Below are 72,089 nucleotides of genomic sequence, written 5' to 3' on the forward strand. Positions count from 1 at the left end.
CTTCTAAAAGCAGGGTTCTCAAAAGAATTTATTATCTGCATATTCCCATCCCGCATTTCTCTAGTTTAAAGTCATTCTGATGAGTGTAGCAAGGCGTCTACCAAATTTGTGTTTTCCTGTTTTCGTAAGATGCAACCCATCTCTAGCAAGAAGTCTATCATACAGGTAATTCACTCCATGGTCAAGGAGCCCAAAACGTTGCTCACGGCATCATCGATGTAGCCAGTTGTTCACCTGTAGAATCCCATTTAATCTCCTTGGTCCAAGTCCATCCATCCTTGTACTTGATCTTGTGTTTGTAAGGCAGGTGACTGTAAAAGAGTGATCTGTCAATTACTGACAGGAGTTGAGTGGAGAATAGCGAAGAGAGGCAGCAGAGTTATAAATGCAGTGCCCATCCATTGCACTTGCAGCTCATTTGCATAACAATTCAAAAATAAATTTCTCTAAAAGATAAACTTAAACCCAGATTTAGTAATAAATAAAATAAAGATATAGATTTCATCAGCCATACGTCAACTTTACTTAGATGATATTACTTTGGGATATAAAAACCTTATGATAGGTTCCCTTTGGCAAAGGGTGGGATTCATATTGCTAACAAAATTACCCTACTTGACTCATGGAACACTTTCAGTCTAGTGATTCATGGAGAAATGATTCCTTTCCTGATATTCATAAACCAAGCCACTAGAGTTGAGCGACTTTTGTTTTTTTAGGGTCGAGTTTCGTTTCATGAAACCCGACTTTTCAAAAAGTCGGGTCGAGCAAAATCGGCCGACTATAGGGAAAAGTCGGGGGTCCGACCGAAACAAGAAACCCAATGTAAGTCAATGGGGAATTAAAGTCGGCAGTGAGAGGAGGACAGGAAACACACCTACAGTGCCCATTTGAATGCCAAAAGCATCAATTCTTATTACTTAAGCTTGTCAACCTTAATTTACTTCATAATACTAGATATGCACTGAAAAATGGGGGTTATTTGGCTACAGTTGTGGGGGGGTAGGGCTGGCTCCAGGTTTTCGTGGGCCCAGGGCCAAAGAGCCCCTCTTTAACACATACCACAACTCATGATGCTCCGATACGGCAGAGAAATAGCAGTATAGTACAATGAAAAATACTTCACTTCTTACATCTCATGACTGATATCCATTTTAAATTCTCCAATACCTCCAAAAACGGACAGTATATAACTCCATACAGTATTATGGCCAGCGCTTAGTGCGCTATACAGAGTAATGAGGCCCATATATTTCTCCATATAGAATCATTGATCCCATATAATGTTTCAAACCATATATGATGAGCTCCACATAATGCTATAGTATATGTTGGTCCCAATGGATGAAGCTCCACTGTCTTTTGGGCCCAAATAATGCTCCATATATAATGGGCCCCATTTCTACTGCTCTAGTGTATAATCGGCCCTGTAAATGCTGCTCCAGTGTCTGATGTCCACCTTTGGAATGCTCCAGTGTATGTTGGGCCCCATATATCATTCACCAGAGTATAGTGCTCCCCAAAAATTGCTGTCCCAACATTGAAAACAATTACATAAGTCTCCTTGCTAGGGAATCCCTGCACTACTCTGAACTCCTTGACGTCCCCATCTTCCATCTCACTGCACTTGGCTGTTTAGGCCCTCCCACCGGCAGAGACACTTTTGCGTACTATGTGGTGCTCTGTGCCAGTGCCATCGCCCATGAGTATGCCCCCCCCACCTGCTCAAGGAACCTGCACTTTCATCTGCACCTTCCTCTTTGTCACCGAGTAAGGTGGTATAGTATGTGGGAAGGAGAACCTGAGTTTCCTCTGGGTCAGATTCTGGCAGTGTAGAGTGCGAAGGGAATGTAGTGGTCTGGGTCAATGTACCAGTAGCATCATCCAGCAGTAGCTGGGCCTCAGTGCACTTGTGGCATCCCCAAGAGTACAGTCGCCAGTGTGGCATTACCTTCCTCTTAGGGAGTGTGTTGTCAAGCTTGGGAGCAACGAAGGATCTTTCTAGCAGTGAAACCAACACACAACACATTTCCCACTCCAGGCTAGCAGGGAGACCTCTGAACCTGACTGCTGAGGAGCTGCTCTCTGTGGTCGGGAGGAGGTAAGTTAGGGCACTCTGTGCAGGGAAGGGGCAGCAGAAACCGGGGGAAGTAGCAGCTATAAATGCTCTGTACCCAACTAAGGCTCGGAGGCCCCAGCATCGACATGTGGGAGCCAGAAGGAAAAGGCTACAGCTGTCTGCCATACAAGTAAAGTATGAGGAACATCTGTTAGACAGGAGGCGCTTCAGTGAACCACGGTCCTGTGAGTGCTTCCCCCACATGCGCTAGAAAGGAGACATTCAGGAAGGTACATGTTGGCGGAGTGTTGGAAGGGAGCTTTCCATTTTGGTCCCGGAGGTTGGCTGATGTCCTGACCCGGAGGACACAGCACGGAGACAGGCATCTGTGTAACCTGCAGACTGTGAGTAAAGCTTTGGAACTGCATGCTCTGGTGTCCTACAGTTATTTCAGCACCACTACATCTGGGTACCAGCACCTAGACTGCCTGTGCCTTTCCCCTATCACTACATCTACACTTCCCTGGGACTCCAGCTCCACCTGTGGGGAGCTTCACCATCTTTGCTGCACAACACCATCAGTCCCAGAGGATCTGCATGTAGCGTTGGCCTAACATCTATGTTGCCGAACACCATAGGTGGCGTCAAACTATCTATATAAACTCTTTACCATTATACCACGCCATTTACATGGGCGCCCAGGGCCACCGTCCGAGTCACAGCTGCTGTGACAGATCCCACTGACACCGGCCCAGTACCGAGTACCCCACAGCCCTGGGAGGGCGACCCATATGCCAACTGCTGATCGGGCGGCGTTATTCCCACGAACCTCCAAACAGCGTCCATGAAGGCAAAGTTTTTGGTTTCCGGGGGCAGTATGATTGCAAAGCTGAACCTTAAAGGAATGTCCAAAAGGGCACCACCAGGAGTGGAGCCTGTGGCTTAATTGGACTCCACCCGGGAAACCACAACCATGCCACCTAAAGAAAAGATGCACACTTTGAAAGCTTTGTCGATTCTGTGTGTGGTGTGGTATGTGTGTTTGTAGTTGTGCTAGCGATTTCTCAGCTTTATTCCGTTAACAACCGAGACTCCGGCATGCCCCCGCAGTACGCGTCAAGCTTACTAGAGGGATAAGCGAGGCTCTGGCACGTGAGATCGAGCAATAACAGGTCTAGCATTCCCGTACATGTCCAGGGCTGCATGCACGCTACACTGAAAGGACCAGCTTTTGTCGCTTACAGGTGCAGATAACCTGCTGAACTCCGTTAGTGATGGGGATCTGGGATTCAGATTATTCCCCGCGAACGATGATTTCCCAGTAAGTTCAGGTCAACCGCAATTCCGGAGTTAGGCCTAACCGTCATTCCTGAAAAAATTACGTGTCCAAACCACAGGTGCTGTAGCTTGCTTAACAGCTTGGCAGCCGTTCTCAGGCCCAGTATGGATTCAACAACATTGTAGAAAGTTGATAAAGGGTACAGTTTCACCAGATAACACGTATATATGTAGCCTAGTTTAAACATTAAAAATATATGTCTATAGATCAGGAGGCAGACTCAGATGTTCTCAGGCCCAGTATGGATTTGACCATATTGTACAAAGTTGAGAAAGGGTACTTTATCACTGGATAGCAGGTATATATAGCATAATTTAAACATGTAAAATCTCCGTGTTCTCAGTATGGATTACACAGCAATCTAAAAAGTGGAAAAAAGGAAATGCATTTGAGGTGTACACAACTATATACTTTTGGTGTTATTTTTAAATCTTCATATATATTTCTGTCTCAGTAATACAGTCCAGCCTCTCCGCAATAGGAAATGAGATGCATACAATTACTGACATAAAGGCTAGTGATTGCAGAAATCTAGGAATTACTATTCACGGGAAAAACTTCCGTCACAATTCTCATAGGCGATGCTGACCCTCAATTAATTTGTGTGTTGAGACAGTGAAAGCATTTTTTTGTGAATAAAGTCTTGCTGTATCGCACTTCCGTTGATTCCATCACTGTTACTCATCTCAATCAAATTTTTATCACAGGGAGCGATGTAAACATGGTGCTCACTGGCTATCATGATCTGTCACGTAACTTTGGAGTGCAAAAGACAGAAACCACAGGCCTTAGGCGATTCTATTTGATTGGCATGAGAGGGCACATTTTAAAATGTGCGCTGGAATGTCACACGTTTGTGAGTAGGAAAACTGTGAAAGCTGATGATAAACCACCACTGCATGTCATTGTGAGTCGACGTCCATAAGAAATGGAAGCCATTGATCATCTGGAGCTAGAGCCCGGCCAGCAGGACAGGGCATAGCTACATCTTAACCATCATCTTTCAGTTCAATCAATTTGTAGTGGCAGTCCCAGTGAAGGATTTGACAGCCCAGACTACACAGCAGAGGAGCAGGGAGAGGTAAACATTGCAAATGCTGGGGCCCTGCCCAAGCAAGGGGGAACACTCGTGGGTGTCGGTACTGGCCCTGGGCCCCTCATAGTACGGCGGTGTGTCTGACGGCGGGTGTGCACCACCACCGTCAGAGACACTTGATTGCACTATGAGGGACCAGGTGCCAGTGCCCGCTCCCAAGAGTCGGCCTACCCACCTGTCCAGGGCAATGACACTTGCACGGTTTCGTGCGCTAGGTGGTGACCCCGGCCATGGGGGGGGCAGAACAGTTAGGGCGGTTTACAAAGTGGCATATGTTGATGTGGGACATTCAGCTGCTGCAAAAGGCGAAATAGGTCAAGTTCGCGGAATAGGAGGAGGACCAAAGCAAGTCATTTTTCTGGCAACCTATGCGTCATCAAGGGAAGGTGGGACAAAATTCTTGGAAACCCATGCATGGTTCATTTTAATGAAGGTTAGATCATCCACATTTTGGGTTGACAGATGTGTCCTTTTTTCTGTCAGGATTGATCCAGCTGCACTGAAGACTCTTTCCGATAGCACACTTGCAGCTGGGCAAGCGAGCTCCTGTAAGGCATATTGTGCCAATTCAGGCCAGGTGTCCAGTTTAGCGGCCCAATAGTCAAAGGGGAATGACCTGTGTGGGAGAACATCGATATGGGAGGAAAAGTAGTTTGTAACCATAGTTGACAAGTGCTGTCTCCTGTCACTTTCCATCGATGCAGTATTACCAGTTGTGTGAGCGGTACTTGAAAAATCAGTCCACAACATTGTCATGAAACCCCTGTCTCCAACGCCACTTCTGCTGTGTGCACCACGAACACCTCTGCCAAGCTGCCCCCGGCCCGTACGGCTCGTGTGAGAACCATCACCGCTGCTGTGTGCTGGGAATGCCTCAACCAACCGGTTTACCAGAGTTGCTTGTGTATTAGCCAATATTAGGTCAAGGTTCTCGTGTGGCATGATGTTTGGTAATTTGCCTTTATAGCGTGGATCCAGGATGCTGGCCAACCAGTAGTCGTCATCGTTCATCATTTTGGCAATGCGGGGGTCCTTTTTAGATCTGCAAGGCATAATCTGACATGTGGGCCAATGTTCCCAGTGTCAATGATGCACTGCGAGTGCTTGGTGGAGGAGCACTTTCTGGCAAATCCACATCCCTCCAGTCACGCACAAACCCTGTACCACACCTTGCCACACCAACATTTTCACTTGCCCCACGAGATGCATCCTCCTACCCTAAGTAATCATCCCCATCATCATCATCCCCCTCCTCTTCTTCCTCCACCTCGTCCAGGAGAGGTCCCTGAGCAGACAATGGCTGAATGTCATCAAGGATTCCTTCCTCCTCTTCCTCCTCATCAACATTGGCTGCAGACGCCTGCTCCTTAATGTGCGTCAAAGTTTGCATGAGCAGACGCATAAGTGGGACGCTCATGCTTAGGATGGCGTCGTCTGCGCTTACCAGCCGTGTGCATTCCTCAAAACACTGAAGGACTTTACAGAGGTCTTTCAGCTTCGACCACTGCACACCTGTCAACTCCATGTCTGCTCTCAAAGTGCCTGGCCGTGTATCCTCCCACAAATGCATTATTGCCTGCCTCTGTTTGCACAGCCGCTCAACCATGTGCAGGGTGGAGTTCCACCTTGTTGCAATGTCAATAATGAGGCGGTGGTTGGGAAGGTGGAGCAATCGCTGCAGCTTCTGCATACGAATAGAGTATACAGGTGATCGGCGAATGTGCGCGCACAGTCTTCGCACCTTCTGGAGCAGGGCTGTTAACTCCGTATAATTGTTGAGGAAGCACTGCACCACCAGGTTCAAGGTGTGAGCCAAGCAAGGTATGTGGCTGAGTTTTGAAAGGGCTATAGCTGCCACAAAATTACGGCCGTTATCACTAACTACCTTGCCTGCCTCAAGATGTATACTGCCCAGCCATGACTCAGTTTGTCGCTGAAAGTACTCGGCCATCACCTCCGCGGTGTGTCTGTCGCCCTATCACATCATCTGCAACACAGCCTGCTGACGCTTTCCACTAGCTGCTCGATAGGGGGACACCTCGTGTGCAACAGTGGCAGCTGCAGATGGAGTGCTTGTACGACTGCGCTCTGTGGACGAGCTTTCGCTTCTGGAGGAGGAGGAGGGTCGAACGCCTACAGCCAACTGTTTCCTATATCGTGGGCTAGGCAGCACTGTCCCACCACCGCTGTCCCCTGTGGACCCTGCATCCACCACATTAACCCAGTGCGCAGTGATGGACACGTAACGGCCCTGGCCATGCCGACTAGACCATGCATCTGTTGTGAGGTGCACCTTTCCACTCACTGACTGCTTGAGTGCATGGACAATGCTGTCTTTCACATGATGGTGGAGGGCTGGGATGGCTTTGCGAGAGAAGAAGTGGCGACTGGGTAGGTCATAGCGTGGTACTGCATAGGCCATGAGTTCGCGGAAAGCTGCGCTTTCCACCAACCGATAGAGCATCATCTCTAACGAGATTAGTTTGGCAATGTGGGCTTTCAAACCAAGTGTACGCGGATGAGAGACTGAGTACTTTCTTGACCTACTCATAGTCTCGGGGAGGGTGAGCTGGACCTGAGAGCTGCATATGGTGGAACTAGCGGTGGACAGGGTGGACTGAGAGAGGGGTGATGATGGTGATGGAGTTGGTGTTGTTTCTGATGGACTAGATTAAGTCTTTCGTTGATATAACAGCGGGATTCCCTGACTGCTTTGGCCTTGCAACGACACCTCAACATTTGCTGCTGTGCTAACCGGTGGGCTTACAGTGGGTGAAACAATGTAGCGTTGCTGACTACCTTCTTTGTGATCAGTTGCACATGTGGTACTTGAGGTTTGGTGTTGTGTCCACGCTGACAAGTGCATGCTGGTTAAATGTCTAAGCATGCAACTGGTATTCAAATTTTTCAGATTTTTCCCTCGGCTAAAGTTCTTTGCACACTTCTTACAGATAACCTTGGCCTGATCATGAGGATTTTGTTCAAAAAAGTGCCACACTGCACTCTTCCTACTTTGGAAGACATTTTGCCGCCTAGCACGCTGTGCTATTTTGACCGTCTGGACAAGCTGTCCAGCAACTCTTTTCATTTTTGGAACCTGTCTTTGGAGTGCTCCGGGCCTGCCAGATAACAACTGTTGCGATGTCGATGTCTGCTGTGGATGCTCCTCCTCCTCATCTGAGCTATTGGAAGCAGCACCCTCTTCCCCCAATGGATGCCAATCTGGGTCAACAACTGGGTCATCCATCACCTCCTCTTCAATGTCATGTGCACCTCTGTGTCACCGTGTATTGTGGTATATTATGCGGGAAGGGGCACCTGAGTCTCATCAGGGTCAGAATCTGGGTCATTACACTGCGAGGACAATGTAATGCTCTGAGTGAATGTACCAGCAGAATCATCTATCAGTGGCTGTGCATCAGTGCACTCAATGTCAGATTCATCTTGGCCTGGGTAATTCACCATTTCACTTGATAACCCAGGCATGGTATGTGAAAACAGCTCCATGGAGTAATCAGTTGTATGGCCTGCATCATCCTTCAATCTTGGTTGGGGTGAAGGACACAAGGAAAGGTGTGGTTCATGAACATGAGCCTCCAATGACGACTCAGTGCTTTTATTTTATACAACTTCAGAAGAGGAGGCGATAAAGCTGGAGGATGAGTCAGCAATGTAAGCCAAAACTTTTTCCTGAAGCTCTGGCATTAAAAGCGGTTTTCCAACTCCTAGAAAACTAAGCCTTCGAGGCCTTGTGTAGCCAGACGATGACGCAGGCTCAACACCTCCTGCATTCGGTCCAATTTTGCTACATCTACCATCAGATCCACCAAACTACCATCAGATCCACCACCAACACCATCATTACCAGCTGGCAACCCCCGCTCAATTCCACGGCCTCTTCCACCAGCCTTCCTCATTTTTGGTAAAAATGTACACAAAATCCCACAAACTATATAGTAATGTAAAACAAGGTACAAGGTGTATATAGGACAGGGGAGATGTAGAATTTCTGAACACACTTGTGGACACTGTTGGATTGTGTGAGGCCCAGTGAATATCACACCACTATGTCACAGGCTCAATGTCGCAGGTGTGAAAAATGTCACTATAGGACAGGGGAGATGTAGAATTTCTGAACACACTTGTGGACACTGTGGGATTGTGTGAGGCCCAGTGAATATCACACCGCTATGTCACAGGCTCAATGTCGCAGGTGTGAAAAATGTCACTATGGGACAGGGGAGATGTAGAATTTCTGAACACACTTGTGGACACTGTTGCATTGCGTGAGGCCCAGTGAATATCACACTGCTATGTCACAGGCTCAATGTCGCAGGTGTGAAAAATGTCACTATAGGACAGGGGAGATGTAGAATTTCTGAACACACTTGTGGACACTGTTGGATTGCGTGAGGCCCAGTGAATATCACACCGCTATGGCACAGTCTCAATGTCGCAGGTGTGAAAAATGTCACCATAGGACAGGGGAGATGTAGAATTTCTGAACACACTTGTGGACACTGTTGGATTGTGTGAGGCCCAGTGAATATCACACCGCTATGTCACAGGCTCAATGTCGCAGGTGTGAAAAATGTCACTATAGGACAGGGGAGATGTAGAATTTCTGAACACACTTGTGGACACTGTTGGATTGTGTGAGGCCCAGTGAATATCACACCGCTATGTCACAGTCTCAATGTCGCAGGTGTGAAAAATGTCACTATGGGACAGGGGAGATGTAGAATTTCTGAACACACTTGTGGACACTGTTGGATTGTGTGAGGCCAAGTGAATATCACACCGCTATGTCACAGGCTCAATGTCGAAGGTGTGAAAAATGTCACTATAGGACAGGGGAGATGTAGAATTTCTGAACCCACTTGTGGACACTGTTGGATTGTGTGAGGCCCAGTGAATATCACACCGCTATGTCACAGTCTCAGTGTCACAGGTGTGAAAAATGTCACTATAGGACAGGGGAGATGTAGAATTTCTGAACACACTTGTGGACACTGTTGGATTGTGTGAGGCCAAGTGAATATCACACCGCTATGTCACAGGCAGAAATTGGCTGGTGTATGACAAACTACAAGGTGTATATTGAATTGAGCAGAATAGGAATCTCCCTAGAGTGTAGGTCTGTAAGAACGGAACATGTCCTCGACTTATTCTTACAGAGTCACACACAGATAGCTTCACTGTGGCCGTGATAACAGCTGTTATGGTGTGAAAAAATGCACGCTCAGTACCTCACCAGGACAAAAAAAAAATTTGGATTGCTTTTAAAAAAGCAGTTTGCAGAGCAGTGGGAAAACAGCAATGCAGCTATCAGGAAGCCTTATAAGGCAGCCTAACAACCAACACAGCTGATCCAGCAAAATATAGCCTCCACTTGCACTGCACACACAGTGACTGGTGTGTTGTGCAGGCAAAATCGCTAGCAGCAGAAGCAGTTTTTGGTGTCTTCTTCCCTGCCTAACGCTCTCCCTACAGAAACAGCAGCAGCAGCTCTCCCTATTCTGAGATCAGCATGAGTAACATGGCGGTCGGCATGCAAGCCCTTTTATACCCCCTGTGATGCCCCCCAAAGCAAGCCAATCACTTGCATGCCCTTCTCAAAGATGGTGGTGACCCCTGCCTATGTCATCACGTTGCCCACAGTGTCCGTGGATCCTGATTGGCTGAAAAAGGGTGGAAAACAAACTTTTGAAACGCGACTTTGGCGCTAAAGTCGCCGAGCTCGTGGCCGACCTCACCCTAGGGTCGGGTTTTGTTTCATGAAACCCGACTTTACCAAAAGTCGGCGACTTTTGAAATTTTTCGACCCGTTTCGCTCAACTCTACAAGCCACAATAGCTTTTAACCCTTTTGGTCTAATTTTGTGCCATTTTATAGATCTCAGTCAGACGAGAGATCCCAATATCATCTGAACCACAGTAAAGAAAATCCTGTTTCGTATGAATTACACATATGACACCAACAAACAATTAAATTGTTCTTCAAGTATTCTTTGGTTGAAGTTGTTCTCTTTCTTTTTATTCTTAAGTAGGACCAGACCACCACATCATTATTAAAACTACTTATCACTTCTACAGAATTTATTGCCTTCTTATTTTTGTACATTCATTTTTGCAGCAGATCCTTAAGCTGAGTTACATACTTCACCCTTTAATATAAAACTGACACACACTGTACTCCTTGAGTTCACTAATTCTACACACTATATCCCTTACGGTACTGTCACACTTAGCGATGTACCAGCAATCCTGACCAGCGATATGACGCGGTCAGGATCGCTGGTACATCGCTAAGTGGTCGCTAGCGAGCTGCCACACAGGCAGATCTCACCAGCGACATCGCAGGGGTCGGGGGTCGCTACTTACCTGTCAGACGAGGCGATCCTGACGTCCTCCCACCCGCGTCCACGCATCGCTCGTCTCTACAGCAGGAAGCCCCAGCAGGAAGCTGACGACGAGAAGCGGCCCAAGACGTTCTCTCGCGATCAGCGGGGGAGCCGGTCAGAGGTAAGTATCACACATAGTGATATTGCTAGCAATATCGCTATAACGTCACAAAAATCAGTGACGTTATAGCGATATTGCTAGCGATATCGCTTAGTGTGAGAGGCCCTTTAGAATCATTACTATCAACATATAATAATGCCACAAGGTTTGTCTTCTGAGTGCCACACACTGGTTCATATACAAATAGAGAAAGTGAATTGAATAGCAAATTTATTGTTATGGCTTAAGATAATTAAATCACTTCTAAATTCATCAATTTTGCTTTGAGCTTCCCCAGAAGAGGTTTTACCCCAATGCAGAAGGCTTTCATTCTTCTGGATTCTGAGATGTAGGAAGGAACTTAAAAAATCAATAATCTATTATTCTCACTTTTTCCCCACCTTCCTCTCACTTGTCTTACCCCTGCAACTCCCATCCCGAGGACTGAGAAGAAGTCTGAAGAGAATCGACTCAAGGACTGGACTGGAAAATGTATAGTTGAAGAGGTTATGTGAGGGGCCATATGAGATGGGCATAATTATTTGTTGTTTTTTTTAACCTCTTCCTAGCAAATTCAATTTGCACTTAAATCATTTTATGCAAATAAAATCTGCCCAGTTGAATTAAACAAATATATAAAAATCAAAGTTCCGGAAATATGCTCAAATGTAGTTTTGGCACATTTTAACATATTCATCACATTCAGTGTACACCAATTGCATTCAATAAAAACAAATTTCACCTAAAAAATAGCCGCATATTCCACCTTTTCTCCTGAAATGAATTATACCATATGTAAAACCTCCTGAAATTAAAAATATGATGCACAATTCCTCATTAAAATACATTACACAATGTCTCTATAAATAATATTTCTGTTTAAACAATGCAAAATAAAAAAAATCCTGAAGTAAGTCACCTAAATATAAGCATGCCCCCAGCCAAGTGAAATCTTCTTACCTGTCCCAGTTTCAACACTGTCATCTAGAGATGCTGGATTTGTCATTGACTTAGGTGGCACAATGACCAATTACTAAAGTGTACAATTGCTAAATGATGGGGCAGGGAACAAAGGCAGGCATCTGGTTATTCATTTGTATATGCATTAGGAATAATGAATTTCTCTGTTTCCAGGACAAACTGTTAGAACAATCATCTCAGAAGAACAGATTGTAGCAACAGTATAATCAAAGCAATGTGTTAAATTTTGGAAGAAAAATTAATCAAGTTGAAGTTGGAATGGATTTTTTTCACTTTGAATATAATTGTGTTACATTATCTTTACTGTCTTTACTTTAGCAAAGGTTTCTTTAATTGCTGCGGTCATATAAATGTCAATGACATTTTGTTAAATACTTATAGCTTTTCTTTCAAAAGTTGTATATGTTTTTCCTAATTAGTTATTACATAAGAATATGTAATAACGCATAACCTGCAGGTTTGCTTTTGGAGAAATTTATCCAACAGAAGGCTAAAAATATTTACCCAAATGTGGTTTTAGTAAATTAACTTTTGTACAAAAGAAATCACATTTAAATATGCAAAAAAGTGTAATTTATTATACTTTTTCTTCATAAAAATAAACAGGATAACTCACTAAATAATAAAACTTTTTCAATTAAGAAATGAGGAGAAAAATTGAAAAAATAAAAAAATAAAAATGGCATTATAATTTACAAAAGTCAATTGTAATCTTTATGAAACAATCGATTCATACAATGACATATGCTGTTCAATTTGTCTTGTTATCTCTTAGTGCCATCTTTGAAATTCTTTACAAGTATCCTATTTTGGCTCTGTACAGTCCATCTGTTGCAGCACATACAAAAATCTACTGATTACATCTGCTTACACGCTCTTCACTCTTTAATTTCTGGCAAATGTACAGAGAGAGGCAAAGGAAGGACTAGCTACAGGTTTTTGCAGGCTTAGGGGGCCCATTTTTGCATCCGGTCATGCGCAGCGGTAAAATTGTAAAAACTGCAGGTGATAAACCTTAAAACATCATGTGGTTAGCATGTGCACCTTTTTATTGTATACTGTTGTTTCAAATAGTGCAGCAGATTATCATAACTATTATGATAACTAGTAACAAAACATTACATTAATCGTGTGCTCTTTTTAACATTAGATCCCTATTGTGACAGATTGCATCTCTTAGGGGCCCGTCACACATAGCGACTCACCAGCAATCCCGACAACGATATCAACGTGTCAGGATTGCTGGTGAGTCGCTACATGATCGCTGATGAGCTGCCAAACAGACAACTTCACGAGTGATCAGCACCAGCGACGCCGAGCGGGCGCGTCTCTGTGTACATTAGTTACCAGTGCGTTGATGCAGGGAGCTGGTAACTAAGGTACAAATCGGGTTTCTAAGCAGCGTGCGTCACTTAGAAACCCGATGTGTACCTTGGTTACCAGCTCCCTGCATCAGAGCGCTGGTAACTAAGGTACACATCGGGTTTCTAAGCACCGCGTGCTGCTTTGAAACCCTGCGTTTACCTTAGTCACCAGCGCGCTGATCGCTGGTCTTCTGCCTGTCACACGCAGCGATGCGTGCTGGCCAGAGGGAGACCAGCGAAAAAATGTCCTGGCCATTCCAGGACGATCAGCAATAACCGGCAGGGGGGCCAGTTGCTGGTCAGTGTCACACACAGCGATCTCGCTGGTGAGATCGCTGTTGCGTCACAAAACTTGTGACTCAGCAGCGATCTTGCTGAGATCCCTATGTGTGACGGGGGCTTTAGAGGGATTCAATTAACTCAGACATCCTGGTACGTGTTAAACAGAAGCCTAAAGATTACATAAACATAACAATACTAAAATTGTCTAACTGCTCAGAGCTTTTACAAAATTTAAGTTGATGGATGGTTGATCAGATCAGCCAAAAAAACTTCTGGACAGGAGAAGAATGAGATTAAAGATACCCTTGTAAATAATTAATTACTCTTTTACTTATTTTATTGAGTCCTCACATACCTTGGTTCTGCTTGTAAATTCACATAACTAACACTGAGTTTCCACGCACAAACATTTATAATATACTCAACACCTGACAGAGTATTGCAAAATCATGACTATCTCAAAATGTGTTGAACCAAAATGAAAGGTAAGGGATGTCAAATCTGGACATTATTTACAAACCTTTTTTACCCTAATTTCTATTTGTGGATAATTGAAGCTTTAGGCACTTAAGAGTTTCTTTGGGATAAAATCCATATTTCCCTGTTATTTTCTGTTTAACTGCTATTAGCCAGTACTGTGCAACCTGATTTTTGTTAGCCATTAAAAGGTAACATAACTACAAGATTATCTTGTTTTTTTCCCACAGAGAGTATTATTTTTTCATGCTAACATGGTACCAAACCCCTTTTTTCTGCTGTCTGACTTAAATGTATTACTTAGCACATTTGTTTAAGTTTACATATAAGAGGCATGTACATGTTATTCTGACACTATGTATGGGCTGCTGTTCTATAAGCCTTTTTGGCCATCACTTGTATCCTACCTTGCATTTCCAGTTGATTTCATTTTCCAAGGTTGTTTATGCATGGTTTACCAATTTTAGAAACTTTAGAATTGTGTTCAAAATCTAAAGCAGAAAAGGGGCACTGCAATAGATGTGGCAGACTAAGGGTCCCGTTACATTTAGCGATGCACCAGCGATCCCGACAACGATACGACCTGGTCAGGATCGCTAGTGCATCGCTAAATGGTTGCTAGTGAGCTGCCAAACAGGCAGATCTCACCAACGATGTAGCAGCGGTCGGTGGTCGTTACTTACCTGTCAGGCGCAGTGATGAAGATGTCCTCCTGCCTGCGTCCACACGTCGCTCATCTGCGCCAACAGGAAGCACAGCAGGAAGCCGCCCACGAGAAACGGCCCAGGCCGGTCGGAGGTAAGTGTCACATATAGCGATATCACTAGCAATATCGCTGCTGCGTCACAAAATCGATATCGCTATGTGTGAAGCCCCCTTAAGAGTAGAAAAAAACAACATTGGAAAAAATGTGGGAGGTAGAAGCTGCAGCAGTACCACTGCCCAACTGGATCTAGCTATTCAGGCAGTAGTAACATGAAACACAGACCCCAATTCCCCTCCTTTGCATCCAGCAATCATATCAGTAGTGAGGAATTGGAGGGTGTAATGGAAAGTAAGGTCCATTACTTGTAGTAATGGAATGTAAGATACATTACTTGTACTAATGTTACCTCTGAAAGCGACATTGTCAGTTGTCTGTGTGTTGCACAGTCCACCTCCTCTTCCACTATAACATCTTAATATAATACTCTATGTACCTTACATTTTTAACATTTCAAGGAATAGTGGAGCTCACGCACTCATTAATTGCAGTGTGCAGATGCATAGTGTATGTACATGTTTATATAGAGGCCACATAATTTTTGCAATTTTATATTAATTTAATAATATAGGTTTGTGGGCCCTATTTTATTTGTAGTATCCATTTGGGAGGCTTAACACCCTTATTTACACATCCTTACAAACAAGGTTTTAATTTCAAACTATGATTTGTTTTCCTGCGCTTCCCCATTCAGATAAGGCCTAGTTTGGCACATGGAGAAGTGGGACAATAGTGATAGGGATCACCCATATTTATGTATAGGTATAGCTTGAAGTGGTTGAGTGACTTCTGTGCTCTTTGATCCAAAAATGCTAAATACGTACCTTATGGTAATAATATTTACAGCAATAGCGGAGCTCATATAATTATTAGTTGTAGTGTACTGACGCATAGCGTATGTGTATATTTGTAAATGAGCCACATATCTTATTTGTGCACCTGTACACTAATTTAAAACTAAAAGTATGTAGGCCTTATTTTTTTGTTTGTGTTTTTATATTATATAACAAAGTGGATATTCAATTCTGTCAATGACACATATTATTTCTGTCCTTTACAATTCACCTGGATTGTACTGTCTTTTGCAAAAGAACAGTGTGTGATCAGCATGAAAGATCGTTATCTGACATTATTTATAGTACAGAGCCATCTCTATATTATACTGTTACTAGAATCATAGAATCATAGAATCATAGAATCGTAGAGTTGGAAGGGACCTCCTGGGCCATCTGGTCCAACCCCCTGCTCAATGCAGGATTCGCTAAATCATCCCAGTCAGATGTCTGTCCAGCCTCTGTTTGAAGACTTCCATTGAAGGAGAACTCACCACTTCTCGTGGCAGCCTGTTCCACTCATTGATCACTCTAACTGTCAAAAAGTTTTTTCTAATATCTAATCTGTGTCTCCTCCCATTCAGTTTCATCCCATTGCTTCTAGTCTTTCCTTGTGCAAATGAGAATAAAGTTGATCCTTCTACAATGTGACAGCCCTTTAGATATTTGTAGACAGCTATTAAGTCTCCTCTCAGTCTTCTCTTTTGCAAACTAAACATTCCCAAATCCTGCAACCTTTCCTCATAAGACAGGGTTTGCAGACCGGTCACCATTCTGGTCGCTCTTTTCTGAACTTGCTCCAGTTTGTTGATGTCTTTTTTAAAATGTGGTGCCCAAAACTGGACACAATATTCCAGATGAGGTCTGACCAAAGAGGAGTAGAGGGAAATAATGACTTCACGTGATCTAGACTGTATGCTTCTGTTAATACATCCTAGAATTGCATTTGCCTTTTTTGCTGCTGCATCACACTGTTGACTCATATTCAGTCTGTGATCTATTATATTCAGTCTGTGATCTACTAGGTAGATATCCTTGTCTCCTGTTTGGAATTTATGTTGCGATATTGTGTTGCGAGGTGCACTGCAATGTCAACAGCAGCATTTCTGACCAGGGACTTTACATGTCTTTTATGGCCCAGTGAATCAATGTTTTGCAAGTTGGTGATGAACTACTAAAAGCCAGGAAGGTGTGCAAAAGTGACACCTCCAAACTAGCTGACACTTATTCACTTCTTACACATTCTTCCTTCCAAATTGACATCTTCCTGTCCACACCTGCAACAAGGCAGAACGTGGCATTAAATGTCCCATTCAATTACTCCTTGTCAAATACAAATGGGCAGCCTAGTGAGTGATAATACCATAAAAAATTGTTGCTTCCATGCAGTTAGGCCATGCAGCATATGCTTGCAGCATGGAACACATCCTTAATTAGATTTTGCTAAATTTTATAAAAAAAAATTTAGTCTGGAACAAGGTTTTGCTCATTGCCAGGAGAGCATCAGGCAGTGAAGTAAGGAATATTTATATACAGCAGAGAAAATATAGCTTTTATTACCTTGAAACGCACAATTAGTAGGTGATACATCATGTATTACTTACTGAGGACTTTGAAAGAGGGTGCAAAATTTGTTATTAAGTACAACTATGCCATCAGCAGTTGAATATGCAACAAGAATTTTTCCAGTAGGACCCTGTGCAGGTTTGTGACCTTATATATTAATGACTACAAAGGCCAATAAATAATTATAAAAAATTTTGGGCTTCAACGACTCCCAGTATTTGCAGGTCTCTAATAGAGAAAGGCAGTCCCGAACTGTAAAGTTCAGCGTCTGTAACGAACATCTAGTTTTCGAGCACAGACCACAAACACAGATTTCTCCCGGAAATCTGTGTTATTGTTCTGGTTAGGGCCTGAACAAAACTTATTGAAAAGCCACAGCACAGCCAATCAACAAGCTTTTCTTGTGTGGGTGCTTCCAGCCCCATCACAGCCACATCAAGAAGTGGCATGTCTGCGAATGGCCAAAGAACCATGTTTAAAAATAAATAAATTTTAAAAAAAGACCTGTGATCCTCTTTATTCTTGACTAGCTGAAGAGCCCGGAGTTGCCCAGGCATAGTAACTAACTGTGGTTATTTGTAACCAATTATAATGATTATCCTCCATCCCATAGTCCAGTGCCCATATACTCATCATACATATCCTCCATCCTATAGTCCAGTGCCCATATACCCATCATACATATCCTCCATCCTATAGTCCCATGCCCATATTCCCATCATACACATCCTCCATCCCATAGTCACGTGCCCATATACCAATCAGACATATCCTCCATTCTGTAGTCCAGTGCCCATATACACATCACTAGTGATGAGCGAGCACTAAAATGCTCGGGTGCTCGTTGCTCGGGTCGAGCAAATTGGAATACTCGAGTACTCGAACAGAACAACGAGCCCAATGTAAGTCTATGGGAGACCCAAGCCTTTTTACCGCGATCCCCCCGGGGGTCCTTTTAAAGTCTAAAAGCATCCAAAAATGATGGAAACACTGTTCAAACGACACTGGGACATTATGGGGATCGCCCCTGGAAGCATTTCTGACTCCTAGTTCACAGCTTTAACCAATGTTGTCAGAGTTTCATGCCATTTTTACGGGTGCACCAAAAAACATACCAAAACAGATTTTGCTAGGAAATATGTTAAGGTACATAGTTTCCAGGTTAATGACTTGTATATAATGCAAAATAAATAACCCCAGACCAAAATGTTCCTCCACCACTTGGGCTATGTTCAGACGCAGAGTTTTTGAAATGTTTTTCAACTTTAATACTGCTTTCAACCAATACAAATCCATTCTCTGGGAAATGTCATTGTAACATTTAACAACTCTAGCTGGCCATGTGGTGTTTGACACATAAGCAGACCCATCTGTTTCATCTATGAAGGAGAGAGTCTTAAAATCACAGAGCCTATTTTTACCTGGGCATCAGGAGGCATAGATCTTCTTAAAGGACCATTATTAAACAGTGGGTCTCCTAAACTGTTATTGCATTTGCAGTGAGTGGATGTTCTGCCAAGAATTACGATGCACTCCAATACCCCTTTCCCAAGAGGTCCAGGAGGGGTTCCCAAAAAAATGTTGCATTGAATGCAAGGCCTGGCTTGCCCCAAAGTTACATGCACCCAAATAAGCATTTCAAGCCACGTACTGGATGGTCACCAGAAAATTCAATTCACTTTATTCATTTCGTATTCCCAAACTCTTTTCTTATGTATTGACTGCAAGGCCTGCCCTGCTGCCAAGTCATATTCACCCCAATATGTCTTTGAACCCAGGTACTGGATGGGCACAGTAAAATTGACTTTGCATTATTCATTTTGTACTCCCATTCTGTTTTCTTATGCATTGACTGCAAGGCCTGCCCTGCTACCAAGTCATATGCACCGCAATAACACCAATCACACTTGGAAGAAACATGGAGAAAGGCCTCTTAACCAAAAATGTCCCACTAAAAAGGAGCTGGTCTCCTATACTTGTAATGCCCATACACTAAGTGTATGGTCTGGCAAATATTTCCCCTGTGGGGTAAACCTCAACCTTTTCAATAACAAGTATCTTAAGACCAGCAAAACCACACACCCTTGTTCGGAATCCGACACTGGCTGTAGCAGCACAGAAAACGTAAACCCTTTTGATCTAGTGGCAGTGGATGGTGAGACTTGGAGGAAGGCCTGATTAAAAAAATAGGCCCAATGTCTAGGAGCGGGTCTCAAAGACTTGGAATGCCCATACATTAAGTGTGTAGACTGTCAAACATTTTCTCCTGTGGGGTACACCTCAACCTTTTGCATAACAAGTATTCAGCCCCCAGTAAAACCCCCCAACCTTGTAAGGATTTCAACAATGGCTGTAGCAGCATGGAACATGTTAACGCTGGTGATCTAGTGGCGGCGTATGATGAGACATGGAGGAAAGCCTGAATAAAAACTATGCCCAATTAAAATGAGCAGGTCTCCTAGACTTAGAATAACCATACACTAAGTGTGTTGGCTGTCAAACATTTTGCCCTGTGGGGTACACTTCAACCTTTTCCATAACAATTCTTTTACTCCCAGCAAAAACACCCACCCTTGTTCAGAATTTGACACTGGCTGTAGCACATGTAACACATTAGCGCTGGTGATCTAGTGGCGGTGGATGATGAGACGTGGAGGAAGGCCTGATTAAAAACTATGCCCAATTTAAAGGAGTGGGTCTCCTAGACTTGGAATGCCCATACACTAAGTGTGTTGGCTGTCAAATATTTTCTCCATGGGGTAAACTCAACCTTTTCCATAACAAGTATTTAACACCCAGCAAAAACCCCACCCATGTTAGGATTTCGACACTGGCTGTAGCAGCACAGAACACCTTAATGCTGGTGATCTAATAGCGGTGGATGATGAGACAAGGAGGAAGGCCTGATTAGAAACTATGCCCAATTTAAAGGAGCTGTCTCCTAGATTTGGAATGCCCAAACACTAAGTGTATGGGCTGTCAAACATTTCCCCCTGGGGTAGAAATCAACATAATGTGGCCTTTTTTGTGGGGGGGCATCATAAACACCTTGCAAAACTGTAACTTGGCTTCATGCACAGTTGCTGGTGGGAAGGTGCAGGTGTTAAGTAAGAATATGGCGGACAAATCTTTGCATGAAGTGATCTGGAAAAGAGTCATGGTGATGACAGGAATGGGAAAGTACATGATTAACAACAGCAGTGGATATGGGAGGTATGAGATCCAGGATACAGCCAACAATAATTTGTCATTTAGCCAACATCAATTACCATAATCGGTTTCACTCCAGTCATAAGATCAGTGTACCAGATGCACGTGTGAGACTCGTCCTAAGAAATGCCTGTCCAAAATATGTTGCTAAACATCCACGTGTCTGTATAAAGGGAAAAGTGCAAAATGTTCATGAGATGTTGAATTATGCAAAGCAGATCAGTGAAGGCGAAAAAACAAATGGATTGATGCTCGTGAAAAACTAAGTTTAAAGAGGAGTGCACCATGTTGTGAACTCTCTTGATCTGACTTATGAGTCGGGGCTCCCTCTGGTCGTTGATGCGGGTAGTGGAGCTGGTCATGTTGACAGAAGTCTATCACCTGAAGATGATGATTGAAAGTCAGGGGTTTCAGACTGGGAGGATTTAAGTGAGCAAGCTTCCTTCAGTTCTTCTGGTGATTTGGTTTATCTTCCTGTGCATTGTGAAGTCTGCTTTTTCCCCTCCTTGGTCTGGCATCATTCAGATAAGTTATTTGTTTCCTGGAATCTTTTGCATTTGATATAGTTTTTGTCTTTCTCTGCTTTCTGCCTTGCTGTGTGGGTTCAGCATTATTCCCTGCTGGGATTTGTGCTGGACCCCGCTCATATGTCACAGCTTATGTCATTCTGTTCAGTATTGCTGTTCCCTGTTATATTAGTATCTTTTGCTTTGCTTCCAGTTCACACCAGAATGCTGATCTAGTGGGGGAGAGGTCGTGTAGCCTCAGTGTTTTTGTATATCAGTCATGTTGGATTTTTTAGGTTTTTTGCGTGATTGCAGACATTATCTTTTCTGTCCCGTCCTAGCTAGACAGCTTGGGCCCCATCATTTGCTCACTCTATTTTCTGCCTGCGTTTGTGCCTCATCTTGTCTCACCGACAATATATGTTTTGGGGCTATCTATTTCTTTGAGGTTCTACAGGGAAAGTGCAGCGAACCACAGACACGTGGACAAGTGCTTGTGGGCAGGAACATTACATCTTGCTGACGGCACACTGTTTGTGTAGAAAAAGTCATGACCCAGTCGGACATTAGGAGACCATTTTACAGATGAATGGAAGAGACAGGTTGGGGAAGGCTTTGTATGTCATATTTAGGGTTTTGATTTTGAACTGTAGCGTATGGGCAATAGGAAGGCAGTGAAGGGCACGGAAGAGATTAGAGGCTGTAGAATAATGGAAGGACAGTTGGATTTCTCTGGCAGCAGAGTTTTGGATAGATTTGAGTGGTGCAACAGTGCTAGAGGGGAGGCTACAGAGTATAAGGTTGCAATATTCGAGGCAGAAGATCATGAGGGCGTGCACAAACACTTTTTAAGTTTCTTGTACTGTACGGATCCAGGAAATGTTTTAGAGTTGTAATGGGCAGGAGCAGACAAAGGCTTTGATATGTAGCTTGAAAGAGAGGGCAGAGTCGAGGATCACCCTGAAGCCACGAACATGCGGGAATATTTGTCATGCACGTGTCCCATAACATTACCAGTGCCCTCCACAAAGCTGTTACTTGGAAAGTCTACCTAACCACAAACACGTGAACAAGTGCTTGTGGTCAGGAATGGTACATCTCACTGAAGGTAAACTGGGTTAACATAGTGGAAGCCGGGACCCACTCTGACCTTGGCATGGTGCCAGTCCCCCCAAACACAGAGTATTGCGAGCCCTACGTCAATCTGGGTTGCCCCCACAGTGTACACTTACTGCACCCCCTCCTCCTTCGCCTCCTCTGCAGCCTCCAGCTCAAAATTGAAACAGCAGTCACAAGCTAGAAGCACTGTAGCACTGCCTAATCAAAGCGGGAACACGCTGTGCTGAAGCTAAAATGTTTAGGTGACAAACCCCACAATGCTGAAGAGTTGTGTACAGCTCTGAAAGAGCAGGCAGATCGGTGGCTGAGACCGCTGAATCCACAGCCAGGCATGGCTTTGTGTGACAATGGCTGGAACCTGGTGGCTGCTCTGTGGCGAGGTGAACTCACACACGTGCCATGAGTTGCTCATGCGCTTAATATAATTGGTCAATGTTTTTTCAGAAGCGACACTGAGCTGCCAGATCTGCTAGGAAAAGTCCAACGCTCTGCGGAACCATATTAGAAAGTCATCTACAGCTTCATCCACCCTTGCCCTGATTCAGTAGCGCTTGCAGCTTCTGGCTCACTGACTGGTGTGTGATATCCCCAGGCGTTGGAACTCTACACTGCAGATGTTGGAAAGGATTTGTGAGCTGAAGAGGGCATTTGGTGACTAGTCTACCAGCAACAGCAAGGTTGTCGGTATTCAGTTCTGACTTCACACATAAGATCTCAGGAGTGGACATGGATGTCAGACATATATGTACCATCCTCCAAAACTTGGAGGAATCCACCAAGATGATGAGTGTCACTGACACCATAATTAACATCTCAATCCTGCTTCTGTGTTCTAATATGAATATTTATAGTTATTTATGTAGCGCAAACATATTTACAGTTTAACAGTTTCAAACACAAAAGTCTTAAGTAACAACGATAGCAATAATACAATAATTACACAGAAATAAAATGACCCTGCTTGTGACAGCTTACAATCTACAAAGAGGTTGGGGAGATATAAACTATAGGGTGTATTTACAAGAATGTATTTACAATAATGTTTGAAATTACTGATGTTAGTTCAAAGTCATGGAGGCCTGAGGACAAGGAGGAGGATGAGAGCATGGTCAATTGTCCTCTTGAAGAGGACATGGAAGTATTTACTGTTAGCAGTCTTGCACGCATGGCTCAGTTTATGTTACGCTGCCTTTCCCATCACCATCGCGTTATCAAAATTATGGGTGATGGGCAATACTGATTGAACTACAAAAAAAATGGCAATGCTGATTGGCTACACTTCTAGACCCAGGCTACAAGGAGAACTTTACATCTCTTATTCCAGAGGCAGACAGGTGTACTAAAATGTTGGAGGACCAGAGGGCCCTTCTTGCGGAATTATTAAAAAAATTCACATCTGAAACCGCTGGCAGCAGAGTTCACAGTTTGTTGGCCAAGCAAGGAGTACAGGTGAGAGAGACACAACTGCAAGCTAGCAAAAGCAGTGGAACACTGGCAAAGTGTGGGGAAAGTTTTCTCAGACCCTCACATCGCCCTGGCCCTGAGGCACAGGGGACTCTCATAAGGAGTGCAATGTTTGGGAAAATGCTGAGGGAGTACCTTGCTGACCGTACCAACGTCTTCTGTCATTCCTCTGTGGATTATAAGTATTGGTTATCCAAGCTGGACATGTGGCATGAACTGGCTCTCTATACTGTGCATGTGCGCTGTACTCATGGTCAAGGAGCGCACGGCGCCTCACTCTCTGGCTGTCACTGGGCACACAGCATCTTGCTAAATGGCAGTACTGCTTTTAGTGGCAGGAGACAACAGGAACAGTCCTTTGCAGCGCCACTGCTCTAAGGATGGAGCACGCTACACAACCTCCTATGCGCTGCTTGTCCATGCCAAAAATCTTTGCTGGCATGTCCGCTTTCTCTTAAGCTGGCCCCCTGCCTCTAGGTCACTGGGTCTGTCTATCTGCTACATTTTGCCACAGAGTCGGCACTTTTGGTGCATAGTGCGTAGTGCGTTGCCCCTTGCTGCTCATGTGCTCACAGCTGGGGACTCACTCCTGCTTTGCTTTTTTCCCTCAGCTTCTGGCCAGGTTCCCTGTCTAAACACGACCCCTCTTTCTGTGTATTGGGGCCTATTCATTCCCCTATTCCTTTTTCTGGGAAACAGGGGTCACAGCCTTGAAAGTTCCGGACACAGCGCAGCACAGGTACCCCCATCCCTGGCATCCTGACTCCGTACATATCTGACCAATCAGTTCTTTAATGCAAGCAGCACAGAAGGCATGTTCTTTCAATTTTCTAGAGAAAATTGTACAGTACATCCAGAGCAGTTTCAATTTGAAGGACTTTGTGGCTCATATCATTCAACAAGATGACACTACAGTAGTCTCAGACTTAAAATTTTCAGTGGAAAATTATTTCCTCACTGACAGATTGTGTATGTTCTGAATTATGTAACATCATTTGTGTGATTAATTATTCATACCTATTTTCTGCACAATATATTAATCTTTTTATTTAAGGCTTTGGATTATAATGTTGTAAGAGTGAAAGAAACTTGTTGAAGTGTGTTTTACCTCCAATGTGAAATTACTTGTCAATTGTTATCTTTCCTATTTCTCCATTTCATGTGCGGCTAACCACCTCATAGATGTTATTGAGTTTATTTGGCAAGAAAACAACAGCTCCAACAATACCATGTGTTTTCCTATTAATTCATCATGCTGCTAAAGTAGAGGTGAGATTAGGGACCTAGATAATATCTGGGGATTGTAGTCAACATGACAGACTGCCAACACCCACTGGGGTCTAGCTACCAAATTGACATAGTTTGTGCACAGCTGAACAAGGTTGTCAGAAAAAAAAATCCCTTTAATAACATGTTTGAGGGATTGTCAAGTGGAAACATCCATGTAGTATTATTATTATTTATTTATATAGCACCATTAATTCCATGGTGCTGTACATGACAAGGGTTACATACAAAGTAATAGATATTGTTTACAGAGAAAAAAATTGCAATGAAAGACTGGTACAGAGGGGAGAGGATCTTGTCCTTGCCGACTTTCATTCTGCGGGAGAATGGAAAAAAGACATAAGGTGGGGGGGTGGCACCTCGGGTGTTGGAGAGGTGGCAGCTCATGTGGTGGTGTAGAAGTCGATCTCCAACCACCACACTCTCCAATTGACATCTCTTGAAATGCCGCCAAAATGTCAAAATCTCTAGCTTCAGTTATAGAAAATGCATGGGCTCCTTTTTGACATCATTGTCCAACCAGTTCAGTATTAGTAGGTGAGGGCTTGTCAGAATCCTACCCAGCACCGGCTTCAGTAGTTGCGAGTCCTGTCCCTGTGATCTTCCACGTGCTCTTGCTCTGGCTCTTCCATGCATGATTTGATCAAGAAGATTTAGCCTTCGTAATGCTGAGATAGAGTACAACACTGCCTAAGCGTTCACCCTCTGCTTCTCAAATTTTCTATCTGCGCAGTGATCTGCCTCTAGGCTGAATATGAGGATGATGGTAGTAGTTGGAGAATTTAACACAGTCATGAAGCAGCCATAACAACTTGAAACAGATTTTTTTTACCAACATACCCCACTGTTAAATATTTTTTTGGTGGGGATGCAAAAGAGTGCTGGATATAACGAGAGTGACAGACTGCCCAAAAAAGGGAAATTAGGCCTAAAATGACACAATTGTAGGCACACAGATGTATGAGGTATGTAACAGATATACCCCACTGAAAAATGTGTGCCCTGTTTTTTAAAATAACCCAACATAGTGCTGTAGATAACTTTAGTAACAGAGAGGAAAACACTGGAATACCGGCCTAAAAACCCTAAATTTTTTATCACACGAACTTATGAGGCGTGTCACAGATATACCCCACTGTAAAATGTGGCCTGTTTTGTAAAAAAATGCAACAGAGTGCTGTATATAACTTGAGTAACAGACAGGAAAACACTGGAATACCGGCCTAAATCCACAAATTTTAATCACACCGATGTATGAAGCATGTCACAGATATACCCAACTGTAAAATATGTGCCGTTTTTTAAAATAATGCAACATAGTGCTGTATATAAGTACTGTGACACCATGGACAAACAAAGGAAAACTGGCCTAAACTGGCCAAACTTTGAGCACGCACAGATATCAGCTGGCACGGTGATACCACTACGACAAATGTGTGGGCTGTATTTTTTTATTTTTTGGCTAACTAGTACTGTATATAAGTACTGTGACACCACGGACAAAAAAAGGAAAACCGGGCTAAACTGGCCAAACTTTGAGCATGCACAGATATCAGCTGTAACGGAGATTGCTGGATTTTCACGCTGTGCTAGGAAAAGGATCTGGCTGTATTGTGCACTGTCAAAAATCAAATTGAGGAAAAAAATGGGCTCTGGATTGCTTTGCAATAAAAAAAGATCTATTAGCCCTGGCCAAAAAAATTTTCAAAGCCAATTACAAGTGTGGCTAGGAATATATGGCCAATATATCCTACAGGTAGCAGCAGCAGCACCAAAACACAGGAAGAGAATGGACCCTCTTGATATGTATATACACACATACAGTACCTGCAGGCCTTGCACTGATGTGTATAGAGCGACATACACTACCCTGCCTACCTAACAGTGGAACTTATATACTCCGGAATTAGTCCTTAGAAGGCCTGTTGGTTTATCTGTATTTGAGTAGTTTACGATGGTAGACCCCACACTGACTAATAAATCCCCAAATCTGACCCTATCTCGGCAGCAGCTCTCCTACACTATCTAAATCCAGAGCTGAATGCGCCGAGCAGGGCGGCATCCGGTTTCTTTTACCCCTGATGATGCTGTGCGGCCTGCTAATCACTGAAAACCACAACAAAGATGGCTGTGTTGTGTTTCATTGCCTGGCAGACAATCCCTGCATCGTGATTGGGTCTTTGAAGTCCGCCAAAAAGAGCTGGGTAGAGACCCGAGTTCCCGCAGAGTAATCCCGGAAATGCTCAGTTCTTGCCAAGTACACCGAGTACCATGATACTCGGGTGAGTAACAAGTAGTGGCAAGCACATTCGCTCATCACTACCCATCCATCACACATCCTCCATCCCATAGTCCCGAGGCCATACACCAATCATACATATTCTCCATCCCATAGTCCCATGCTCATATACCCATCATACATATATTCCATCTCATAGTCCAGTGCCAATATACTTATCCTACAATAATGTATGTAAAGCTGTTGTGAGTTCATTTTCCCCTTCACCATTGAGGTCTGATGAACTCCCTCTTCTGGTGAAGGAAGGTAGTGAGGATTACCAAGCACCTGGGTATGATGATGATGACTGGGTGATGGGAATTGCTGACTGGATATAAGGCAGCCGACGCCCTTCTGCCTTGCTGGTGATCTCTTTGAGGGATTCTAGGAGACCAGTCTGATTCCTGCTCCTCAAAAGCTAAGTTTTCTGCACTGCTTTTTGCATTTGTGTTTTGTTTTGCCTTGTTTTTCTGAATTTCTGCCATTCCCTGCTGGGGTGAGTTGAATTCCTTTTTGCTCTGTCTTCAGAAAATACCTGAGTGCTGATATAGTCTTTTTGAAGCCTAGCGTCTTCAGGGCCTTTTTCCCTATCAGCCTGTTGACCCTTGTTTTGATAGGGTTTTTGGCGGATTGCAGACAGCAGCTTTCCTATCCTGTCCTTTTTAGTTAGCTTGGGCCCCATCATTTGCTCTGCCTATCTTTCTATCTGTGTGAGTGTTTTTACATCTTGCTTCACCGTCATTATATGTTGGGGGATGCCTATTACTTTGGGGTCTGCTCTGGGCAATTTAGATTTCCCTTTCTGTCTTTAGGCTATGTAGTTCTCCGGCTGTGATCGAGGGGTCTAGGGCACCATAGGAACCCCCCACGGCTACTGCTAGTTGTTGTTGATAGGTTCAGGGGTCTGCAATCCGATAGCTGCCAACTTCTCTGGTTTTCTGGACTTAGCTAGTATTTCTGTTTCTGCCTCCATAGGGGACTCATTCATAACAGAATCACCAGCCATACCGCAGATCCTAGGGTACACAATAGCAGGAAAGAATTGTAAAAAAAAAAAAAAAAAAGTGTGTATATTCTTTCCTCTATATCTCTGAGGCCGTAGGGGGAATTTTTTTTTCCTCTCAATGGAGATAAAGCAATTATCTGATCGTGTGGAGCAGCTCGCTGCGGAAGTGCGGGGAATTTCCGCCTACCTTGCTCATTCACATGCTGCTGAACCAAAGATCCCTACTCCTGATGTGTTTTTTGGGGATCGGTCTAAATTTTTGAATTTCAAAAATAATTGTAAATTATTTTTTGCCTTGAAGCCTAACTCGTCAGGGAGCTCTGCGCAGCAGGTTAGAATTGTCATCTCTTTGCTGCGTGGCGATCCCCAGGATTGGGCATTTTCTTTGAAACCAGATGATCCTATTCTGACTAATGTGAACGCATTTTTTCAAGCCTTGGGGTTGTTGTATGACAAACCTAATGCTATTGATCAGGCTGAAAAGACCCTGTTGGCATTGAGCCAGGATCGAGATTCTGCAGAATTGTACTGTCAAAAATTCCAAAAGTGGGCGGTCCTTACTACCTGGAATGATAATGCCTTGGCAGCTCTCTTTCGGAAGGGTTTGTCAGAAGCCGTAAAAGATACTATGGTGGGATTTCCTGTTCCCTCTGGTCTTGATGATTCTATGTCATTAGCCATTCAGGTTGTTCGGCGTTTACGTGAACGCAGGACTGCACGAGAGGTGTTGCCACCGATTGAACAAGTGTCTGAACCTATGCAATGTGATAGAGTTTTGTCCAGGGAGCAACGTCAGGAGTTCAGAAGGCGTAATAAGCTGTGTTTTTTGGTGGAGATGCCTCGCATATTATTTCTGTCTGTCCTAAACGAGAGAAACGTTTTGCAAACACGTTTTCTGTGGGTGGTGTTCAACCTAAGTTTCTTCTGGCAATTACTCTGATCTGCTCCCTGTCCACATTTTCCGCCAAGGCTTTTGTGGATTCTGGAGCAGCCCTGAACCTAAAGGACTTGGATTTTGCTAAACGTTGTGGATTTCCGATGACACCTCTGCGGACGCCTATCCCTTTGAGGGGGATTGATGCCACTCTTTTGGCGAAAAAAAAACCTCAGTTTTGGACCCAGGAGGTAATGCGGGTCTCCCCAGACCATCAAGAAAATTGCAGATTTTTGGTGTTGCATAATTTGCATGATACCATTGTTCTGGGGTTTCCCTGGTTGCAAATTCATAATCCAGTTTTGGATTGGAAATCTGTGTCTGTGGTGAGTTGGGGTTGTCGGTGTGCCCCTAGTGAGGCTCTGGCTTTTTCCACCTCTCCTCAGTCGCATGATGTTCCTGACTATTTGGACTTTTATGATGTATTTAGTGAGAATGAGTCTGCGTCTTTGCCTCCTCATAGGAGTTATAACTGTGCAATTGAACTGAGCCCGGGGTGTAAATTTCCCAAGGGTCGGCTCTTCAATTTATCTGTACCCGAGCACGAGGCTATGCGATCCTATATTAAGAAGGCGTTGGAGAAGGGTCCTATTAGACCATCCTCTTCATCCTTAGGTGCTGTTTTTTTTTTCGTGGCCAAAAAGGATGGTTCATTAAGGCCTTGTATTGATTATCGTGCCCTCAACAAAATTACTATTAAATATCTGTATCTGTTACCCCTGATTTCGGATCTATTCTCCAGAGCTAAAGGTGCTTGCTGGTTTACCAAGCTTGACCTCAGGGGGGCGTTTAATCTTATTCGCATTAAGCATGGGGATGAATGGAAGAGGGTGTTTAATACTCCAGAGGGACATTTTGAGTACCTGGTGATGCCTTTTGGGCTCACTAATGCCCCTTCTGTCTTCCAGTGTTTCATGAATGATATTTTCCGAGACTTTGTGGATACATTTTTGATCATCTATCTGGATGATATTTTGATCTTTTCCAAAGATTGGGACTCTCATGTAATACTCCGGAGGGACATTTTGATTACCTGGTGATGCCTTTTGGGCTCACTAATGCCCCTTCTGTCTTCCAGTGCTTCATGAACGATATTTTCCGAGACTTTGTGGATACATTTTTGATTATCTATCTGGATGATATTTTGATCTTCTCCAAGGATTGGGATTCTCATGTGGAACATGTTCGGACTATGTTCCGGATCTTGAGGGAGCATTCCCTGTATGTCAAAGGATCGAAATGCCTTTTTGGGGTACAGAGTATTTCTTTTTTGGGATTTATTTTGTCTCCGTCAACTATTGAAATGGACCCGGCCAAGGTACAGGTCATTTATGATTGGGTTCAGCCTACTTCTTTGAAGGCCCTCCAGAAGTTTTTGGGTTTTGCTAATTTTTATCGGAAATTTATAGCAAAATTTTCTAGTATTGCCAAGCCATTGACTGATCTGACTAAGAAGGGTGCTGATGTGTTGAATTGGTCTCCGGAGGCTGTTTCTTCCTTTCAGGAGCTGAAGCGAAGATTCACTTCTGCCCCGGTTTTGCGGCAACCTGATGTCTCACTCCCGTTCCAGGTAGAGGTGGACGCTTCTGAGATTGGTGCAGGAGCTGTTTTGTCCCAAAAGGATCCTGTAACATCTAAAATGAATCCCTGTGCTTTCTTTTCCCGAAAGTTATCTCCATCTGAACGTAACTATGATGTGGGGAATCGGGAACTGTTAGCCATGAAATGGGCATTTTAGGAGTGGAGACATTGGTTGGAGGGAGCTAAACACCAAGTCGTGGTCCTCACTGACCACAAGAATTTGATTTACCTGGAGTCGGCCAAACACTTGAACCCTAGACAGGCTAGGTGTTCCTTGTTTTTGACACATTTTGATTTTGTGGTCTCTTTTCTTCCTGGCACTAAGAATGTCAAGGCAGACGCCCTCTCTAGGAGCTTCTTTGCTGATTCTCCTGTGGTGACCAAGCCTGCTACCATCTTAGGCGAAGGGGTAGTTCTTTCTGCCATCTCGCCCGATTTGAGACGTGCTCTGGAAGAGTTCCAGGAGGACAAACCTGAGCATTGTCCCAGGGGAAAGTTGTATGTTCCTGACCAATGGAAGAAGAGGGTGATGTCTGAAGTTCATTGCTCTGCATTGGCTGGTCATCCAGGTATTTTTGGTACTAGAGATCTGGTGAGTCGGTCTTTTTGGTGGCCCGCCTTGTCTCGTGATGTCAGGAATTTTGTGCAGTCCTGTGGGACTTGCTCCCTGTCTAAACCTTGTTCTCGCTCTAGTGGGTTGTTGATGCCTTTGCCGGTCCCCAGGAGGCCATGGACCCATATTTCAATGGATTTCATCTCTGATATGCCTGTCTCTCAGAGAATGACTGTTATTTGGGTGATTTGTGATAGGTTCTCTAAGATGGTTCATCTTGTACCATTCCCTAAGTTGCCATCTTCCTCTGAGTTGGTGCCCCTGTTTTTGCAACAAGTGGTTCGCTTGCACGGGATTCCTGAGAACATTGTATCTGACAGAGGAGTTCAGTTTGTGTCTAGATTTTGGAGGACTTTCTGTTCCAAGCTGGGAATTCAGTTGTCCTTCTCCTCTGCTTTTCACCCTCAGACCAATGGGCAGACTGAGAGAACAAACCAGACCTTGGCGTCGTATTTGAGATGTTTTATTTCCGCTGATCAGGATGATTGGGTTTCATTTTTGCCCTTGGCCGAATTTGCTTTAAATGATAGAGCTAGTTCTGCCACTTTGATGTCACCTTTTTTATGTAACTTTGGGTTTCATCCTCGATTTTCTTCAGGGCAGGTGGAGCCTTCTGCCTGCCCAGGTGTTGACACTGTGGTGGAGAGAATGCACCAGATCTGGGACCAAGTGGTGGATAAGTTATCTCTCTCCCAGGAAAAGGCCCAGCGATTTTCCAACCATTGGTCCCCAGTTTAAGGTTGGTGATATGGTTTGGTTATCATCAAAAAATATCGCTATGAAGGTGGCTTCTCCTAAGTTTAAGCCTAGATTTATTGGACCTTACAAGATTTTGGAGATTATTAATCCGGTCTTTTCGTTTGGCTCTTCCAATGGGCTCTTCCTGTCACATTTAAAATCCATAATGTGTTTCATAAGTCCTTGTTGAAGAGGTTTGTTGAACCAGTAGTTACTGGGGTGGCACCTCCGGACCCTGTATTGGTTGAAGGTAACATGGAATATGAGGTAGAGAAGATACTGGATTCCCGTCTGGCTAGACGGAGACTCCAGTATTTGGTTAAGTGGAAGGGTTATGGTCAGGAGAATAATTCCTGGGTCTCTGCGTCTGATATTCATGCCAAAAGATTGGTGCGTGCCTTTCATCGGGCTCACCCTGATCGCCCTGGTGGCGTGGATGAGGGTTCGGTGACCCCACCTCAAGGGGGAGGTACTGTTGTTAGTTCATTTTCCCCTTCACCATTGAGGTCTGATGAACTCCCTCTTCTGGTGAAGGAAGGTAGTGAGGCTGATTACCAAGCACCTGGGTATGATGATGATGACTGGGTGACGGGAATTGCTGACTGGATATAAGGCACCCGACGCCCTTCTGCCTTGCTGGTGATCTCTCTGAGGGATTCTAGGAGACAAGTCTGATTCCTGCTCCTCAAAAGCTAGGTTTTCTGCACTGCTGTTTGCATTTGTGGTTTGTTTTGTTTTGCCTTGTTTTTCTGAATTTCTGCCATTCCCTGCTGGGGTGAGTTGAATTCCTTTTTGCTCTGTCTTCAGAAAATACCTGAGTGCTGATATAGTCTTTTTAGAAGCCTAGCGTCTTCAGGGCCTTTTTCCCTACCAGCCTGTTGGCCCTTGTTTTGATAGGGTTTTTGGTGGATTGCAGACAGCAGCTTTCCTATCCTGTCTTTTTTAGCTAGCTTGGGCCCCAAATTCAAGGCACTATGTAAGTGAGTAAAATAAATACATATTCTCCATCCCATAGTCCTATGCCCATATACCCATCACACATGTTCTATCCCATAGTCCAGGGCCAATATACCCATCATACATATCCTCCATCCCATAGTCCCATGCCCATATACCAAACACACATCCTCCATCCCATAGTCCAGTGCCCATATACCCATTACACATCCTCCCATAGTCCAGTGCCCATATACCCATCACCCATCCTCTATCCCATAGTCCAGTGCCAATATACCCATCATACATATCCTCCATCCCATAGTCCCATGCCCATATACCCATCACACATCATTCATTCCATAGTCCATTGCCCATATACCCATTACACATTATCCCGATGTCCAGTGCCCATATACCCATCACACACATCCTGCATCCCATAGTCCAGTGTCCATATACCCATCACACATTCAGTGCCCATATAGCCATCACACATCATCCCATAGTCCAGTGCCCATATACCCATCACACATCCTCTATCCCATAGTCAAGTGCCCATATACCCATCATACATATCTTCCATCCCATAGTCTAATGCCCATACACCCATCACACATCCTCTATCTCATAGTCCAGTGCCCATATACCCATCACACATCCTCTATCCCATAGTCCCATGCCGATATACCCATTATACATATCCTCTACCCCATAGTCCTGTGTCCATATACCCATCCCACATCCTCTGTCCCATAGTCCAGTGCCCATATATCCATCACACATCCTGCACCCCATAATCCAGTGCCCATATACCCATCACATATCTTCTATCCCATAGTCAGGTGCCCATATACCCATCATACATATCCTTCATCCCAAAGTCCCAAGCCCATATATCATCACCCATTCTCTATCCCATAGTCCAGTGCCCATATACCCATCACCCATCTTCTATCCCATAGTCCCATGCCGATATACCCATTATACATATCATCTATCCCATTGTCTTGTGTCCATATACCATCCCACATCCTCTATCCCATAGTCCAGTGCCCATATACCCATCACACATCCTGCACCCCATAGTCCAGTGCCCATATACCCATCACACATCATCTATCCCATAGTCAGGTGCCCATATACCCATCATACATATCCTCCATCCCAAAGTCCCAAGCCCATATACCATCACCCATTCTCTATCCCATAGTCCAGTGCCCATATACCCATCACACATCCTCCATTCCATAGTCCAATGCCCATTTACCCATCACACATCCTCTATCCCATAGTCCCGTACCTATATACCCATCATTCATATCCTCCATCCCATAGTCCCAAGCCGGGTGACGCTGAGCAGGAAGTTCCTGGAGATGTGCTGTTATGTATCCTGGCAGTATGGCTCTGTGCATGGCTCTGTGTGTGTCCACTGATGATGTGATTTACTATGCCAGTAACAATAGAACCTGGCAGTAATAGAGGAGGGGGTAATTCATTTCTGTCATGTGTTCTCTGCTCCTTTCTGGGGGGGGAGACAATGGCAGGGAGCGTATGCTAGATTTCTGCTACCCGGTCAGTGTTTGCTAAGGTGTTGTGGATTGGGAAAACTGTTGCTCATAGCAACCAATCACAGCTCAGCTTTCATCTTTTAAACAGCTCTGGTGAAATGAAAGATGCTTAGTGATTGGTTGCTATAGGCAACACAGGCAGTGTAACCTGTTGTGGTCAAGAAGATGTGCCTATGAAATAGATTTATTAGATATTTATTATATATACAGGGTGGGCCATTAAATGGATACACCTAAATAAAATGGGAATGGTTGGCGATATCAACTTCCTGCTTGTGGCACATTAGTAAATGGGAGGGGAAAACTTTTCAATATGGGTGGTGACCATGTTGGACATTTTGAAATGGTAGAAACAACAAGGCACTCAAATATATAGTCTCTTGTAGGTGCACGAGTAGGGTATCCAGCCCGTTCCAAAAACGATAATGAACTTGGCATTCAATATTTGTTGAAAATAAATTTCATTTTTATTTTGCATCCATGTGAAGTTTAAATTCTAAATGTTTTCGGTCCAGCATAGGACTTTCATCAGAGAATCTCTTAAAGATTACTGGATGCTGTATATACTTGTAATAAGCTAGATAGCGCTATTAGTGAGGCGACTGACTGTCGCTTTTGTTTTCATTTTGGTCTCCTCCCCACAGAGAGCGGCACAACCCACACGCCGAGAGAGACAGCATCCGAGCGCAATACCAGAAGCGACGAGGTCGCCATACCTACAGCACTACATACACAAGAAGATTTATCATCCCAGTGCAATACCATAGCGACGGACGTCGCCTATTACCCGCACTGCAAAATTACATTGATATATACCACAGGCGTGCAGAGCCAGCTACACAGGGTGTAATGAAAACAAAAGCGACAGTCAGTCGCCTCACTAATAACACTATCTACCTTATTACAAGTATATACAGCATCCAGTAAGCTTTAAGAGATTCTCTGATGAAGGTCCTATGCTGGACCGAAAATGTTTAGAATTTAAACTTCACGTGGATGCAAAATTAAAATTATTGAGTGCCAAGTTCATTATCGTTTTCGGCCATTTTGAAGTCGGCCATTTTGGATCCAACTTTTTTTCAATGGGAAGAGGGTCATGGGACACATCAAACTTATTGAGAATTTCACAAGAAAAACAATAGTGTGCTTGGTTTTAACATAACTTTATTCTTTCATGAGTTATTTACAAGTTTCTCTTTGTTTACAGCCATTGACATGTCACAGAAGTTTACACATGAGGAGTAGATAGAAATTGTGTTTATGTCTGGTGAGCGTAGTACCTGGGTCATTGCAGCAGATTTCATTGAAAGGCACCCTATGTAAAAAAACTGTCACCATTCCCATTTTATTTAGGTGTATCCATATACAGTGCTGTGCAAATTAATTGGGACAAAGCATTTTTTAAGTAAAATCTTAAGTTGGTTACCAGTCAGTGATTCAAACCAATTTTAACTGCTTTGAACAGGCACTCACACCTGTTCAAAGCAGTTAAAACTGGTTTGAACCACTGACTGGTAACCAACTTACAATTTTACTTAAAAAAATGCTTTGCCCCAATTAATTTGCACAACACTGTAAATAGCCCACCCAAAAAGTTTACCTCATCACTGAACATACTGTTCTGTGTAAATTGAGGGTCCTGTTCCAATTTTTGTTTTGCCCATTCTGAAAATTTAGCGTGCTGGGCTGCGTCACCAACCATTCCCATTTTATTTAGGTGTATCCACATAAATGGCCCATCCTGTATATGTATATATTAGATATTTATTATACAAGGCTTTGCATGTGGAGTGAGTGTGGCTATGTCGAGTGGGTGAAACTGTGGAGTGGGCATGGCTTGATACACACACATACACACATACATACATTCACTCATTTTTATATATATATATATATATATATACACTCACTGGCCACTTTATTAGGTACACCTGTCCAACTGTGTGTTAAGACTTAATTTCTAATCAGCCAATCACATGGCGGCAACTCAGTGCATTTAGGCATGTAGACATGGTCAAGACAATCTCCTGCAGTTCAAACCGAGCATCAGTATGGGGAAGAAAGGTGATTTGAGTGCCTTTGAACGTGGCATGATTGTTGGTGCCAGAAGGGCTGGTCTGAGAATTTCAGAAACTGCTGATCTACTGGGATTTTCACGCACAACCATCTCTAGGGTTTACAGAGAATGGTCCGAAAAAGAAAAAAAATCCAGTGAGCGGCAGTTCTGTGGCCGGAAATGCCATGTTGATGCCAGAGGTCAGAGGAGAATGGGCAGACTGGTTCGAGCTGATAGAAAGGCAACAGTGACTCAAATTGCCACCCGTTACAACCAAGGTAGGCAGAAGAGCATCTCTGAACGCACAGTGCGTCGAACTTTGAGGCAGATGGGCTACAGCAGCAGAAGACCACACTGGGTACCACTCCTCTCAGCTAAGAACAGGAAACTGAGGCTACAATTTGCACAAGCTCATCGAAATTGGACAGTAGAAGATTGGAAAAACGTTGCCTGGTCTGATGAGTATCGATTTCTGCTGCGACATTCGGATGGTAGGGTCAGAATTTGGTGTAAACAACATGAAAGCATGGATCCATCCTGCCTTGTATCAACGGTTCAGGCTGGTGGTGGTGGTGTCATGGTGTGGGGAATTTTTTCTGGGCACTCTTTGGGCCCCTTGGTACCAATTGAGCATCGTTGCAACGCCACAGCCTACCTGAGCATTGTTGCTGACCATGTCCATCCCTTTATGACCACAATGTACCCAACATCTGATGGCTACTTTCAGCAGGATAATGCGCCATGTCATAAAGCTCGAATCATCTCAGATTGGTTTCTTGAACATGACAATGAGTTTACTGTACTCAAATGGCCTCCTCAGTCACCAGATCTCAATCCAATAGAGCATCTTTGGGATGTGGTGGAACGGGAGATTTGCATCAGGGATGTGCAGCCGACAAATCTGCGCCAACTGTGTGATGCCATCATGTCAATATGGTCCAAAATCTCTGAGGAATGCTTCCAGCACCTTGTTGAATCTCTGCCACGAAGAATTGAGGCAGTTCTGAAGGCAAAAGGGGGTCCAACCCCTTACTAGCATGGTGTACCTAATAAAGTGGCCAGTGAGTGTATATATATATAGATAGATAGATAGATAGATAGATAGATAGATAGATAGATAACCAGTACAAGCAAAGCTTACTGTAGCGGGCTGCAGCACTCAGCTGTCATTTTTGTCTTGCCTGGTTATCAAAAAGAGAGTGGTCCCCATGCCATTTTTTAAAATTATTTGAATAAATAGTTTTAAAAAATGACATGGGGTCCCCGCAGTTTTAGAACCAGCCAAGCTGAAGCAGATGGCTGGGTGCTGGTATTCTCAGGCTGGGAAGGGGCCATGGATATTGGCCCTCCCAGCCTAGAAATAGCAGCCTGCAACTGCCCCAGAAAAGGTGCATCCATTAGATGTGCCAATTCTTGCACTTTGCCCAGCTCTTCCCAAGTGGAGTAATAGTTGTCGGATTGATGTCACCTGTTTATGTCCTCTAACATCTAGCCCAGGGGTTAGTAATGGAGTGGTTTTTATAAGACACCTCTAATACAAGCCTCATAAGTTTAAGTAAAAAAAAAAATAAAAAGAGCAAAAATAAAAAATCAAATTCATACTCACCCGTCCGCCGATAATCCATAATTCTGATGTCCCACAAATATCACCAACACTGCTATATCTGGTTGCATGGTTGCGCGGTGACAAATGTTATAGCTTAGCCTGGCAACCAGTTGTTCACACTGAGCTCAGTATGACAATGTACCGGAGTATGACCAGTATGACCAGTGGTGATGTCATTAAGTTTTCTGCCGGTCACACACAGCCGTGTTCTCACACTCAGCTCAGTGTCATTTGGCTGACTGCTACTGTTGAGTAGTAACATTACTGATTTCACTGTTCAGCAATGCAACCAGATGTAACAGAGTTGGTGATTATTGTGGGACATGGATTTATGGATTATCGGCGAACAGGTGAGGATTACTTTATTTTTTAAGCTAATGGTTGGGAAAAGTAGGGGATTTGTTGGGGAGTGTTTTGTTCAATTAAAGGAATTTTTCTGTGTGTCTTTATTACAATTCACTACTGGGTTAGTAATGGGGGTGTCTGATAGATGCCTCTCTATTATTAACCCCTGGACTTGATATTAGAGGATATAAAACAGCTGATATCAACCCCAAAAACTATTATCCCACTTGACAACGCATCAGGGCAAGTAGAAAGAAGCAAAGCTAAGCACCAGAATCAGCACATTCACTAATGTTATTAGTCTGGGAGGGGCCAATAACCATGTTCCCTTTTTTGAGCCTATTAGTATCAGCCTGCAGCTGTCTGCATAGCCTTTGTTGGTTATTAGATATAGGGGGGGCTCCACTTAATTTTTTTAATTATATAAATAAATATTTATTTAGGGGATTTTACTTAGGGATATAAGACTACAGGGGGCTGAATATAAATGCATGTCACAGTTTTCAGGTGTTCATTTTTAAAATAATAAAAAAAGGCATGTATATTTTTTTTTACATTTCACAAATACATGCTACTTTGTGTTGGTATATCACATAAAATCCCAAAAACATACAGTTACAGGTGCTTCTCACAAAATTAGAATATCATCAAAAAGTTCATTTATTTCAGTTCCTCAATTCAAAAAAGTGAAACTCATATTATATAGAGTCATTACAAACAGAGTGATCTATTTTAAGTGTTTATTTCTGCTTATGTTGATGATTATGGCTTACAGCCATTGGATTTTACAAGTCAGGTTGGATGATTAGAATTGCTGGGTTCAAGAGTCACAATATTAGAAACAAAATGTTTATATTCATCTCTATTTCCAATCATATTGATTTTGTATACAGTGAAGGAAATAATTATTTGATCCCTTGCTGATTTTGTATGTTTGCCCACTGACAAAGACATGAGCAGTCTATAATTATAAGGGTAGGTTACTTTTAACATTGAGAGATAGAATATCAAAAATAAAATCCAGAAAATCACATTGTATAAATTAAATTTATTTGCATTTTAGCATATAGATTACAGTTAATATACAATTGTAAACTACGATTACTTTCATACAATATGATTTATAGAGCACCTGAAATAGCTGCTTTGTACTGCGAGTAATGTGACAATAAGAATATTGCAGTACTGGTGAATAAAAAGGGGACAAATGACAGCTCTGAATATAATTATAGTTCTGTAATATTTTATAAATTAAGCTTTTTAAGGAACAAAGAAGCCAACATCAAGTAAGATATTCACTCATGTGTCAATGAGATGGCTGTCTAAATATGCCCTAGATGGAACCAAAGCATTATGAATAAAAACACAAAAAAAAATTAATTAATAACGATGGCTTGATAAGGAAAATACATTTTACCATGAAAAATGTCAAACTGTCATATGTGTCTGGTGACTTCAATTGATGAAACAATACTGACTTTGCAGAAGTTATGCTGCTTTTTAAAGTGCACTTAAGGTGAAATCAATAAGGGAGACTAAGGAAAAACAGTAAGTCAACTTTCTGCAAATATTCCAAAAATATAGATGGATAGCAAAATACTGAGCTAGTGTTAATCCCTCTCAACTTTTATTCGATGGTTGTTAGTGATGAGCGAACGAGTGCACGACTACTCAGTACTCACCCGAGTATCACTGTACTCGGTGTACACGGCGAGCACCGAGCATTTCCGGGATTACTCGGCAGGAACTCCCATCTCCACCCAGCATTTTTGGAGGACTTTACAGAACCTGTCACAATAAAGGGATTGTCTGCCAGGCAATGAAATGCCGCAGCCATCTTTGTTGTGGTCATGCAGTAATTGGCTGGCTGCACAGCATCATCAGGGGTATAAGAGACCGGACGTCGCCCTGCTCGCCGCATTCAGCTCTGGATTGAGATAGTGTAGGGAGAGCTGCTGCCTTGATAAGGTCAGAATTGGGGATTTATTAGTGAGTGTGGGGTCTACCATCATAAACAACTCAAATCCAGCTAAACCAACAGTCCTTCTAAGGACTAATTCTGGAGTATATTGGTTCCAGTGTTAGGCAGGCAGAATAGTGTACATCGCTGTATACACTTCAGTGCAAAGCCTGTAGGCACTGTATGTGTGTATATACATATCATTGCATATATCAAGCGGGTCCTGTGTTCAGGTGCTGTTGCTGCTAGCTGTGGGACATATTGGCCGTATATTCCTAGCCCCAGGTGTAATTGGCTTTGAAAATTTTTTTTGGCCAGGGCTAATAGATTTTTTTATTGCAAAGCAATCCAGAGCCCTTTTTTTCCCTCCATTTGCTTTTTGACAGTGCACAATGCCTCCAGATCCTTTTCCAAGCACAAAGTGAAAATCCAGCAATTTTAAAGGGGTCCCAAACATCTCTTTTGAGTGTGCAGAGAAATATTTATTTTTTATGTGGTACGGTTGAGTAGTTTTTTTGTGTCTTACACAATTTATTGACACTATTTTGCTGAACCACCCAAAAAATACAGACAGGCCACATATTTTAAAGTGTGGTATATCTGTGATATCACTCATCCATCTTTCTGCTACAAATTTTGGTCTTTTAAGCCCTAAATTCATTTTTTTTGCTGTCTGTCACTGTACTTATATACAGCACTATTTACCCCCAAAATTTAAAGAAAATACAGGCCACACATTTGGTATCTGCATGCCAGCTCATATCCGTGTGTGCTCAAAGTTTGGCCAGTTTACGGCTGTTATCTTTTTTGGTTCGGGGTGTCACTGGACTTATATACAGCACTATGTTGCATTATTTTAAAAAACATCCCACATTTTACAGTGGGGTATATCTGTGACACGCCTCATACATCCATGTGATTAAAATTTGGGGATTTTAGATCGGTATTCCAGTGTTTTCCTGTCTGTTACTCCAGTTATATTCAGCACGCTGTTGCTTTTCTTTAAAAAAACAGCCCAGCCCGGGTGGCAGATTCATTCCTTCATTCAGGGACATTTTGATCACTGTGATAGACCCTATCACAGTGATCAAAATAAAAAAGTAAATAAACCCCCCTTTATCACCCCCATAGGTAGGGACAAATAATAAAATAAAGAAAATATTTTTAGTTTTATTTTTCCATTAGGGTTAGAATTAGGGTTATGGTTAGAATTAGGGTTAGGGTTGGAAATAAGTTAAGGGATGGAATTAGGGTTAGGGTTGGGATTAGGGTTAAGATTAGGGTTAGTTGTGTGCTGGGGTTTGGGTTGGGATTAGAGTTAGGCTTATGGTTAGAGTTATGGTTAGGGTTGGGATTAGGGTTAGGGGTGTGTTGGGGTTAGGGTTAGGATTGGGGTTAGGGTTGTGGTTAGGGGTGTGTTGGGGTTAGGGTTGGAGTCAGAATTGAGAAGTTTCAACTGTTTCAGCACATTAGGGGATCCCCAAACGTGACATGCGCCACCATTGATTCTATTCAATTTTACGTTCAAAAAGTCAAATGGTGACCCCTCCGTTCCAAGCACCGACGTGTGCCCAAACAGTGGTTCCCCCCACATATGGGGTATCGGCGTACTCAGGACAAACTGGAAAACGACTTTTGGGGTCCAATTTCTCCTGCTATCCTTGTGAAAATAAAAAATTGAGGGCTAAAAAAATCATTTTTTGAGGAAAAAAAATATTTTTTAGTTTCATGGCTCTGCATTATAAGCTTCTGTGAAGCACTTGGGGGTTCAAAGTGCTCACCACACATCTAGATAAGTTCCTTAGGGGGTCTAGTTCCCAAAATAGGGTCACTTGTGGGGGGTTTCTACTGTTTAGGCACATCAGGGGCTCTGCAAATGTAACATGACTTGGCTCAAAAGAGGATACTAAGTATCCAAAGCACACCACTCACAAGGAGAGTATTAAACAAGTAATAAATTTTATTCAGATTACAATACACATAATAAATATATTCAAAGTCATAAGATGACAAAATTGCATATAAAGAGGAGAGGATTTTAACCCAAGTAAGGTGCACAAAAAGGTGATAGAGTGAATAAATACCGGCTATGGGACCATGCAGCAATTATGTAAGCCCCAACACATCAATAGAATAAGTCAGTAGTAGTCATTATAAAGTGCTAGTGCAGACAAAAAGATGCATCAGTAAATATAGGAGCAGCGTCACATACCCATAATCAGCCTATCCACGGTATCACAAACACCCTGACGTGCGTTTCGCATTCAGCTTTTTCAAAGGGAGGTGTGCATGACGTAACATGACTCCCGCAGACCTTTCCATCAAAGTCGGCATTTCAAAGCATCACTACTTCCCATCCGAGCCCCAACGTGTACCCAAACAGTGGTTCTCCTCCATATATAGGGTATCAGCGTACTCAGGACAAACTGGACAACAACTTTTGGGGTCCAATTTGAGAAAAAAAATGATTTTTTATTTTCATGGCTCTGCGTTATAAACTTCTGTGAAGCACTTGGGGGTTCTGAGTGCTCACCACACATCTAGATAAGTTCCTTGAGGGGTCTAGTTTCCAAAATGTGGTCACTTGTGGCGGTGCTCCAATGTTTAGGCACACAGGGGCTCTCCAAACTCGACATGGTGTCCACTGACGATTGGAGCTAATTTTCCATTCAAAAAGTCAAATGGTGCTCCTTCCCTTTCGGGCCCTGCTGTGCACCCAAACAGTGGTTTATGACCACATATGAGGTATGGGTGTACTCAGGAGAAATTGCGCAACAAATTTTAGGATCCATTTTATCCTGTTGCCCATGAGAAATTGAAAAAAAACTGAGGCTAAAAATAAATTTTTGTGAAAAAAGTACTTTTTATTACAGTTCAATTTGTGAAGCATCTGGGGGTTCAAAGTGCTCACAATGCATCTAGATAAGTTCCTTGAGGGATCTAGTTTCCAAAATGGGGTCACTTGTGGGGGGAGCTCCAATGTTTAGGCACACAGGGACTCTCCAAATGCGACATGGCAACCGCTAAATATTCCAGCATATTTTCCATTCAAAAAGTCTAATGGCACTCCTTCCCTTCTGAGCCCTGCCGTGTGCCCAAACAGTGGTTTATGACCACATATGAGGTATCAGTGTACCCAGGAGAAATTGCCCAACAAATTTTAGGATCCATTTTATCCTGCTGCCCATGCGAAAATGAAAAAATTGATGCTAAAAAAATTTTGTTGGAAAAATTAAAATGGCCATTTTTCCTTCCACGTTGCTTTGGTTCCTGTGAAGCACCTTAAGGGTTAATAATCTTCTTGAATATAGTTTTGAGTAGCTTGAGGGCTGCAGTTTTTAGAATGGTGTCGCTTTTGGGTATTTTCTGCCATTTAGACTTCAAATGTGAGGTGGTCCCTAAACAAAATGGTTTTGTAAATTTTGCTGTAAAAATGAGAAATCGCTGGTCAACTTTTAACTCTTATAACTTCCTAAGTAAAAAAAAAAATGTTTCAAAAATTGTGCTGATGCAAAGTAGACATGTGGGAAATGTTATTTATTAACTACTTTGTGTCATATAACTCTCTGGTTTAACGTACACATCAGGTATCTAAGGGACGCACATCCCTTGGATACCCGATGTGTACCTTAGTTACCAGCTCCCTGCATCAGTGCACTGGTAACTAACGAACACAGCGACGCCGCGCGCTCGGCATCGCTGTGCTGATCGCTGGTGAAGCTGTCTGTGTGACAGCTCACCAGAGATCACATAGCGACTCACCAGCGATCCTGACACATTGATATCATTGTCGGGATCGCTGGTGAGTCGCTATGTGTGACTCAGGCTTTACTTCAGCAGGTCCCAGGGAATTTGAACAATTTGCATTTTGATTAGCGCGAATTGCCAAAAAAATGCCCAACAAGTATTGCATAACATTATATCAGCCACAGAAGGCTTAAATAACTTCACACATGGGCTTCCCCATAATACCTTGAATCTATTACATCACATATTATGCTGCAGCCCATCAGAAGAGATTATCGTAGCCATGTATATTAACCTAAGCAGAATATGTTACAGAATATTGAGAGTACCTCAGAGCTCAAAGCTCAGCAATAAGGATAGGAAGAGAAATACTATGAACAGTAATATATTCTATAACTGCAGCACTGCAGAAGATTAGAGTAGTAGTCAGAATATAATACAGAAAGTCCTGTATAGTCGTGCATATCTTTTTTTCCTATGTGATTGAGATTCTCAGGAGTACCAAGATGGCAGCAACAGTAACCCATGATTGCCTTGTGGGGAGGGGCCATGGGAGCTGATGAGCACAAGTATCAACAATTCATTCACTAAAATTACTGCTATCAGAGATTGACAGTGTCATTGAATAGATAACAGCAGAAATTACAGCTCAGCTGTGGTCACAGATGCCAGCTCTGAGACCTCTCCACACATGAGCACTCCACAATGACATTCATGTGCATCAGTTTGCCTTAAGGGTATAATATAAATAAATAAATAATAATAATAATAATAATAATACACATAACTCTGTAATCTGAAGTCACATCTCATTTTTGTATTACTTTCAAATAAATTATTTTATGCTTCATTTGCATTCCACTTGAAACAATTCCTAATTTGGCCTAATGAAAAGTAATTTAACATTTACCGAGCATTCAAAGAAAAAAATACAGTTACAAACCACATGCATAATTGCACAACTGAAAATTGACACATTTGAATATAGGAAAGTTATATTATAGCGCAATAAAATTCAGATAAACCCTTAAAGAAAATTTCCCTATATACACAAACTAAAATGAGCAAGACAACACAAAAATAGCATTTTCCTGTTTCAGTAAAGCAATATAAGGATTTTAAGTAAAAATGATATAATTAATAAAACCTTTACATAACTTGTAGATAATAGAATGAATGTAAATTATAATATTTATTGCACTGAATAAAAAAAAATGAAAAAAAAACAAAAAAGTAAGTTATAAAAAAATTGCAACTCAATTCTCAAAATAAATTAAAATTAATGCATGTTAGGTTTTGATTTATTCTGAAAAGCTTAGCTTAGTACAGACTAGAATATATTTTTAGAGGATAAGAGAAACAGAGAAGCCTTGTTAATTGCAACTATGAAGTATTCATAATATTTATTTGTTTTCTCTGTCAGTTACTCATATGTACATTATATAAATATGTTTCAGAAGAAGAAGTTTCCAAGCTCCTCACTTCCGCTCGGCCTACAACCTGCAACAGTGACCCCATTCCATCACAGCTCCTGCAGTCTCTCTCACCAGTGGTCACCACTCACCTGACTAAAATATTTAACATCTCTCTTTCTTCAGGTATATTTCCCTTTTCATTTAAACATGCCATCATAACCCCTTTACTTAAAAAGCCATCCCTGGACCAGATCTGCACTGCTAACTACAGACCTGTCTCTAACCTTTCCTTCATCTCTAAACTCCTGGAACGCTTGGCCCACTCCCGTCTAATCCTCTATCTCTCGGATAACTTTCTTCTCGACCCCTTACAATCTGGTTTCCGCTCTTTACACTCCACTGAAACTGCCCTCACTAAAGTCTCTAATGATCTAATAACTAGAGTTGAGCGACTTTTGGTTTTTTAGGGTCGCGTTTCGTTTCGTGAAACCCGACTTTTCCAAAAGTCGGGTCGAGCAAGATCGGACGATTATAGGGAAAAGTCGGGGTCGTCCCGAAACACGAAACCCAATGTAAGTCAATGGGGAATAAAAGTCGGCAGTGAGAGGAGGACAGGAAACACACCTACAGTGCCCATTTGAATGCCAAAAGCATCAATTCTTCTTACTTAAGCTTGTCAACCTTAATTAACTTCATAATACAAGTTACGCACTGAAAAATGGGGGTTATTTGGCTAAAGTTGTGGGGGGGTAGGGCTGGCTCCAGGTTTTCATGTGCCCTGGGCGAAAGAGCGCCCCTTTAACACATACCACAACTCATCATGCTCCGATACGGCAGAGAAATAGCGGTATAGTACAATGAAAAATACTTCACTTTTTACATCTCATGACGAGGCCCATCTATTTCTCCATACAGAATCATTGGTCCCATATAATGTTTGAAACAGTATATGATGAGCTCCACATAATGCTACAGTATATGTTGGTCCCCATGGATGAAGCTCCACTGTCTTATGGGCCCAAATAATGCTCCAAACATAATGGGCCCTGTAAATGCTGCTCCAGTGTCTGATGTCCACCTTTGGAATGTTCCAGTGTATGGTGGGCCCCATCTATCATTCTCCAGAGTATAGTGCTCCCCAAAAATTGCTGTCCCAACATTGAAAACAATCAAATAAGTCTCCTCGCTAGGGAATCCCTGTACTAGTCTGGACTCCTCGTCGTCCCCATCTTCCATCTCACTGCACAGTATTTCAACCTTGCAAGTGCTGTGATCCTGAGCAAGCAGGGGGGGCCCACTCGTTGGCGACGGCACTGGCACAGGGCCCCTTGATAGTACGGTGGTGTGTCTGATGGCGGGTGGGCCGAACCTGCACTTTCATCTGCAGCTTCCTCTTTGTCACCGTGTAAGATGGAACTGTATATGGGAAGGGTAACCTGAGTTTCATCAGGGTCAGATTCAGGCCGTGTAGCGTGCGAGGGGAATGTAGTGGTCTGGGTCAATGTACCAGCAGATTCATCGAGCAGTGGCTGGGCATCAGTGCACTCCATGTCAGATTCATCTTGGCCTGGGTAATTCACCATTTCACTTGATAATCCAGGCATGGTATGTGAAAACAGCTCCATGGAGTAATCAGTAGTATGGCCTGCGTCATCCTTCAATCTTGGTTGGGGTGAAGGACACAAGGAAAGGTGTGGTTCATGAACATGAGCCTCCAATGACGACTCAGTGCTTTTACTTTTTACAACTTCAGAAGAAGAGGCGATAGAGCTGGAGGCTGAGTCAGCAATGTAAGACAAAACTTTTTCCTGATGCTCTGGCTTTAAAAGCGGTTTGCCAACTCCTAGAAAACTAAGCCTTCGAAGCCTTATGGAGCCAGACGATGACGCAGGCTCAACACCTCCTGCATTCGGTCCTATTTTGCTCTTGCCACTACCATCAGATCCACCACCAACACCATCATTACGAGCTGCCAACCCCCGCCCAATTCCACGGCCTCTTCCACCAGCCTTCCTCATTTTTTGTAGAAATGTAGACAAAATCCAACAAACTATATAGTAATGTAAAACAAGGTACAAGGTGTCTATAGGACAGGGGAGATTTTGAATTTCTGCACACACTTGTGGACACTGGACACTTATGGATTGTGTGAGGCCCACTGAATATCAGAGCGCTATGTCACAGGCTCGATGGCACAGGTGTGAAAAAAGTGACTACAGGATAAGGGAGATTTTAAATTTCTGCAGACACTTGTGGACACTGGACACTTGGATTGTGTGAGGCCCACTGAACATCAGAGCGCTATGTCACAGGCTCGATGGCACAGGTGTGAAAAAAGTGACTACAGGATCACAGAGATTTTGAATTTCTGCACACACTTATGGACACTGGACACTTATGGATTGTGTGAGGCTCACTGAATATCAGAGCGCTATGTCACAGGCTCGATGGCACAAGTGTGAAAAAAGTGACTACAGGATAAGGGAGATTTTGAATGTCTGCACACACTAGTGGACACTAGACACTTTTGGATTGTGTGAGGCCCACTGAATATCAGAGCGCTATGTCACAGGCTCGATGGCACAGGTGTGAAAAAAGTGACTACAGGATCACAGAGATTTTGAATTTCTGCACACACTTGTGGACACTGGACACTTATGGATTGTGTGAGGCCCACTGAATATCACAGCGCTATGTCACAGGCTCGATGGCACAGGTGTGAAAAAAGTGACTACAGGATAAGGGAGATTTTGAATTTCTGCACACACTAGTGGACACTGGACACTTTTGGATTGTGTGAGGCCCACTGAACATCAGAGCGCTATGTCACAGGCTCGATGGCACAGGTGTGAAAAAAGTGACTACAGGATCACAGAGATTTTGAATTTCTGCACACACTTGTGGACACTGGACACTTATGGATTGTGTGAGGCCCACTGAATATCACAGCGCTATGTCACAGACTCGATGGCACAGGTGTGAAAAAAGTGACTACAGGATAAGGGAGATTTTGAATTTCTGCACACACTAGTGGACACTGGACACTTTTGGATTGTGTGAGGCACACTGAATATCAGAGCGCTATGTCACAGGCTCGATGGCACAGGTGTGAAAAAAGTGACTACAGGATCACAGAGATTTTGAATTTCTGCACACACTTGTGGACACTGGACACTTATGGATTGTGTGAGGCCCACTGAATATCACAGCGCTATGTCACAGGCTCGATGGCACAGGTGTGAAAAAAGTGACTACAGGATCACAGAGATTTTGAATTTCTGCACACACTTATGGACACTGGACACTTATGGATTGTGTGAGGCTCACTGAATATCAGAGCGCTATGTCACAGGCTCGATGGCACAGGTGTGAAAAAAGTGACTACAGGATAAGGGAGATTTTGAATGTCTGCACACACTAGTGGACACTGGACACTTTTGAATTGTGTGAGGCCCACTGAATATCAGAGCGCTATGTCACAGGCTCGATGGCACAGGTGTGAAAAAAGTGACTACAGGATCACAGAGATTTTGAATTTCTGCACACACTTGTGGACACTGGACACTTATGGATTGTGTGAGGCCCACTGAATATCACAGCGCTATGTCACAGGCTCGATGGCACAGGTGTGAAAAAAGTGACTACAGGATAAGGGAGATTTTGAATTTCTGCACACACTAGTGGACACTGGACACTTTTGGATTGTGTGAGGCCCACTGAATATCAGAGCGCTATGTCACAGGCAGAAATTGGCTAGTGTATCACAAACTACAAGGTGTATGTAGAATTGGCCAGAATAGGAATCTCCCTAGAGTGTAGGTCTGTAAGAACGGAACAAGTCCTCCGCTTATCCTTCCACAGTGACACACAGATAGCTTCACTGTGGCCGTGATATCAGCCGTTACACGGTACTGAGAGGAGCGTGCACGTACACGGCTGTCCGGTGTACGTAAAATTGTCAAGCTCCGTGTTTTTTAAGTATACGGACTGACACACGCTGTCTCTCTATAGTTTTGAATGTGATCAAACAGCAAATATATTTAACTGTTTGAAAGCTAGACAAAACTAGTAGGTGCAGGTCTGTAAGAACGGAACATGTCCTTGACTTATTCTCACAGAGTGACACAGAGATAGCTTCACTGTGGCTGTGATAACAGCCATTACACGGTACTGTGTGAGGAGCGTACACCGCTGTATGGTGTGAAAAAATGCACGCTCAGTACCTCAGCAGGACAAAAAAAAAAATTGGGATTGCTTTTAAAAAAGCAGTTTGCAGAGCAGTGGGCAAACAGCAATGCAGCTGTCAGGAAGCCTTAGAAGGCAGCCTAACAACCAACACCGCTGATCCACCACAATATAGCCTCCCCTTGCACTGCACACACAGTGACTGGTGTGGTGTACAGGCAAAATCGCTAGCAGCAGAAGCAGTTTTTTTTTCTTCTTCCCTGCCTAACGCTCTCCCTACAGAATCAACAGCAGCAACCTCTCCCTATGCTAAGATCGGCAGAAGTAAGATGGCGGTCGGCGTGCACGCCCTTTTATAACCCCTGTGACGCCCACCAAAGCAAGCCAATCACTTGCATGCCCTTCTGAAAGATGGTGGTGACCCCTGCCTATGTCATCACGTTGCCCACAGTGTCCGTGGATCCTGATTGGCTGAAAAAGAGCGCAAAACAAACTTTTGAAACGTGACTTTGGCACGTAAGTCGCCGACCTCGTGGCCGACCTCATCCTAGGGTCGGGTTTCGTTTCATGAAACCCGACTTTGCCAAAAGTCGGCGACTTTTGAAATTTTTTGACCCATTTCGCTCAACTCTACTAATAATAGCTAAATCGAAAGGTCATTGTTCCCTGCTGATTCTTCTGGATCTCTCTGCCGCTTTTGACACTGTGTATCACCTGCTCCTCCTAACTATGCTCCGCTCTATAGGCCTCAAGGACACAGCCCTCTCCTGGTTCTCCTCCTACCTCTCTGACCGCTCCTTCACTGTATCTTTTGCTGGATCTTCTTCCTCTCCTCATCCCCTTGCTATCGGGGTCCCGCAGGGCCCAGTCCTAGGCCCCCTCCTCTTCTCTCTATACACTGCCCCTATTGGACAAACAATCAGATTTGGGTTCCAGTATCATCTCTATGCTGATGACACCCAATTATACACTTCTTCCCCTGACATCACCCCTACCCTATTTCAAAATACCAAGGATTGTCTGTCTGCTGTCTCTAACATCATGTCCTCCCTCTATCTGAAGCTAAATCTCTCCAAAACTGAACTTCTTGTGTTTCTCCCCTCTACTAACCTCACTCTACCTAACATCGAAATAACCCTGGAGGGTTCAGCCATAACTCCCAAGCAGCATGCCTGCTGTCTTGGGGTCATATTCGACACTGAACTTTCCTTTACTTCCTATATCCGATCACTCACTCGCTCGTGTCACCTGCATCTTAAAAACATCTCCAGAATCCGACCTTTTCTCACCTTTGAAACTGCTAAGACTCTTACTGTCGCTCTTATTCATTCTCGTCTGGACTACTGCAACTCTCTTCTGATCGGTCTCCCTCTTAGAAAACGTTCTCCTCTCCAATCCATCTTAAATGCGGCAGCCAGGGTCATATTTCTGTCCAGCTGCTTCACCGATGCCTCCATCTTGTGCCAGTCATTACACTGGCTACCTATTCACTACAGGGTCCAGTATAAACTCATCTCTCTCACCCACAAAGCTCTCCACTGTTCTGCACCGCCTTATATCTCCTCTCTCATCTCTGTCTATTGCCCTACCTGTGCCCTCCATTCTACAAATGACCTAAGACTAACATCCCCCATAATCCGAACCTCGCACCTCCATCTCCAAGACTTCTCTTGTACTGCTCCAGCTATCTGGAATGCACTTCCCCAGAAAATCAGACTGATACCTAGCCCCAACCTATTCAAGCGTGCTTTGAAAACCCATCTCTTCAAACAAGCCTATCACATCAACTACTCAGTAAAGTATGCCCTGTTCCCTCCTTCCAAATATTATTCTGAACCTGCACCCTACTATTCATCTGTCTCCACACCCTCCATGCAGACGATAACTGCAAATGGTACTTGACTATTGCACTTAAACACACTGGCTGATGACCGGATCATGCAGCTTTATATGAAAATCCCTATTTATTATAATTGCCAGACCAGAAATAACAAGCACTTTCACCTACTGTGTCCCCCCCATTTCCTTGTATATTGTAAGCTTGCGAGCAGGGACCTCACTCCTAATGTCACTGTTTAAATTGTCTTAACTTGTATTGAATTTATTGTCTGTGCATGTCCCCGCTTAATTGTAAAGTGCTGCGGAATATGTTGGCACTATATAAATAAAAATTATTATTATTATTATACATACAAAAACACGATACCCCTCATTTACAGACAGAAAACCCCACAATGGTGACAGAAATAGCTTGAATCTGACAAAAGTAAGAATAAATCAAATATCTATGAAAATGAACAAATGAAAGTCAGATATTGCTTTTCAACGATGCTTCCACAGAATTTTAAAAAATAAAACTCATGAAATAGGTCTGGACAGAAATGATGGCACCTTTAACTTAATATTTTGTTGCACAACCTTTTGAGGCAATTACTGGAATCAAACGATTACTGTAATTGTCAATGAGACGTCTGCGAAAAAAGGAGGAAAGTCCAGCTAATGCAAAAAGGCTGATTTATTGAAAAATTAGGATAAAATCGGCATACTGCAGGCAAAAAGCAGTGATGCAGCAATGCGGTTAGAACACAAGCTGTGTTCTTTGTCAGGAGCTCTCGGAAAAATTTTTTACATTTTTTTTAGCAAACTTTGGAATTTTTTTCACCACTTAAATAAAAAAGAACCTAGACATATTTGATGTCTATGAACTTGTAATGACCTGTAGAATCATAATGGCAGGTCAGTTTTAGCATTTAGTGAACCAAGCAAAGAAGCCAAACAAAAAACAAGTGTTGGATTGCACTTTTTTTGCAATTTCACCACACTTGGAATTTTTTTCCCATTTTCTGTTACACGATATGTTAAAAGCAATGGTATCATTGAAAAGTACAACTTGCCCCGCAAAAAAAAGCCCTCACATGGCCAGATTGACAGAAAAATAGAAAAGTTATGGCTCTGGAAAGAAGGAGAGAGAAAAATGAAAACGCAAAACCGACAAAAGCTCTGGTAATGAAGGGGTTAACATCTATGCACAGTGGACTCCAGGTTGCGATTGCACTTTATAGTTAATTTAGATTTAGTGCAATCCGCCAACCCTAACATAGACCAAGAAGTACAATCTTTTTATTGCCATTTCTATATATGTTTCCTGTAACAGATAGTATATTCAAATTAATAAATTATGTAGAAAATGATAAACAGAAAAGAGGCCTAACATAATATCCATCATTACAAACAAAAAAATATTATAAAGAGCCAATAATCAGCCCTCTGTTCTCTTGCAACATTAACGACTAAATCAAGTCATCTTTCTAACACACTTAAATTACAATTTCAGCTTTGATCTATTTAATTAGCCTGTTATTTATTTTTACAGTGTTATTTTATTGATTGTTTTGATTACGCGATTCTTGTTAGAAGGATTAACTTATTTCATTCCAGGAAAGTGACAAGATTTCTGCCAACGGGTGTCGTTTCATTAACTTATGAGGCATATTTAGCTCATACATCATGTCTTCATGCCTTTAATAGGCTGGTATCTTTTTTTTGTGTTTAGACTGTGAGGTGACAGCATCATAATTGTTAAATCATCTCTAAGTATGTATAAAAAGACAGTTATTTGTGTTTGTGATACAATACAGTGCATTACAAAAAAAAACAAAGCTAGAATGCTTGAAATTGTCATGAGAAGATTAATCAATTCAAGTGCCATAGTTTTATGAAGAAAACAATTATAAACAGATATTCTGCAAAATAAAGTTGTTAAAATTCCTCTTTTTTAATAACTTAAGCAATTTTAATTCAAAATAAAACCTTAGAAAAGTGAGCTTTACGTTCTTTTTCTTATATAAAATACCCTTATCCAGTAAGACGTCCTTTGTGAAGAAAAAAAAAACAGAAAGGAAAAAAATATATATTTTTTTGCTACACCCCTTTTCCTTTTATGTTTATCATGTTTTTATATACATAACTGTATAGCAAATATGTGAACCCTCACATCCTCACAACTATAATCCTTACATATACCATGGGACAGACTCCCTTTTAGAAATATAACCCCATTTTTAAAAATAGTTAAAAAATTGTTGACGCTTAGGCATATCTATTTTTGTATCTACGTTTTTCAATTCACTCACAATGTGAATTTGTGCATTCTCAGCTACATAATCCATCAAAATCTGTGTTCCTTAACATGGGATTCACTCTATGTTTCACTTACTCTGATCCAAAAATTAACGTTTCTCCTTGTGGAGAGTGATATATTAAGCATGCCGAGATGAGGAGACTTAAAGCCACAATGCTCATCTGGGAAATATGCAAATAGAAATCTAGAACTCTAGTGCCACCTATAGGATGTAGCAAATCTAGGAGTCATTATAGCCCCTTTATCAAGCCTTGCTACTTGACTAAGGATAAAAGGCAAAACAAGAATCTCAATTTGCAGACACTGTGCTTCAGGGTGTTTAGGGATACCTCTCACCCAGCAAAACCAGATCTCACACTTTGCACTGACTAGGGGCAGAAACACCGTGTCTGCAAATTGAGATTCTGGTTTTGGCTTTTATCCTAAGTCAAGTAACAAGGCTCGTTAAACGGTCGACATTGGATCCTAAGATTTCTACTTCCTATAGGTGGCATGAGAATTCTAGTCCTCTTCCTCTCTGAAGAGACTCTTTGCATATTTTACTTACTTTAAAATTCCTTCTATCAATTGTAGGTGCCACTGAATATTTAATTCTAAATATCTTATGGGCACTCATCGGACTTCATATTCTGGCAAAGTAAGCCACAGCATTAAAAACATTCTGAAACTTTAGCGATGTCTTTTATCGCCTAATTCTACAGGTTTAAGATTTTGACTGCTGTTGAAAATGACTTTTCTCTTAAATTTCTCCTGGTTTATTTTCAGACTTTGACCAATGAAATCATTGGGTACAATTTTCTTTCTTTCACCCAATTATGATTATTATTGCCTCAAAAAATATTTCAAGATATTCTACATAATATTATAATGACATTATTTTTTTCTTTAAATAGCAGAGTATAATGATGATAACCTCCAGTCTGTGTGGTATTTCACTTTGCCTGAGTTTATGCTTCATAAGATGCAAGCAAATTACAGTTTGCCATTTACAGTATAGTTATATGTAGTATATCAATGCAATTTTTACATGAACTGTCACAGTATGCTGTTGGAATAGAGTACTTTACAGGAGTTGCAAAATATTTATTACATCATCTATGGGGTTCCTACTCATGACAGGCTCCACCGATCTACTATTACCAGGTCCCATTGCCTCTGAAAGTATACATTGATTAGAGCTGATATACCACATCTCTGTTCAATGTGTATTAGCCATTCTCTTACTGCAGCTCAGCTCTTATTGAAGTGAATGTAATGGACCATCCAGAATGGGTCACTCCATGCTGTCTATAGATGTATTCTTGCATAATTCATTAACCTTTTATGGAAAAAGTTAAGTTCACACTTATGCGGTGAGTATGGAAAGTATTCATTGCAGCCATTTGGTAAATTCAAAAAAAGTTAATCTTTTTCTCATTAATGTACACGCTGCACCCTATCGTTACTGAAAACAAAAACAGAAATGTAGAAATTTTTGCATATTTTTAAAAAAGAAAAGCTGAAATATCACATGGTCATAAGTATTCAGACCCTTTGCTCAGACACTCATATTTATGCCACATACTGTCCATTTCCTTGTGATCCTCCTTGAGATGGTTCTACTCTTTCATTGGAGACCAGCTGTGTTTAATTAAACTGATAGGTCTTGATTTGGAAAGGCACACACCTGTCTATATAAGACTTTAAGACTTCACAGCTCACAGTGCATGTCAGGCCAAATGAGAATCATGAGGTCAAAGGAACTGGCCAAGGAGCTCAGAGACAGAATTGTGGCAAGGCACACATCTGGCTAAGTTTACAAAAGAATTTCTGCAGTACTCAAGGTTCCTAAGAGCACAATGGCCTCCATAATCCGTAAAATGGAAGAAGTTTTGGATCACCAGAAGTCTTCCTAGACCTGGCTGTCCAGCCAAACTGAGCAATCATGGGAGAAGAGCCTTGGTGAGAGAGATAAAGAAGAACCCCAAGATCACTGTGGCTGAGCTCCAGAGATGCAGTAGGGAGATGGGAGAAAGTTCCAGAAAGTCAACTATAACTGCTGCCCTCCACCAGTCAGGCCTTTATGAGAGAGTGGACCGACGGAAGCCTCTCCTCAGTGCCAGACAGATGAAAGCCCGCATAGAGTTTGCTAAAAAAACACATGAAGGACTCCTAGACAATGAGAAATAAGATTCTCTGGTTTGATGAGGTGAAGATAAACCTTTATGGTTATAATTCTAAGTGGCATGTGTGGAGAAAACAAGGCACTGCTCATTACCTGCCCAATACAATCCCCACAATGAAACTTAGTGGAAAAGATGTTTTAACTGAGGAAAAGTTCTCAAGTCAATATTTTGTGGAATAACCATGATTTTTAAAAACAACGTTCATGCGTCTTGGCATGCTTTCCATGAGTCTTTCACACTGCTTCTGGCTCAAAAATTTAAGTAGTTCTTCTTTGTTTGATGGCTTGTGACTATCCATCATCCTCCTGATTACATTCCAGAGGTTTTCAATGGGGTTCAGATCTGGAGAATGGGCTGCCCTTGACAGAGTTTTGATGTGGTGGTCTATTAATTTTTTCCAGAGTTGTATATGTCTTTATATTTCATAGAGATAGAATAGCCAGACATGGATTACATACACTAAATAGATGCAGAATAGGTATATATATACTACATGTCAAAGACCAATACAATTAGTAGTGTGTGTGTGCAAATTAGGGGACATGTATGCAATTAATACATGGCATTTTCCCAGTCTCCAGAGTTCAGTGCGAGTCAGGCTATGAGGCAGCGCAGCATCAGTGACATCACCACTATTCACTGATGCTGTGCGCACCGGCAGCATCACCTCATTTATCAGTGGTTTACAGCCGGGAAAGTCGCATCTTGGCACAGACCTGGTTGTAAACTGTATATCCCCCAGATATGGAGTATGGCATGGGACACACAGATGGTCAGGTATATTGTTGGTTTGTTATTTATTTTTATTTTTTACAGGAGATCGAGGGTATTGCATGGATTAGCTGTATAATAAATATGGGAAACTGTGTAGTGTTTTATTTCATGAAAATTCTTTTTTCTAGCTGTGTCTTTATTTAACCCCTTAACAACTCTTAGATTAGTAATGGAGAGGTGTCTAATTGACACCTCTCCATTACTAAGCCGTGGGCATGATGTCACCTTACAATACAAAGGTGACATCAACCCCACAACTATTACTCCACTTGCCACACTCTGCTGAAGCCAATTTGTCTAGGAGACAAAACACACCACAGCAGAGTTACTGAAAGGAAGAACAGACCAAATACATCAGTGTCTCTCACCACTGAACCTCCAATAAGACATAGTTGTGTTTGATAATGGCCATAACTGTGGCTGCTGGGAAGCTTGGTATGCTCACACATGTACCATGCTTGGTCCACATGCTCAACTTGGTAGTTCAGCAGTTTCTGAAAACCTACCCATATTTGCCAGAGCTTCTTATCAAGGTACACCACATCTGTGCCCTTTTATTCAATTCTGCTATAGCTGCCTATAGCTGCCACTGCTCTGGCAGTGCTTCAGCAGCGCATGCAAGTGCCAGCTCATCGACTGGTGTGCAATGTGACCATGAGCTGGAACTCCACAATGCACATGCTGGCAAGGCTTTGTTAGCAGCAGAGGCCAGCTCCATTATATATTCTGGTCAGCCTCCACACGTAACAACTGAAGAGTGGACAAGGATCAGACATTTGTGTGGTTCTCCAAGACTTTGATGACTCACAAAGATGGTGAGCGGCAATGACACCATCATCGGAGCAACGATCCTGCTTCTGTGCCTACTAAAACAGTCGCTGCTGACAATGAAACATGAAGCTTTGCATGAGGACCAGGTGTCTTATTCTGTGTAAGACATGAGAGAGGGATATACTTCCCAGCCCAGCCTCCTCTCATTGTGTAGCAATGAGGAGGTGCAGGCTGAGGAAGAGGAGGAGGAACAGGAACTGACTGATAGCACAAAAGAAGTTGCTTCCCACACAAGCTTTGTTCTGTCTTTCTTCTGTGGGTGGGCTGAGAAGAGGAATGAGGAGTTAGAGATGGAGGAGGAGTCATCATTGTGCAGACAGAGAAATGTTGGCTTTAAGGACCTTAGTACATATGGCAGACAATATGTACCGCTGCCTCTCCTGTGATCCCCACGTTACATTCATCTTGGTAAAAAAAGAATACTGGTTGTTCAATCTACTAGACCCATGCTGAAAGGAGGACTTTGCATCTCTTCTCTTCTTCCTGAGCAGGAGAGGTCTTCCAAAATGGTGCTATATAAGAACACCATTGTGGAAAATATATAGAAAAAATTTCCAGCAGATGTTAGCGGCAAGTGGTAAACTTCCTTGCCCAACCAAGGAGAAGAGGCAAGGGAGTCATGCTGCAGAGGCTGGTATACTCTGTAAAAGGTCTGGATCAATTTCATGACACCCTCCTAGTGTCCATACCCTGATGACTGGGTATTTTTAACAAGGAGGGAAAGTCATGAAGTGTACACATCTCTGTGCAGTGCAACTTTCCCTGAGCAGAGGCATCCGTGCAGTTCCACAGATTGAAGGGTATACTTCAAGAAAATGATTTTAAAAGAAACATGTAAACTACACTGCAGATAGTCCGGAGTATCATCCTTCAGTGTTGCTCTTCAACTGAATATTAACATTTTGCATGTTTCCCAAATATAAACTATAAAAAAAATGAAAATTATAATATAGAGAAAATCATACAATAATTTAGCTATTTCTGTAGTCATTCACTTGTTGCCAAGGAAACTGACCTGCAGGTATAATGGTATTTAAAAATCTGTAATGATTTTCCTAGCAATGCTCAGCAGTAAGAGCATAAGAGGAGAAGCTTTTTGTGTCCCACAATTGAACTTCCTATTAGGTAGTGGACCATTAAGAAAAGAAAATTAGTGAATAAATGTTTTCTAAACTTGATTTTATCATTGCAACATGCTCTTCAGAGCATTAAACATTCAACAATTATTAAAGCTGTAAAAATTTTGTAGCTATGGATTGACAGATGTTTTGATTCAAAAAATACCTTTTTAACTGTGAATGCATTATCTTCAATATCTAAAAATACAACTTCAAATAATTCTTAAATTGACTTTTATCTTCTTACTAATATTTTGACTTATCCATGAATTATAAAATTGATTTTAAAAAATAATAATTTATCCTACTTCAGTAAAGTTTTTTTTTTTTCAAATTGAAGTCAACCTTGATTAGGGGAATAGGATGATTGTTTTTCCAAATAGGAAGCCAAATAAAATCAAAAGCAATTCTTTTTCTCCCTTTTATCCCAAGTAATAAACATACACCGATCTTATTTTGAAAAAAAAAGTTTTAAAAGCAGATTTCCACTTGTAGATTTCTGAACTCTTTTAGCCAGTGCAGTGTTTATTTATATTATTTATTCTTTTATATAGCACCATTAATTTGGGCAGCACTTTACATATTCAAACTCTAGGAGAACAAACAAATTTCTTGCAGATGTTGTCGATGGTGGAATTTCAACCTAGGAACCAAGTGCTACAAGGCTACCAGGCTGCCCATAATAAAATCAAATGGTAGTTACTAGAGTTGAGCGACTTTAGTTGGATCGGGTTTCATGAAACAAAATTCGTTTCAGATGAAACTGGTCCGACTAGGGCAAAAAAAGTCGGAGTTTCGTCCGAAACCCGACCCCAATGCAAGTGAATGGGAAATAAAAGTCGGCATTGAGCGGATGACATTTTTTGCCCTAGTCGGACCAGTTTCATCTGAAACAAATTTTGTTTCATGAAACCCGATTCGACTAAAGTCGCTGAACTCTAGTAGTTACCATTCCCTGAGTCATTATGAGAGTACACATCCTTTCGCAGTGGCACTTGAAAAATAAGCCCCTTCAGTCAACAGACATCTGAAAAGGGAGACAAATCACAGTAACAAGTAGTGATAAGTGCTTTAATTCGACAATGCACTGAAATTAAGCAAGGAAATTGAATATACATGGAAGAGGATTAAATCTTTGTTGTCATGTTCTGGCATCTCTCTATCATTGTAAACATTAGGTGAAAAAAAATTAATCACCACTCACTTGTCCCGCCGCCCCTGCCCAATATGTAGTTCTCTTCGCACCTAGTCTTTCCTGTGGCCTCTTTGGTTCTCCTGTCATCTTCTCTTGCCCTTTCAGTACTGGCTAGGCCTTAAATGTCATGACATATGTCATCACAGGCCTATCAAAGCCTCGTGCTATATATAATATGATGTTGGAACTTCATAACGTGTGTCACTCAAGGTGCTAACTAGGCATTGAGTGACACACTTTGTGCCATCAAAACTGGAAATGACCTAATATTTTGAATTTCAAATTCACCAGTTGTGCTAAATATCTCCAAAATACTTCTTTCATGGCAAATCAATTCTACCTGAACCAAGCTGACAGCTGGCTCAGAGAAGTCATAGACTTTAGTAATATTCATTGTGAGGTGTACGAAAGTGCTCATTACTTGTGAGATGCTCCTAATTCATTAGTAGGCATGGATTTGTTAGTGAATCAAGAGCAACTCCTTCGGGTCCTCTCATTAAGGCCTTTTCTATTTTCACACCAGTCTTGGTGAATCCGAGCCATTGTAAAAGACATCATGCACATTTTGTCCACATTTTTCCTACCCAAGGTTGCCATTAGAGGTAACTAAATGAATACAGATTTTTATTATTCTTATTCAACTGAATAGTAAGCGATGTGCACACTGTGGATTTAAGATGCCGGCAAGTTTTCCAAGGTGTAGCTGCTTAGTTAAAGAGCAGACAGTCTGCTATGCACACTGATTATTTGCTTTGCTGCACTTTTGTGGCAGATATGGCTAAATATTTATTGAAACCTTTGATGCTAGATCTTTTAATGAGCTACTAGAGCCCTACACGTATGAACTTTATGTAGGATGTTGTTTAATTATAGATACATTTGTCGTGCCTTAACCGCAGGATTGGACTTCAAATCATTTGACTTTCAGTAAAATTTTATTCTACTAGCCATAGTCCACTTTTGTGCTTCAGGATCAACAAAGTCATCTAATCACCGATGACCATAAAATGACAATTTATAACCTTGAAATGCATCAGTCACAGCTCAACTGTGGTTCAAAGTCAAAATTTTAAAGCAGGTGTTCAAGAGATAGCGATATAGAAAGCTAATCCGTAACATTTCATGCCTATATTCTTGAGGGTAGCTTGTGGTTGAATCTATCATTTTGCTTGAAATAGTAAAGCAGAAATTCAATGTACCATAATTATTGTTCTACAGTATATAACAATACTTAGTTAAAATTCAGATAAGAGAAACTTTCAAGGTTCGGTTAGGAGAATCCAAACGGACCTCTGTTCGCCGAATGGTTTGCCAAATGTACCTGAACCCCATTAGGCTCAATGAGAGGCAAAACCAAATGCACAGACAACACCTTAATGGGTGATAAAAAGCTTACCAAACAGCTAAAATTAGGGGCAGACAAAAGAAAAAGTGTAATCAATTGACCCACAGTAGAAATTTGCAAAATGGCACAGCAGCAGTCAGATAGAAAAGATAGAAAAATGTGAGAATAGTTATTTAGGTAGTTGTTTGATCAATTGACCCACAGTAGAACCTGTTATAATGGCACACAAGCAGTCAGCCAATGGCCATGCATGAGGTGTCAGGGTCTGGCACAGCATTTACAGCTTGGAATTAAAGTTTTAAAGAGGATCTAGTGGTTAAGGGAGCAGTGTAAACTTTCTTAGCTGGGAGACCTCCCACCTCATGCAACACCTCCAACTTTTTTTTATTACATCTACACTCAGAAGTCACAAACACCTGTTTTATAGACTACAATTGGTAGAAAAATGTAAGGAAAGTAACACAGGTAATTAACTGAAAGTAAGTGCAGACCTGTCTGTCTGGGAGACTTACTTACAAGAGTAACCCACCAGATGGAGACCCAACTTGGAGTCTCAACATTTCAAAAAATAATTGTCACACAGCACTAAAGTGGCATCATTTTCCACAGAGTAAAAACTTTATAATAGGCCACTGACACATCTTCCACCACAGGCAACCCACCAGACAACCCACCAGATAGAGGACCAACTTGGAGTCTCAGCATATCAAAATATTGTTTGTAACTAGTGTTGAGCGATACCTTCCGATATCGTGAAATATCAGATCGGATTGGATCAGACCGATACCTAAAAAGTATCGGATATCGCGGATTCCGATATCGGATACCAATGCAAGTCAATGGGACAGAAATATCAAATTAAAATAAACTCTTTCTTTCCTTGTAGATTAATTCTACATGAAGAAAAACAACTAATAATAATGTAGAATGTATTGGGGGAGGTGGAGAAGACATTAAAGGCATAGAGGTTTAGCCCATTCAAATGGAATAGCAGGAATATTTTTTTTTTTTAAGACGTTTGGAGTTACAAAGATATTAAGTATGTTAACCTTTTTTATATTTTGTATGTTTCACTACTTCCATGCTCTTCACCTTCTTTTACACTTCTCCCACACTTTCTTCTTCATCATCCTCAGCAGCAGCAGCATCTTTTTCATCAACTTCTTCTTCATCTTATTCATCTTCTTTTTCTTCATCTTCTTCCTATTATTCTTTTTTTTTACATTCTTCATATTCAACTATTATTCTTCTTCATATTCTACTTCTTCATCTTCTTCCTATTCTTCTTCTTCATCATATTCTTATTTGTGACAGGCATTCCTGTAGTGGTTATCTATAAAAGTTTGAAGATTACACCAGCCGTTCTGCCTGTCACAAAAGATTTACAACAGGATTTGTCCGCGTTCAGTTTGGCCTGCAGCAGCAGGCATTTTCCAGGGGCACCACGAGGAGGAACGGACTCACCCCGATACACTGCTTAGTCTTCTTCTGCTTATAATTTAGATAATCTTTTGCTCTGATTTTTAGTCTTATGTTTAATGTTCTTCTGCTTTTTGTGCTTCTGCTTTTTGTTCTTCTGCTTCTTGGTCTTCTGTCTCTTGTTGTTCTGTATCTTGGTGGTTGTTTTCATGTTCTTTGTCCTCTTGGTCATCTTCTTCAGGGTCATCTTTTTGGTCTTCTTTGGGGTGGTCTTCAGGGTCGTCGTCAGGGAGATCAAGAGTGATTGCCAAAAACCATTTCAAAAAGATTGAACTTGAAAATGTAGCAGAAGGTACAAGAAGGCTGAGGAACTGCCGAGAACCAGCTGACGGTACTGGAACCCAGATGGGTAGCAGAAAGAACAAGAGCCAATGGCACAACCGTGGACCAGCTGACGGTGCTGGAAACCGGTTACTAAGCAGGAGGTACCTGTGCTAGCAAGCACTACCAAGGACCAGCAGATGTTGCTGGAACTCGGATACCGAGAAGGAGGAACCTAAGCCAAAGGCACTGCCAAGAACCACCTGACGGTGCTGGAACCCGGATGGGTAGCAGAGGGTACCCATGAAAAACAAAGTTGCAAGGCCGTGAGCCGGCCGCAGTTATCGAAAACCACAGTCCTGCAGGGGGTGCTTGCCCTATTGGCACTACGGAACCAGCCTTTATTGTCAGAACCCGCAACCCACATAGGAAGCACCTAAACTGCAGGCACCATAGAGTCGGCTAACCTGACAGCAACACGACAGGACAACGCATTGGTGACAAAGTGACGTTGACACTTCCCGGAAACAGCTGGCGTGCTGGAGCCAGGCTGGGCAGGAGGGAGTACCCGGGCCAAAGACACTGCCGACAACCAGCTGACGGTGCTGGAACCCGGAGATGCAGCAGAAGGAACAAGAGGCAATGGAACTACCAAGGACCAGCTGATGGTGCTGGAACCCGGATGTGTAGCAGAAGGAACAAGAGCAAATGGCACTACCGAGGACCAGCTGACGGTACTGGAACTAGGTGACTAAGCAGGAGGTACCCGTGCTAGAAAGCACTACCAAGGACCAGCAGACGTTGCTGGAACTCGGATACCGAGATGGAGGCACCTACGCCAAAGGCACTGCCGGGAACCAGCTGACGGTGCTGGAACCCAGATGGGTAGCAGAAGGTACCCATAAAAACAAAGTTGCAAGGCCGCGAGCCGGCCGCAGTTGCCGAAACCCACAGTCCTACAGGGGGTGCTTGGCCTATTGGCACTACGGAACCAGCCTTTATTGTCAGAACCCGCAGCCCACATAGGAAGCACATAAACTGCAGGCACCATAGAGTTGGCAACCGCAACACAACAAGACAACGTATTGGTGACAAAGTGACATTGACACCTCCCGGAAACAGCTGGCGTGCTGGAACCAGGCTGGCCAGGAAGGACTACCTGTGCCAAAGACACTTCTGAGCAGCAACTGGCGGTGTTGGAGCTCAGGGATTACAGTTCCAACAGAGTGGAGGAAGAGTCCTAATTGCAGCAACTTTAAAATCTTTAGTTGTGTGAGTGTGGACAGAGCAGGAGACATTGCCGTACACACAGCTGGGGATCAGCTGACATTACTGAACCCCAATAACAATGGAGCATATGTTGACTGTGCAGATGGCACCTCTGAGCAGCAACTGGCAGTGTTGGAGCCTAGGATCAATCATGGTGTAGGGTGAGGCCTATTTGGACCAAGTTTAATTTCTGATGTAGTTTGAATATGGAGGGAGCAGGAGACATTGCCAAACACACAGCAGGGGAGCAGCTGGCGTTACTCAACCCCACTTACACAGGAGCTAGTGTTTTTCTCTGTGCAGACGGCACTTCCGAGCAACAACTGGCGGTGTTGGAGCCCAGGGTCAATCATGGAGTAGGCTGAGGCCTAATTGGAGCATGTTTAATATCTGATGCGGGGTGAATGTGGAGGGAGCAGGAGATATTGCCGGACACACAGCAGGGGAGCAGCTGGCATTACTGAACCCCACTAACACAGGAACTAGTGTTTTTTTCTGTGCAGATGGCACTTCTGAGCAACAACTGGCAGTGTTGGAGCCCAGAGTCAAACAAGGAGTAGGCTGAGGCCTAATTTGAGCAAGTTTAATATCTGATGCGGGGTGAATGTGGCGGGAGCAGGAGATATTGCCGTACACACAGCTGGGGATCAGCTGACATTACTGAACCCTAATAACAATGGAGCATATGTTGACTGTGCAGACAGCACTTCTGAGCAGCAACTGGCCGTGTTGGAGCCCAGGATCAATCATGGTGTAGGGTGAGGCCTACTTGGAGCAAGTTTAATATCTGATGTAGTTTGAATGTGGAAGGAGCAGGAGACATTGCCATACACACAGCAGGGGAGCACCTGGCGTTACTGAACCCCACTTACACAGGAGCTAGTGTTTTTCTCTGTGCAGACGGCACTTCCAAGCAACAACTGGCGGTGTTGGAGCCCAGGGTCAATCATGGAGTAGGCTGAGGCCTACTTGGAGCAAGTTTAAAATCTGATGTAGTTTGAATGTGGAGGGAGCAGGAGATATTGTCGGAAACACAGCAGGGGAGCAGCTGGTGTTACTGAACCCCACTTACACAGGAGCTAGTGTTTTTCTATGTGCACACGGCACTTCCGAGCAACAACTGGCGGTGTTGGAGCCCAGGGTCAATCATGGAGTAGGCTGAGGCCTAACTGGAGCAAGTTTAATATCTGATGCGGGGTGAATGTGGAGGGAGCTGGAGATATTGCCGTACACACAGCAGGGGAGCAGCTGCATTACTGAACCCCACTCACACTAGAGCTAGTGTTTTTCTCTGTGCAGACGGCACTTCCGAGCAACAACTGGCGGTGTTTGAGCCCAGGGTCAATCATGGCGTAGGCTGAGGCCTACTTGGAGCATGTTTAAAATCTGATGTATTTTGAATGTGGAGGGAGCAGGAGATATTGCCGGACACACAAGCTGAGAGCAGCTGCCATTACTGAACCCCACTAGCACAGGAGCTAGTGTTTTTTTCTGTGCAAACGGTACTTCTGAACAACAACTGGCGGTGTTGGAGCCCAGGGTCAATCATGGTGTAGGCTGACGCCTACTTGGAGCAAGTTTAAAATCTGATGTAGTTTGAATGTGGAGGGAACAGGAGATATTGCCGTACACACAGCAGGGGAGCAGCTGGCATTACTGAACCCCACTAACACAGGAGCTAGTGTTTTTTTCGGTGCAGACGGCACTTCTGAGCAGCAACTGGTCATGTTGGAGCCCAGGGATTACAGTTCAGGTGGTAGAAACATGAGCACAACAGGAGACCTGGATAATGTTGCCAACCAATTATTTAATCTGGAAGAGGACTGGCAAATTCAGGCGAGATGCAGGCCTTGTTCATTTTCAGAAAAGTAAGCCGGTCAACGTTATCGGAGGATAGTCGCATGCGACGATCTGTTAGTACACCACCTGCGGCACTTAAGACACATTCCGATAATACACTAGCAGCAGGGCAAGCCAGCACCTCCAATGCATACTGGCTAAGCTCTGGCCAGGAATCCAGCTTAGAGACCCAAAACTTGAAGGAGGAAGAGCCGTCTGGGAGTACATTGAGAGGGCAAGACATGTAGTCTGTCACCATCTGACGGAAACGTTGCCTCCTGCTGACTGGAGCCGTCTGTGATGGTGTAGACATTTGTGGCGGGCACCCAAAACTATGCCACATTTAGGCCATACTGGTCTTGCCTTGTGCTGAGGTGCTACTTCTGCTCCCTCCTGCAGCGCTGATTCTGAGGAACTGGAGTAAGAGGAGCAGTCAGTGTGTACAGACTGGATTCCTGCAATCCTTGGAGTTTGCAGAACACGTACAGCGCCACTCTCAAGATCTGTACCCGGCTCCACAACATTGACCCAATGGGCAGTGAGGGAAAGGTATTGTCCCTGTCCATGGTTACTGCTCCACGCATCGGTGGTCAGGTGGACCTTGCTACTGACAGCATTTAGTAGCGCATGTTTAATTTTTCCCTCCATATGATTTGCAGGGCAGGGACAGCTTGCCTGCTGAAATAAAAGCAGCTGGGCACGTTGTATTGTGGGAATGCCATGAAGTTACGGAAGGTGTCAGTCTCCACCAGCCTGAATGAGAGGATTTCAAGGGCCAGTAGTTTTGCAATGCCAGCATTCAGAGCCTGTGCTTGGGGATGGTTTGCCGAGTATGGCCGCCTTTTCTCTCATGCCTGTGCTACCGATGGCTGTAGAGTGGCCTGGGAGTGTGAGGATGACAGGGAACGTGGTGCTGTGGGTGGAATGTCACTGGGTCTCTGGCCAACAGTGCCAGAGGTTCTTCCATGGCGATCCTGTGAGGAAGCCGAACCAGCTGTGTGTGAGCTGGAGGAAGAGGCTACAACACGAGCTGAAGAGGTGGTAAGTGGTGCTGTAGGTTGGCCTACGTCTTCAGTGTGTCTTTGTAACGCCACCACTTGCTTGGTCCGCACATGTTTCCACATATTTGTGGTATTGAGGTTGCTGACACTTTTCCCTCTTTTGACTTTCTGATTACACAGCTTGCATTTGACAAAGCAAATGTCATCTGCAACTGTGTCAAAAAGGACCACGCACTGCAAGTCCTGAGAGCACCCGTTTTGGGTTTTGGAAGAGGAATGCTCCTAATGGGTGCCAAAATGGAGGCTACAGGCAACCAAGTCGGCCCCCTTCCTCTCCCTCCTGTTTTGGCCGTTCGGGGAATCTCTTCCTCAGAGCTGCTCCCACCACCTTCCTGTTCCTCATGCCATAATTGTTAGGCATCGGGTTCCTGACACTGCACAGCAGGAATCCAGAGACTTGGACCCAGCGGTCTCCCATTCCTCTTCAGCCGCAGTGGAGCCTGCTCAGCAGATTTGTTGGCCCCGGCGCTCTGCCCAGGCCAACTCCATGGGTTTGTTTGCTGCTGTCACCTCTGGCAAAGCTATGACAATGCATGCTGCTCAGCAGCGAGATTCTCCAGGGACTAAGTCCTCATGTCGGGCCACTGAGCATGCCCATGGAGAGATCTCACATTGGAGATCAAGGGTCACATGCTCAGGTCCTGCTCGTGTTCAGATTGGCCCATCTGAGAAGCCAGGAAGGTCCCGGACGCTCGTTGCTATAAAAGGTTCGCATGGCCGCTCGCCCATGTGCTAGGATAGACTGTATTTACAGACTATGTGGAGTGAGTGATGTATGCACGTATGAATGTCTCTGGTGAATGACTCATTAAGAAACCTCTACCCTTGGTACGCATGTGTTGTGCAGACTAGCCTGTTAGCGCCCAGGCTTTGGCGTAGGTAGGTCTGAGGTTGAGTCAGGCATCAGGCCTCACCAGGGACTCGGCACACCTCAGTGCACGTGCTCCATAGCCAGCATCTATAGTGGTGCTCGCGGCAGCGACGCCGCGCGTTCAGTGGGCCTAGAAGGACTCTAACCCCGTGTCCTTGGGGTAGAGTTCTGTGGCCGTACACTATGCGCTCTTTTAGCCGAGCTCTGTGAGCACAAACAGGCTCCGGCGTTTATGTTCAGTGGTAGTGTGGCTCTGTGAAGCAACAGAGTCCGCCCCTGTACACACCGGTGACGATGACCCTCGCGTGTTCTTATAGTATACCGCCATATAGCATCCGCCATTACTGAGCAGCAGGTTACCACCCCTGCATGGTGGACCCCGGGATGAGAACGCACCTTATTACCATCTTTATTATTTGGTGCGTTCCGCCAGCCCTAACACCAATACGATATACACCCTCCACCTTGTCATACACCATCCAATTTCAGCCTGTTACATTGAGGTGTAATCTCTACTGGGTCTGAGAAAATAGTTCAGTGCCCTCAAATCTCTAGTTAGATTCAAATTTCCCACCAATACTATATACACCCTCCACCTTGTCATACACCATCCAATTTCAGCCTGTTACATTAAGGTGTAATCTCTACTCGCCCTGAGATACTAGTTCAGCCTCCTCAAATCTCTAGTGAGATTCAGATTCTCACCAACACTATATACACCCTCCACCTTGTCATATACAATCCAATTTCAGCCTGTTACATTGAGGTGTAATCTTTACTGGCCCTGCGATACTAGTTCAGCGTCCTCAAATCTCTAGTGAGATTGAAATTCTCACCAATACTATATACACCCTCCACCTTGTCATACACCATCCAATTCCAGCCTGTTACATTGAGGTGTAATCTCTACTGGGCCTGAGACAATAGTTCAGCGTCCTCAAATCTCTAGTGAGATTCAAATTCTCACCAATACTATATACACCCTCCACCTTGTCATACACCATCCAATTTCAGCCTGTTACATTGAGGTGTAATCTCTACTGGCCTTGAGATACTAGTTCAGCGTCCTCACATCTCTAGTGAGATTCAAATTCTCACCAATACTATATACTCCCTCCACCTTGTCATACACCATACAATTTCAGCCTGTTACATTGAGGTGTAATCTCTACTGGCCCTGCGATACTAGTTCAGCATCCTCAAATCTCTAGTGAGATTCAAATTCGCACCAATACTATATACACCCTCCACCTTGTCATTCACCATCCAATTTCAGCATGTTACATTAAGGTGTAATCTCTACTGGGCCTGAGACAATAGTTCAGCATCCTCAAATCTCTAGTGAGATTCAAATTCTCACCAATACTATATACACCCTTCACCTTGTCATACACCATCCAATTTCAGCCTGTTACATTGAGGTGTAATCTCTACTGGGCCTGAGACAATAGTTCAGCGTCCTCAAATCTCTAGTGAGATTCAAATTCTCACCAGCACTATATACACCTTTCACTTTGTCAAGCACCATCCAATTTCAGCCTGTTACATTGAGGTGTAATCTCTACTGGCCCTGAGATACTAGTTCAGCGTCCTCAAATCTCTAGTGAGATTCAAATTATCACCAATACTATATACACCCTCCACCTTGTCATACACCATCCAATTTCAGCCTGTTACATTGAGGTGTAATCTCTACTGGGCCTGAGATAATAGTTCAGCATCCTCAAATCTCTAGTGAGATTCAAATTCTCACCAATACTATATACACCCTCCATCTTGTCATACACCATCCAATTTCAGCGTGTTACATTGAGGTGTAATCTCTGCTGGCCCTGAGATACTGGTTCAGCGTCCTCAAATCTCTAGTGAGATTCAAATTCTCACCAATACTATATACACCATCTACCTTGTTTTACAGTACCATATAGCTGGTGGTATTTTGGGTGCATTTGCACAAAAACGAGGAAGTATGGTGGAAGAGGCCGTGGAAGTGGGCGGGGGTTGCCAGGTGGTCCTGATGGTGGTGGTGTTGGTGGTGCATCTGTTGGTAGTGGCAAAAGCACAATAGCACCTAAGGCAGGAGGTTTTGAGCCTGCCTCATTGTCTGGCTCCATATGGCCTTGAAGGCTCCCTTTTCTGGGAGTAGGTAAACAGCTTTTAAAGCCGGAGCTTCAGGAACAAGTTTTGGCTTACATTGCTGACACAGCCTCCAGCTCTCTCGCCTCCTCTTCTGAAGTTGCAAAAAATGAAAGCACTTAGTCATCAGTGGAGTCTCCTGGTCAGGAACAACACCTTTCCTTGTGTCCTTCACCCCTACCAAAAGTGAAGGATGCGGCAGGCCACACTACAGATTACTCCATGGAGCTCTTTTCACATACCATGCCTGGGTTGTCAAGTCAAATCGTGAATTCCCCAGTCCAAGATGAATCTGACATGGAGTGCACTGATGCACAGCCACTGCTAGATTTTTCTGCTAGTACATTCACTCAGAGCACTACATTGTCCCTCAGTGTACTGACGCAGAATCAGACCCTGATGAAACTCAGGTGCCCCTTCCCGCATACTATACCACCTTACACGGTGACACAGAAGAAGGTGCACATGAAATTGAAGAGGAGTTGATGGATGACCCAGTTGTTGTCCCAGATTGGCATCCATTGGGGAAGAGGGTGCCACTGCCAATAGCTCAGAAGAGGAGGAAGAGTATCCGCAGCAGGCAACGACATCACAACAACTGTTATCTGGCAGGACCGTTGCAGTCCAAAAACGGGTTACAAAAACCAAAAGAGTTGCAGGACAGCTTGGCCAGATGGTCAAATTAGCACAGCGTGCAAGGCCTCAAAATGTCTTCCATAGTAGGTGTCACGCCGTGCTCACCTGGGGGCGGGACCTCGGTCCCGACGAACCTGTAGTGGTCATGTGCTTTCTGGCTAGGTCCTGACCCAGAACCAGTAGTAGTCATGTGCTATATCAGTCGACCTCCCCCTAGGGGAGGCGCCTGATTATTGTTGTGCTTCCTGGCTTGGTCTGCCGTGTCCCTGCCTGGCTGTGCGCTGTACTCAGGTCCTCTGCATTGCACTCTGTTGTGCCTCTTGGCACACGCTCTGAATCTGCACTCTGCTTTGTACTTGGTTGTGCCTCCTGGCACACGCTCTGACCCTGTGTTCTGTCTCGTACTCGGTTGTGCCTCCTGGCACATGCTCTGACACTGTACTCTGTCTCATACTCGGTTGTGCCTCCTGGCACACGCTCTTACCCTGTACTCTGTCTTATACTCAGTCGTGCCTCCTGGCACACACTCCGATTCCGTGCTCTGTCTTATACTCAGTTGTGCCTCCGGGCACACACTCTGATCCTGTACTCAGTCTCTTACTCTGTTACACCTCCTGGCACACCTGCTGCCTGACTCAGTGCTCTGACGTGCTCCTTGCACGCTTCCTGCTTCACTCACACCCGGACGAACGAAGTCTCTGTATACCACGTGTTCCCGTGTCCACACTTTACACGTTCCTGCAGACACCCTCACCCACTCGTGTCTCCTGTGAGCCGGCCACCTGGTGCCAGCAGTCGTGGTGCCTCACCCCCTGGGGCTTGCCCCTGACACTCCCTGTATAGGGGGTGGTCTTCACTAGGTCAGCTCGCCCTGGGAGGGTTGGTGTCACGACCCAGAGGGTCCACTCCAGGAGTCGTCACAGTATAATCAGGCCATGGACCCCGCTGGTGCCACCACCTCCATCCAAAAGGAACTGGTGGTCCTACGGGAGAGTCAGACCAGGATTATGGTCTTTTTGAAATCCATGGAGTCTCGTTTGTCGGCCATACAATCCGTTTCTGCCCAGTCCTCGGCCCCGCACCCGATGCCGCGCCTCGGCAAGCCACCCCGATATAGCGGGGACCCTAAGTTTTGTCGAGGATTTCTG

Source organism: Dendrobates tinctorius, unplaced genomic scaffold (assembly GCF_039654945.1).
Source record: "Dendrobates tinctorius isolate UK_male_01 unplaced genomic scaffold, ASM3965494v1 ptg000156l, whole genome shotgun sequence".
NCBI classification, from domain to species: domain Eukaryota; kingdom Metazoa; phylum Chordata; class Amphibia; order Anura; family Dendrobatidae; genus Dendrobates; species Dendrobates tinctorius.